The 72,089-nt window shown below is 37.3% G+C and overlaps 1 pseudogene; it reads left to right on the top strand.

The window, feature by feature from the left end:
- The first annotated feature begins 38,229 nt into the window (after positions 1 to 38,229).
- On the top strand, positions 38,230 to 69,312 carry LOC112652176 (bifunctional methylenetetrahydrofolate dehydrogenase/cyclohydrolase, mitochondrial-like; annotated as a pseudogene).
- The last annotated feature ends 2,777 nt before the right edge of the window (positions 69,313 to 72,089 follow it).

The raw sequence follows: 72,089 nt of genomic DNA, 5'->3' as shown, positions 1-72,089 counted from the left end.
CTTCCATCAGTTTTAGGAAGAATGGTTAAGAGGTTTTTAGATGTAGCAACTCAACCTACATATGTAGTATTTTTTCCTAGGATATAAAAATACTGTTTTTCATCCTATTGCTTAAGAGTCAACTTTGACTTCAGAAAATGAGATTCTAAAGAAGATTATAAGGAGTCGTAGCACTCACAAAGAACCCTCCCAAGGAGGTTGTTGCAACTGACCTTTCTATTTTACCTTTTTGACAGTCCCAAATACTTTTTTTCCATTAATTTGAAGACAAAGAAAATGCCCCTATCTTCAAGAACCTCAGTTTAGCTGGAGATTCCTACACGACTAATCATAATACATTTATGAATGCAGAGGAATATAAAAACATAAGAGAGAAAATATGAGACTTTTTTAGGATGAAAAGACAAATATGAGTAATCTGGTAAAGCTAGAATATAGATTTTATATCAGGAGTAAAAATGTGAGATGAAGCTGAAAAAGCAGATCAGAACTAGATAGAGGATCTTGAATGCCAGTGTAAGAGATTGCCACTTAATTCCACAGTCATCTAGGAACAATTCAATATTTTTAACTACTGGAGTGATGTCATGGTATGCTTTAAAAAGATAATTTAAGTGGAGAAGTATAGGGTAAACTGAGGAATTAAGAGTTCAGTATATGGAAGCACAACAAGGAGGCTCTTGTAATGAGGAACTAAACTAAATCGATGACAGTAAGGACAAAAAAAAAAATAGAGAACTTGAGAGACATTCCTAAAGGAGTGAGGGTGTCTGGTGGTGTTCAAAGGGTTTGATCCCTCCTTCAGAATCAGACTTAGGGGTAATTCAGGTGGATCAGAAGTCTCTGTAGCTGAGCATCCCTAGTTCCCCATAGAGCAAGACAAATACTATACTCAAAGCAGGAATGATGTGAATCTACTCTACGGAAGTGGCCAGTACTTCGTGGTTTTGAGAAAGCACAGGAAAAATTATTATAGTAACAACTACTCTCCTGAATGCTTAGGATGTCCTGGATACTATGTTAACTGCCTCATGGACATAGCTCATATAATCCTTATAATGATAGCAAAGAAGGAATGATTTCCCCCATTCTACTGATAAGAAAACCTATGCACAGATGAATAAATGACCCACAAAAACCCCATAGCTAACATATACCTGGGCTGGACTTAAGAATCTAGATCTGTCCGACTGCAACGCAGGGGTTGTCCATGGACAAAATGGCTTACCACCTATTTTTTAAGTAAAGTTTTATAGGAGCACAGCCATGCCCATTCATTTACACGTTGTCTATGTCTGCTTTCACACTACCTCAGCAGAGGTGACTAGTTGCGACGATAATCATATGGCCCACAAAGCGTAAAATATTTACCATCTGACCCTTGACAAAAAAACTTTGGCCACCTCTGTTCTAACACCCTTACTCATAACCATTAAACAAATATATATTGAGCACCTAATATGTTCCTGGTCCTGGGCCAGGCACTATTTCTTATAGCCATTCAGGCAAATTACAGAAGTGACAACAATGGGAATGCTCCTGAGTCCAAACACTTGGCAGTTAGTAAATTGTTAGTAAATTGCCCTTCTTGACACTCTTCATCTTGAGTGGCACTGCTTGGCAGACCAGGCCATAGAGAAAAGAGAGAGCAGTGGTTTCACTATTGTTTCTGTACTTGCCCCAACACCTACAGTAAGCCCTTGAGATTTGCAAGAAATGCCACCTACGTCCTTCATAGGTCCTCAATTGTCAAATATAACCACAGGAAAAATTAAATTGCATCAAGTATAATTGAACAAGCATAAATGACTCCTGCTGATCAATAATGGTCCTATAAATACAAGGTTTCCAATGAATTCTGTAAGTAAAATAAAATTACCAAATTAAATTGTTTAATAGGATCTTACCATGGGACTCTTGAAGAAATGCCGGTACTTAGCAAATTGAGTGTGAGTAGATTCTGCTAAGTTGAATTTATGAGGAAATGTTCAGAGCCTCTTTCCTGACTTGCACCCTTCACTCATGAACCGATCACCCATTCCAAGATATGGTGCAAGAGAGGGAAGTGGGGGAGAGAGGCTTTTGTGAGGGAGAATTCTTCAGATATGACTGTGTTGTCCCACCCTCTTCTCATATCACACGAATTGCCACTACCAAGGACTTAAAAGGAGTCTCTAAAAATGACTTGAGGGAGAGAGTCAAATCTAAACCCTGACCATACTGAGAGACTACAAAAATAATATATTAGGTACCTGGTTCAAGTTCAGTACAAGAAAATTCTTGCCCTCTATTCTATGTGTAATAAGTCACTCTAAACTTAGTGACATAATGGAACAGCAACTTTATTATGCTCATGGGTTTTGCAAGTCATGAGGTCAGACAGGACACAAGGGGGATAGCTTATTTCTGCTCCATGTTATCTGGACCCTCAGCTGGGAAGACTTGAATGACTGGGGTATTTCAAACACCACTTCTGCTACACTTGAACAAGACAGTCACAAACCTTCCAAGGTCTGAAGGTACTGCATCTATACCATACCTCTGAACAGGAAGAGCAGAAAAGAATTTATGACCATGTTCTGAAACTACCACACCCCTCCCTTCCCTCCTCTCTCTCCAGACACCCATCCCAGAGGGGCCTGAAACTATTTACTCAGCTGGGATGGGAACAGGGGAAGAGAAAGAGAAAAGGACTGTGTCCTCCTCTCCTATTGTAGAGGACCTGTCCCAGTGGGTCTGACTGGGGACGTATTAAAGGTTTGACTTTTTAAAAGTTCAGGGTTTTGATTACTACCAAGAGCAGGATGTTCTAACTTCTGAAGTGAGCACAGCTTAAAGAGATAGTAAAACTATCAATTATTTTAGAAAAATCATCCTAGAAAAATGAAAAAGGCCAGGGAATATCACCAAGTTTTCATCCAGAAATAAAATTTCTAGCAGAAGGGACGCCTGGGTGGCTCAGCAGTTGAGCGTTTTCCAGTGCGTGATCCTGAGGTCCAGGATCAAGTCCCACGTAGGGCTCCCCGCAGGGAGCCTACTTCTCCCTCTGCCTATGTCTCTCTGCCTCTCTCTGTGTGTCTTTCATGAATAAATAAATAAAATCTTTTTTAAAAGTCTAGCAGAAGTGAGATATAAAAATAAAGTCATGCCTTGGTCAGATTGCAGTAAGACTTTTCCATCAATTTGTTTACATGCATCATTACTAAGGTGAGTGAGAAGTGATAATAATGAAAATGTGGTGAAGTAGTCACAATATGGATTTTGTTGAAGGGAAAGCTAAAGGACATTGATTGATTGGTCAGATGAACGGTGTGATATTTACGACACTCTTTAAGAAACAATTTCATGTGGAATGAGCAACAGGTATTAACTCTTCAAAGGGTGAAATGAGTCTAAGGTTGGGCACAAGTGAAAATCCTAAGGCAACCCAATTAAATTAATAATAATAATATTCATAGCAATTAATATTTTCATAGTGATTTTACAGGTTAGAGCACCATTGCATAAATCCTTTCACTTGGTCTCTGAAATAATTCTGACTATATTCATTAAATTCACACCAAATAAATAAATTTTAGCCTTTGACAGAAGACATAGAGCTAGAAAAAAAAGTAGAAAGTTTTGCTTTCTCTCTGCTCTCTCTCAACATTATATTATTTTCTCTGAGTTTCAATCTACCCCCCCTTTTTTTTTCAGCTTATTCCAAACATCCTTTTCAGGACTTTTGTAGTTATTAGCATTTCTCACAAAGTCTTTCTGGACTTCAGCCTTCCTGACCCCGTTCCTTAGATATGTGCCACTCTTTTGTGTTTGTCCTTGGCATGTGCCTCTTTTGTACATGATCATTTTATGTCTAAGCTCAAAGAGCTCTCTGTACAGACACATTGATCTCTTTCAATGTTTCCTCAACTTCCTTCCTGAGATCAACTATGACTGTACAGTCAAAAAAATCTTGTTTTAGAACCCTTCATTTCTATTTATTATATCTGCCCATAGACACCTCCAATATTTTCTCCAAGGTTTCAGAAACTGCTTTCTTAAAGTTGTGGGGTATTTTTTGGTCTTGTTAATTCATCATTGGATTAGGTAACATACCGTTAACTTTTTTTCTAAATCATATTTCTGTAAGAAGATAAGAGCACAGCTCTTATGCATACAAATACTTCTTTTACTTGCTATTTCATTTTGTCATGGCTTCTAACAGAGGATTACACTTGCTATAAAAGCCCATAATTGGATTTTAGTGATAACTGGCCAAAAACTGTCAGATTCCAAGTTTGCTACTTATATTGACACAATAATAATACACACACGGTTAAAAGCAAAGACTTCAGAGAAATCAAACTGATTTTCCAAAACTAGCCACATTACTAACCAGGATAGCATTTAAATAGCTATAATATTTCTTCTCCCGGGTTTTCTTTCTACATAACAAAGTTTTTGTTTTGTTTTTTAATATAAGCCATTTTGAAGTGATGTTTTACCCCTAGAGGGTTGTTAACAAGGGTGTCTGTACTCACATTTCAATCTCACTTCCACTAAAGTCAACCTTCACCAAACTAATTCAACATTAAATTTTTAAAGTTTTCTTGTTATCAGCTTTCATACCCCAAAATTCCAAGAAATTCTGTGACCCATGTTCATGATGACATGCTCCAAAATTACATTAGAGTGTAATAAATTCACATCTAAATTTCCTTTATCTTTTATTCAAATAAACCACCTAAAACATTTTAATATCTAGTTATTTTGTTGCCAAGTTACCTCTCATATTTGTTTTCTTCTCTCATTCTTTTTAAATTTTAATTCTTTCCTATACTCTGGGAGATTCATATGTGTTCATATTCATCCTTTATCTGACACATAAAATATTTTCTAACTGATCCTTTGAGTTCAAGAGCTTGAGATGTCAAGCCAATAAAGCAACTGAGATATGTTAATTTTGAATCCTCTTTTTTTATTTTCTCAAAAGTACCAGAAAAGGTAGTTATAAGTTTTTTACTTTCCTCAAGCAGATCTCCAAAAGAAAACAATGTCATCTAAAAGATGCCTTATCACAGATAAAATCCATCTTATCAAAGATGTCACAGTTTGATATTCTATATGTACACACATATGTATATGTGTTTGTGCGTGTGTGTGTATATATATATATATATATATATATATATATATATATAATATTATAGCTTTGAGTTTCCAATATCTAGTAGTAACATATTTTTGGCAGATTTTCCTTCCATTTATTTTAAAATACAGTAAAAATAATTTGACAGAGAAAATACATGATTTTTTAAAAAATACCTTCTACTTTCACAGTTCCCTTGAAAATGGGCAAGTTATAGATAGGCATAACTTAATCACTAATAACTCAGGATTTGTGCTCTCTTTCTGAAGCACAACTGTCATAAAAATATACTCTCCACTTACAGATACTGCGAGTAATCGATTATAAATGACAAAGAGGAAAATGGATATACTCCCTAGCCAAGCATTTTCATCATTAACAATAATAGAAATGTTTCCAACAAGCCCTTGGGAATTGTTAGTACTCAGAACCTGAAAGTAATTGCTCATAGATGGGGCTTACCTGGCAAGGAAAGCTCTAGGACTTTTTTTCCTTCTCAAATGGTGATTATATAAAAATGGCTCAAATATTCCTCAATGAAACATTTGTGAAAAGACAAGGCATATTTCCTTCTCAAAAAAACTACCTCCTGAGAACAGCTCTTTTTCCAGGAAAATAAATAAATAAAGTAATCTGCTATAGACCTTCATGGTATAAACCCTTTTAGGTTAGGTAACTGTCCTAACAAGGTAGTATCTTTAGGCTTTTTTATGGCAGCCTTCTATAGAAGGCTATGGGTCAGTTACTTGATAATCTGACTTCCGTGCAGTGTTTTGAAACTAAAATCATTCATCATCTCTGTGGCAAGGGAGAGTTTGGGGGCAGAGGAAGAAATTACATGCTCAAAAGTTGCAAGGTTAGTTTCCAGCAAGTTCTCTACCTGTTGTCCTCCTCTTCTAACTCTTCCACCTTACCTTGGTGACGTGCACTATCTCTTTAAGACTCAAATAGGGAAAATAAGGGCCATGTTATTTCTCCTCTAAAGGACAGCACAAGTAAGATGAAGGTTTAGAGTGAAAATGTTGCTCTTACTTGACTATAGTTCTTCCATTACATCTTTTTGCTCTGGACCTTATTATACTCCAAACTATTGAGAACCCAAAGAACTTTTGGTTATGTGGGTTATACCTTTGGATATTTACTGTGTTCATAATTAAAACAGATTATTTTTAAATATTTGTTAATGTATTAAAACAATAAATTAATTGAATATCAATATAAATTACATATTTTTATGAAAAATAACTATTTTCCTCAAAAAATTTAGTAGCATTAGTTTACATTTCTGCAAATAACTTCAACACCTAGCTTACTAAAAGCAGGATCCTTATATCTGCATTCCATCGGTTGTAATATCAAACTCTACCAGATATTCATGAGAAGTTGAGTGTGCAAAAAGGCAAACAAGAGCTTAGTATTATTATGCAGATAGTCAAAACTAAACCCCCATAGATATCTTTGGGACTCTTAAGAGTCACTGGACCACATTATAAGAAGCACCACTACAGAGAGTCTAATACTGTGGAAATAAGATTGAAAAATCAAATTGCAATGTGGTAGAACCAGGAAGTCAGAGACAAATTATCTCTTTCAGTTTAAGGAAAATGGGAGAAATTTTAAAATTACCTGCAGGAATACAAGTTGACAAATGACAACTTTTTAAGGTGTGGTAGGTAATGATCTACAGCTCATAAAGAACCCAAAGTTGAACTTCCCTTAACAGTAGAGACTTGCTTCTAATTAACAAATACAAGGTTCTACAAATTTAACAGGGAGGCCAGTGACTCAGATGTAGAACATAAGAACATTCAAGCTACAAGGGCCCATAGAGGTTATCTTTTATCGTCTTTAAGTTTTTCATTTTAATTATAATAATATTGGGACATAATCAGACTAGAGACTTTAACAAGGTAAGAGAACTCAAATTTCCTATTTCCCAATTAAGCATTTCTTTATTCTGCACCATGCTATAATACTGAAAATAACACTTCAAATATGTCCAGCACTGGCTAATTTAATTGTCCCTAACACTTGGAGGAGGGGTGATTAGTGACTTCTAACATTCAATAAAATCTAAGAATCTGTTGCCCAGAAAAATATACTCAAGCACTTACCACATAGGTCCCTGAAGCCCAATAAAGTGCAGTAACCGGGGCCCAGTGTAGCCCTAGTTAAGAAGCTCCAGGCTACTACCTACTGCCCCCACTGCACATTCCTGAGTTCCTGTCCCTGAGTCCACGGCCTCAGCCCCCAGGGCCTGAACCACCCCCTGCCTCATAGCTCTTGAGGTCCTGGAGCCCTTGGGTGAGAGGACAAGAAGAAAGGAAAGCCAGAGAAATTGAAACGCTGCATTCACATAGCAGCTGGAAGAGGCTGGGAGGACTCCAGCCTGCTAGAGTGAGATGCAGATGACTCCCAAATCTTCTGTGGGACTTGGGCAATGAAGTGAATGATACATCTTGGCATGAGCCTTCCGCTGCTTCCCATCCTTCCTTAAGGCTAAGGTGATCCGAGAAAAGTGCACGGGCAAGACCATGGGCTATGTATGGCTTTGTCAGCTTTAAGGACCAAAGTGACTACATGCACACCATGCATGAGATGAATGGGAAGTATGTGGACTTACACCCCATTAAGCTGCACAAGAGTATGTGGAAGGACTGGAACCTGGATGGAGTAGCAAGAAGCAGAAGAAGAAACTGGGTCTGAGATAGGGTCTGTGGCCCAGCACCCGCTCCTTCCTAGACAAGTGCTGTCTCTTCAACCAGTTCTCTTTGGAAGATCCCCGGTGATCCACCCACCCACCCACCCCAAAACTAGTTTCAGTAAATGTATGTTTTTTCTGTTAAAAAAATTAAATTAAAAAAATTAGACTTATTAAACACAAACAATTCAGGGATCCATACATTTGGGAAGTGAAAAATTAGAGAGCAAAATATAATGGAAGCTATAGGAGCTAATTTAATTTATTTAATGGACCAAATTTTCTTAATTTTATATGGATTAACACTGTATCAAAATAACAAATGATAATGATAAACCTCTTCCAAGGTAGGATTTATTCATTCATTCACAAATATTTTAAGTGTCTACTGAACTCCAGGCCTTTATTCCTAGGTCCTGAAGATAAATACTGAGTATAATGGACACATTCTGTACCATGATGAAGTTTCCAGTCTAGTGAGAGAGAGAGAGACATTAAATAAGAATGCAACGTATCTAAGGAATAAAATTATTAAACCTTTCCCACCTAAACTCTCAGTTTCTATGGCTTCTCCAAGGTTGCATACTAAGAAGTTCAGACCACACCAGCACAACCTCAAACACCATCCACTTACAAGACCAGAAACTGATTAAGACAGTATTTTTGTCATTGCACCATCAGTGATACAAACTAAGAAAGTAAAAAAAAAAAAAAAAAAAAAAATTCTTTCAAGTATAATGACTCTATTGGTCATTGAGCATTCCATGCAGTGTTAAAGTTTGTATCACCTAAATTGTTTTCATTAATAATTTTTTTAACACTTGTAATATTACCCTCTTGAAATCACCAAATACAGGAACATCATGGTTTATTGTTGCTGAATTCCAAATTTGACTGTTTGAGATTTATTATTTTTCTGCCATTTCCAAGGTGTGCTTATCTTGGGGGATTTGATTTGATCACAATCTATAATTTCATCACTAGAAGAGTTTCTGAGAAAGCTGACTAAAGTGCATATTATTGACATGTATTAAATCATAGGAGAGAATAAACTATGAACTGCTGATTCAATGTCAGGAAGTGAATTTTCAAAGGGGCATAGTCCATCCTTTTATCTATAGGAAATGAGGCCAGTTTTTCATCTCAATTGCCTTGGAGAGAGGAAACATTATCATTTTTTTAAACTACTTTTAGGGAAAAGCCATGGCCTCCTTTGGATACCAGTAGTAATCATATCTGAGATATACTTGTTGATGATACACAATTTTCACAGGGAAGTAGGTTTTGCGGTATGGAGTGTAATGGTATAGTAGATATTTGGTGTTATTTGTTTTCTTGCTTTACTATTTTCAATTTTAGTGACTTTTGTTATTTTTTATTTTCTTCCTTTTCTTTGCTTGAGTTTAATTTACTTTTATTTTTCTGTCTTCTTAAAGTAGAAGCTTAACTTATTGATTTAAAAACCTCATTTTCTAATATAAACATTTAATGCTATAAATTTCCCTTTAAGCCCCCTTTAGCTCTACAATTTGGATAAGCTGTGTTTTTATTTTTATTCACTTTAAGATACTTTCTGAGTATTCTGTGATTCATGAGTTATTTAGCAGTATATTAATTTATAGATATTTGGATATTTTCCAAATATTTTTCTGTTACTGATTTCTAGTTTAATTCTGCTATGGCCAAAAATATGCTTTGTATTATTTCAATTTTTAAAATTGGTTGTGAATTATGTTATGGCCTGGAATATGATCTGTGTATTTGGTGATTTCAAGAGGGAAATATTACAAGTGTTAAAAAAATTATTAATGAAAACAATTTAGGTGATACAAACTTTAACACTTCATGGAATGCAGAGTCTCCTTTCAGAGAACTGGAAAATGTGGCAGAAGGTAAGAAGTTTTTGTAGGATAAGGAATAAAGAACAAGGAAGAGAAAAATAGAAAATATTTGATGGCTGGGCTCACTTTGTTGGGTGAGAAGGAACAACATTGAGTGAGAATGAACAAGGAAGTAAGTATAGAGCCCAGCGTCTGCTTGGCATTTGGGTTTGGCTGACTAAATTTCTGGTCAAGAAGAGCATTAACAAGGACACAAAAGTTACATACGTTTTGGTTTGCTGATGTGGCTGAGGAGCAGTTCCATTTTAGGCCTAGTAAGTTATTTCAATAGCCCCTCCCCTCTGCCTTTTAATCACTCCCCTTCCCATTCAAGAAGTTTAATCACATAGATCAATCTTTGTGTGACTCTCAGCCACTATTGTCCCTCCAGGTCTCAGCGTAGTATTCACAAGAGAAATGTTAGGCTTTTGTTCTTAGACCTGGTAATATTCTTCTGTTCTTTTTTGTTGTTCCAATTGGAGAGAGAATATCTATCAGCCAGCCAATGGCTGCCCACATGCATCTAAAACTTTTAAGAGAACATAGTATATTAGGGAAACAATAATAATTATTAGCAGCAAAACAATGCCCCTGGAGATCTCTTTAGAGCCAGGAGCCCCATGACCCAAACCAGTTAGAATCAAGTAAGTCAAAAAATGATCCTGAAGACACGAATATTTCTTTAAGCCAGTTGGACTATTTATTATTTCATGTAACTGTGTCTCCACTCCCCCAGAAGTGTTTCTCCAGAGAGCTTGTTTCAGAAAAACTGAGGCACTGGAAATCAGGGAGAAGTTTGTAACAGGCAGAAAGAACTACAGGATCACCAAAATCACAGCCCATCCAAAAGTTGGTTGGAATGGGACACCTGGGTGGCTCTGTGGTTGAGCATCTGCCTTTGGCTCAGGTTGTTTATCCTGGGGTCCTGGGATCAAGTTCTGATCGGGCTCCCCACAGGGAGTCTGCTTCTCCTTTTGTCTATGTCTCTGCCTCACTCTCTCTGTCTTTCATGAATAAATAAATAAAATCTTTTAAAAGAAAGTTGGTTGGAAGCTGGATTACCCTCCTTTGCAATTGCCTGAAATATGTGAACAATGGTATTATCTTTTCAGGACAGGACCAGGAAAAAGGATAAAACAAAGAATCATGAAGACCTTCACCAGGTAAGAATTAGGAAAAGCATGGTTATACAGGGAAGGTTAAAATAAAGAGGGCAGCCCAGATGGCTCAGTGGTTTAGCACCGCCTTCAGCCCAGAGCATGATCCTGGAGACCTGGGATGGAGTCCCATGTCCGGCTCCCTACATGGAGCCTGCTTCTCCTCTGCCTGTGTCTCTGCCTCTCTCTCTCTCTCTGTGTGTGTGTGTGTGTGTGTGTCTCATAAATAAATAAATAAAATCTAAATAAATAAATAAATAAATAAACAAATAGATAAATAAATCCATTAAAAATAAGATAAAATAAAAATAAAATAATAAAATAAATAAAATAAAATAAATAAATAAATAAAATAAAATAAAATAAAATAAAGTAAAGTAAAATAAAATAAATAAAATAGAAAGAAGCATTCTTGGTCCAACGTCTTAGGATGAAGTTTTCCCTGACGTTGGCTACTCCTCTTCCTGGTCAATTTGATTTTGAGATTTCCAGCATTAACACTTAACCCCAGACCAGATGTTTGGTAGAGCCCTCTTCAGTTGTGAAATATGCACCCAAGGTTTGACACTGTCATCTGACAGTGGTTAGTGGTCAAGAGTACTTAAACTCACTTTTGCAAAAGCATCAGAAGAAAACACTGACTCTAAATGACAAAAGATTTTTTGCAAAAGCATCAGAGAAAAACACTGTTTATAAATGACAAAAGACTTAAAAATGCTCATGGTTAAAGATCTGATAAAAGTTCAGTATAATAGAATGGAGAAGGAAATTTCTGTGGTTTTCAATATTTTAATAACTGGAAATATCACTGATAGCATTATACCGGGATGTATCAGATTTCCAAGAATTTCATAAAATGCCTAGAACAATGAGATTAATTACATGCATCCACACAAATATAACCTAAGAAGATTTAGCATTGCTTCTTATTTGATAATGCTTCCCATGTAATTTAACATGCTAAATAAACATAATCAGTTTAATTCCTTACTAAGTGAAAGAGAAATCCTTTGAGATTTTCCAGGGACCCTCTGGGAAATCTTAAAAATAGTTTGAGAAAGGAAGGAAGGAAGGAAGGAAGGAAGGAAGGAAGGAAGGAAGGAAGGAAGGGAGGGAGGGAGGGAGGGAGGGAGGGAATGAGGGAAGGAAGGAAAGAAGGAAGACCAAATTCCCTTCAGAATTTGATTTGGGGAAAACATCAACAGGTTTGAACATACACTTAAATAGGATCATAGATCATTATGAAATAATACTTAGTTATCTATTTAACTAAAGTGACAAAAGAAGATTTTAAAGGCAATACAAATGGTTACATAGTTGTGAACAAAACTTAGCTCTTTTAACATTGACAAAACTGGCTTTTCTTTAGTAATCAAAGATCTGATAATGACAACCCAAAACTGGCTTTTCTTTAGTAATCAAAGATCTGATAATGACAACCCAAAACATAGTAAATTTTGGTAAGACACAGAATCATTGCTTTCCAGGTAGATTACCCAAAAGGTAAAAAAGCTTTTCATAATTTCTGATCAAGAGCAAACCAGTAGTCCAAATAACTTTGTCCTTTTAACATGGAGAGAACCAAATTCTAATTTTGCACCAATGTACTTTTGACATTAAAACTAAGAACAAAACAAAACAAAGTTAAATAAATCCATTTCAATCTTAGCCAGCTGGAACACATATAACATTATTTTTTCAAGATTCCTTTTCCACAAACTTCTACAACTACTTTATATAAATTCAAGTTTTGTCCTGTTTTTTTTTTGTTTGTTTGTTTGTTTTCCTCTTTCTCGTTCTGGAACAATCAGTTGTTTTATTTTAAGACAAAATTACTCTCTTTTCTCTTCACAAGAACACATATCCACACCTCATACCTTTTTTTACCAAAAACACATCCTAGTCTCCTTTCATAGAGATGTTTCCCTTTTTATTTCTAGTAGTTTTAGTTATATTAATTAGATTCTTAACCCTTAGAATCTTTAATTCCTAGTAAAAACTAAGACGTAAGCAATTGTCAACTGTCACATGAGTATTCTGTAGATTGGCAAATTTATAAATGCATTTCATAATTTCTAAAAGTATATTCTTCACAGTAGATTTTTCAATGTGGCACTAAACATGTTTACTAGTAGGCCTCAATATCATTAGTTCCTCTATAAAAAGAAATCAAAATGGTAATCTGCATATGTCCAGTAATTAATGTTTCAGTATTTTTTCTTATTCAGAAATGACCTAGATATTTGATAAATATCTATCATTTAATTTACCTCAGTATAACTGTAAGGTTTCAAGTTACCTAAAAGATTTTGGAAATTGTTTTTAAGTAGAAATATCATAAAGTATAACTATTGTTGAAAAGTTCATTATAAACTTCTATCTTTAGTTATATCTATTAAATTTACTTGTTCTTAAAAATTATGTTTAGATTACTTATGAAAATTTCATGGGACATTAACAACTAACCATCATTTTTATTTTTCTTGCTCTCAAATTCTGAAACAGAGATAACATAACCTTATTTGACTTTTACTAAACCTAATTATAATTAAAGTTTTATATTTAATCATGATAACTATAAAAACATGCCTGCTTTAATTAAACCAACAAGGTAACTTTCATCTACCAAAGGATAACCTAGATAATGTGAATTTGAAAAACATCTGAGTTAGTTTCTTTATTTCTGAGAATATACTTGATTTATATAAATGTTCAATTTTCTTTAAGCCAATTAAAAGAGCTCTTTACAATTAATTTTGTCAGTACCATCCAAAGATAGAAAAAAAAATCCCACAACTATAAAATATATATAGACATACATAAATATACAGACCCAAATAGAGATCTTACAGCTTTTGCTTTAAAGTTTTAGCTATGAGACAGGTACGATAATGCAAAAGTCATTCATTTGAAAAAACTTGAGTCCTAATTATGTTTCTGGCAGATATAAGAAGTTAAGGTTGTTAGAGCAAGCAGGTTAGGTTTTAACAGGATTCTTGGAGACCAGCAAAGGGGGAGTCAAGGCCCATTATCAGGAAAGTTAGCAGCCTGTTCTGGCAGCATTTCACAAACAAGGCTACAGGAGCCAGATCAAAGGACACACTCCCAAGACAAAGGACACCAGAGACTCTGACCAATTAAGGGAGAAGAGGCATGAAACCCTGTTCCCAAAAAAATCCCCTCCCTAAATAATAAATATTCCACCCCCTTATTAACAACTACCAATAAAAAGAGAACAACCCAAAGCCCAGGGTGCAGCTCCCCTTTGAGGACTTGATCTCGTAACTCTGGGATCATGTCCTGAGCCAAAGGCAGCCACTCAACCGCTGAGCCACCCAGGCATCCCGAGTGTACTTTTTCTAATAAATTCTTCACTTGTACCAGTCAACCACTCTCTGGTCTGTCCTTTAATATTTTACTTGCAAGGAGACTAAACACCTCTGGTGACATCCCAAGAGGGGCGAGGCAGAAGCCTCAGGGCCCAAGGTCTCTCCAGTCTACCAGGCAACAAGGTTACCTGCTCACATGGCTTAAAATTTACCAATATTTACCAAAAAAGACTTTTAAGAATTTTCACTTGCCTGGTTTACAAATAACCTTTCCCTTTCTTTTCCTTCTTTTAAAAAATATTTATTTATTTGAGAGAGAGAGAGACAGAACATGTGTGTGCATGAGCAGAGGAAGGGGCAGGGGGAGAGAGAGAATCTCAAGCAGACTCCCCATTGAGGGTTGGAGACTGATCCAGGGCTTGATCCTATTACCCTGAGATCATGACCTGAGTTGAAATCAAGAGTCAGACGCTCAACTGACTGAGCCATCCAGGCACCCCTCTTTTTTTTCTTTTGATAAGAATTACCTCCTTAAAGTTTGTGTTTCAAAGAGATGGCCCTCAGTTCCCAGAGAAGATAGAGCAGAGAATATTTACATCCCAAAGGTAGAGAAAAAACATGCAACCTGACCATTGAGTTGCCTATACACACAAAAACCAACAATCTGTGTGCCCCAGGTAAACAGAAAGCCAAGCCAAGTTCTCAGGGCAAATTCAAGACACAATAGAAGACAATAGCTATTCCGGGGAGAGAAAGGACTGATAACCATGGGCACTCTAAAAGCATATTCACAAGAGCCTGGATTTGGAAAAGAAGCGACAACATGAATTTTGCCTTTCTTTCTCAACCAGGCACTGCAGAGATCTGGGAAAGCTGACTCTGGTTGGAATTCTCAAGCTTCACCAGCTTCTGCAGATGCAGGCAGCTGGCCTGTGCATCTGCTTGTCCCATGGTCCATTAGCAGTCAGCTTGGGATCCCATTCTTCTTCACCAAAAACTATTAAAAATTGATTAAAAGAAAACAATTTAGGTGATATTTTTTTATTTTTTAATTTTTATTTATTTATGATAGTCACACAGAGAGAGAGAGAGGCAGAGACACAGGCAGAGGGAGAAGCAGGCTCCATGCACTGGGAGCCCAACGTGGGATTCGATCCTGGGTCTCCAGGATCGTGCCCTGGGCCAAAGGCAGGCGCTAAACCGCTGCGCCACCCAGCGATCCCCAATTTAGGTGATAAAACAAACTTTAATACTTCATAAAAAAGACTCTCAGAGAACTACAAAATGGAGTGAAGGCAAGACACTTCTGTAAGACGAATAGTAAAGAATAAGGAAGAGAAAAATAGAAAATAACAGACTGAAGCCACATAGTCAACTTTGTTTGGGGTGAGAAGAAACGAAAGTATAAAGCCAAGTTGGCTTGGCGTTTGGGGACTAGCAGACTAGATATACTACATTTCTGGTCAAGCAGAGCACTTATAGGGACACAAAAGTTATCTAAGTTTTAGTATGCTGATGTGGCACCCCAGGCAGGAATGACTCCATCTTGGTTCTAGAATATTACACAGGTAATTTACACAGGTAAACTCCACTAATGTACAACAGCTAAGTAAGATAATGAAAGAATAACTGTTTAGACAGATGATGGCTTCAGCTACAGCAGTATTAGCCACTGGATGCATTCCCTCTATTTCAAAGTAATGCAATTCAGTAGATGTTTATGAGTCTACATTGTGTGCAAAGCACACATACTAGTGAAAGAATTCACTTTAAATCACAATATTTAAGATGAGATGTCATCTGATCTAACCTTTTTTTTTACAGATAAATTAAAAAAAAAAAAACAGGAACAAGTGAGTTTGGCCATGTTTTACAGGATGTCCACTGAATCCACTAAATCTTCATGGCAACGCCAAAAAGAGAACTAGGTCAAGTGTTCTCACCATAGGTGCAAGCCTGCCAATATTTTTCACCTTTTCTGGGAAACCTTCCCTGACTGTTCAAGGAAATCTGATCGTTTATCCTCTGTGCTACAATTGGGCCAAGTACATATATCTATCATTGTAATTAATCATAGTATTACAATTATTTATATCCATCTCCATTTATCTGGTATAGAAATTAAGAGTATGGGCACTAGAGCTCTAATCTCAACCACTGACAAGTTGCATATTACCTAGAGGAAATTTCTTTACCTCTCCATGCTGCAGTTTCCTTACCTACAATAGGGGGATAATATTGGTATCCAACTCAGAGGTCAATTAATGAAACTTAAAGGAGAAAATCTATATAAAGTGTTTAGTACAGTGTCTAGCACATAGTAAGTGCTGAAAAATATTAACCATTGTTATTCATAGAATGCCAACAATATTTCTAGTGCCAGATATACCTTGATCATTCAATAAAAAAAATTTATTAAGTACCTAATATATCTCAAGTGGTCTTGTCAAGCACTGAACTTTCAAACATTGGTAAAATACAATAATCAGTGTGAGATAATGATCATAACTGAAATGGATTGAAGTCATAACTGTAAACAAAAGAGTTGTTAATAAGGCTAAGGACATAGTAGAGAGTGAAGACAAGCTTTATAGGAAAGAAGAAACTTTCTATAATGCCTCCCCTTTCCTCTCCATTTCTTTTATCATTTCAGAGAAAAGAGAAGTTTTCCCTATGCCTCTATAAAGCCTAGAGAGAAATCTGAAGCAAAGAAAAGTTATTTGGGCATTATAGCACATGTCAGCTACTACATATGAGTGAGGGAATGTAATATAGAGCAAGAAGGGGCAAATTCACTATTAACATAAGGCCAGGAATATTGTTTCATTAAAAAAAAAAAAGTCTAGGTCAGATAAATTACCCATGCAGATGAGAGAGCATGGTCTTTGAGATAATGGATATCCCCACTAATAATGTGTGTCCTATTTCAGGAGGAAACTAAATAAAACCTACTATCAAAGCCCACCATTTTCCTTCCTTCCACATAAACCTACTTCCATCTATAGATCAGAAAACTCCTTCTCTGGTGGCCCAGATACTCCAACTCCCAGGGCCATTAGATCATGGGACTGTAAGTAATACATTCCCTCAGCCACCCGGGTTATATTACTTTTAAAATATAACTTCGATGATCTACTAAAATTTGGTATACTCTTATTCCCTTAACATGCCCAATGTACAATTACAGCACAAAGAATACTAGTGGAAACTATTCCAAATAACTGTGTGGCAATATGAGCATCACACTCATCACTGATGATCACATTGAAACATAAGTCGCATAAAATTTTTAACTGAGATACTTGAGCTTTGAACACTGGAAAAAACACAGTGGTGGATTTTTTTTTTTTTTTATGTGTATCTGCTCAGTCGAAGATGAGAAAATGCAATTAATTCCTTTTTTATAGGTCAGTGTATTATTCCCATGATCATTACTTAGCTAAGCTACTTATGGATAACTGTCCTTTAAGAAAGGACTTTGATTCTCATTAACTAGATTTCTGACCCATAGAGGAGTTTTAGCATTTATTCTCAGGTCCTTTAAATTTTTTTTTCAATTAAGCACTGCATTGAAATTTTAAGTAGTAGTGTGATTTAATAGTGTTTTGTCAAATGTTCTTACTTAATAAATCTGATCAGACCATTGACTGAAGTCCAAAATATAAAGGTGAAGCTCCTTGACGTAACTATTCTCTGAAAATTTACAGATATAAAGAATGTAAGCAGAGATACTCCCTAAGTAGGTTTGCTTTCAGAGAATGTAACTGAGATATTCCCTAAGTAGGTACTTTGAAATTTAGAAAACCAAAATAAGCAATAATCATCCTAGTCTCTGAGATAAGAAAAAAAATTAGTTGAAGTCATATATGCAATTCAGATGGTTAATAATCTGATGTGAAGGAGAACTACGTACAGTATTTATCAATTGTCCTAGATAATAGAACCAAGGGCACTATATATGACATAATCAAAGAGTGGGTTAATAAGAAGTAACTGGCCTTTACATACTTTGCTCTGGCAGAAAGAATGTAGTGATTGCTGTTTTGCCGAAACCCTTAAGAGAGTGGTATTATGATATATTAATACAATATTTTTAAAAAAAAAAGGAGTATAGATCTGAAGCAGGTCTTATATTTTTCCTATCTTAAAAAAATTGATGAACTAAATGCTTTATTTTTGTAGCTTTTCCATATTTACTTTCAAATTTATTATAAGTTATAAACTTTAAAAGACTATTCAGGGATCCCTGGGTGGCGCAGCAGTTTGGCGCCTGCCTTTGGACCAGGGCGCGATCCTGGAGACCCGGGATGAATCCCACGTCGGGCTCCCGGTGCATGGAGCCTACTTCTCCCTCTGCCTGTGTCTCTGCCTCTCTCTCTCTCTCTCTCTGTGACTATCATAAATAAATAAAAATTTAAAAAAAAAATAAAAGACTATTCAGATAACTGAATTCCCACACTCACACCAAAAAGAAAAGAATATAGGGTGGGGAGAGCATGAGGAGGAAAATGATCTCTCACAGGTGTTCTTTGCAAATGAAAATGCTACAGTAAGTTACTGCATTTGGCCTTTCTCCCAGGTTTCCAGGTCTTAAGTAAGGAAGTCACTATCAAGTCCCTATCAAAGCAGGATGAAAAAGATTGAAGGCACATTAGCAAAGGCCCAGAAGTGACAGAGGCAGAGCACAGCCACATTCACCAACTGCTGTACTGTTCAGGATGTGGAAGTGTTGGTTGACAACAGGGCTGCGACAACACAACAGGAGACTGAGAAGCCATGTGTGTAAAGAGCCTCCTATGCTGCCTCTGGAGCTTGGACTTTATACTAAAGCAACTGGGAGCTATTTAAGTTTTCATTAGGGGAATAATACTATCAGCTCTGTGCTCTAGAAAGATCCCCCAGGCTGCTGTGTAGACAACAAGGTAGATGGAGCAATATTGGAGGAAAGAAAACCAACTGGGAGGCAACTGCAGTAATCTAAAGGAAGATGAAGTTGTTATGAACAAAGTTTATGACAGTGAGGATGGAGAGAAGCAGCTGGCTGTGAGAGATATTAAGGAGGTCGAAGCTGCCAGACTTGGTGATTGATTGGGCAACAATGAGGTTGAGGCATTAAAATGACATGCAAGTTTCTCCCTCAGGCAACAGGATAAATAATGGTGCCTGAGTTTCCTTTGGAACATCTAGGGGTGATATCCACTACACAGATTGATATACAGATCGAGGGCTCAGCAGAATGACCTGGGTTAGAGAGAAAGACCCCTATAGAAGATGCATTTCTTCCGCATTTCTATAGCAAGCTGGATCTATTTCTATGGTATTAATCACATCATTGCAATTATATGTTTACTCTCCTTTCCTCTACCAGGCTGTATATTCACTGACAGCAGGGATCATTTGTATTCATCTTTCCATCTCTAGCGCTCAGCAAATGATTAAAAGAATATTTATCAGGCCCTGTATTTACATGCATCAATTGACTTAATTCTCCAAACAACTGATGAGGTAGTAGTATTATTATCCCCACATCACAGATGAGGAAACTGAAGCTGAGAATCAGTAAATAAATTTACAGAGCCCTGGCTACTAAAACGGACCCTAAATATAGATTGTCACTTTAGGGGCATGGTAGGTACTTAGTATCTGTTTATTTAAATAAACTGACCTGAGAACTATATGGAAAATGTTTTACCTAAAGAAATGGAGGACAGGGAATACAGGGGCATTCAGGTACCAGTTAAAATACCACCTACTGGTAAAATCTTCTCTAGCCCACTTGACTAAGTCAAATTCCTTTAATAAGCCCCCAGATATTTTCCTTTATAGTATTCTGTAATTGTATGTTTCTTTACAGAGTTTTCTATTTCTTTTCCCCACTGTTTTTCCCATCGTAATATTCTAATCTTCATATACCTAGTGCCTGGCAGTGAATCTGGAGCATGGGAAAAAAAAAAATTCTGTCTGACTTCTGCTCAGTCTTCTTTCCTGGTTAGACTTTTGAGATTTCACAGGGCCAGGCCATACCCATTATATCTTATGACAAGGTTTCTCAACCTTGGGACTACTGACATTTTGAACTGGATAATTCTTTCTGTGGGGGGCTGTCTTTGTGCACTGCAGGATGTTTAGAAGCATCCCTGGCCTCTATACACTAAATTCCAGTAGCACTGATGCCCCAAGTCATGAGAATCAAAAATGTCTCCAGTCATTGCCAGACATTTCCTGTGGATGGAGGTGGAAATCCAAATTACCTCAGGGGAACAACTGTCTCAGGGGCTGAAGTGAAAGAGGACAAAAGAAAGCTAAGAAGATTCACCTTAGGAGGGATAGAGAATCCTCCTTCAGCAACTCCTGCTGCCCAGGCCATGCACAAATTGGTGACTGGTTATTTCCCTTAACTTCAAATTCTCTTGAATCTTTTATTCTAGGTACATTCGTGTTTCTATTCGTCATGTGCCAACCATTTGGCTTTCCTCAGTGTTTACCCTTCAACTTCAGAACAATTGTGTTCTTTTACACTGAGGCACTGAGTTATGTATTGATCCAATGTCAAGCTCTCTCCCTTCTCCCTTCTCTCTTCTCTCTCTCTCTCTCTCTCTCTATCCCTCCCTTTCTCTCAATTTCTCTCTCCTTTACCCCTTGGTTGCTAGTTACTAACATTGGCTAAGGTCTTTTTGTTGAGTCTGCAATTCTCTGTACTCATTAAATAATGCCACCTAATCACTGCGTCATAAACCACGCAAAAACTCAGGGGCTGAAAACAGCAATCATTTTTTTTTTTCATAGAACTGAGGGTCAACAGAAGGTTGGCTGCTCTAAGCTGTATTATCAGGAGTCATTTGGCTCTGCTCCATATCTCATCATCCCAGGAGAACAAGATTAACCAAAATGTGTTCTTATCACGGTGAAGGTAGAGTGGAGCAAACCCAATTGAACAAAGGCTTTTCAAGTCTTCAGTCATGTCACGCCTGCTAAGATGCCATTGACCAAAGCAAATTGTGTGGGCCAAGTCACATAAGGAAGAGAAGAAACTGTAAATTCACATAGCTAAGGGTGTGGTTACAAAGAGGGAGGTAAAACTGGGGCCGCAATAACCTATGCCATGCTCCATTTTAATTGTCATTATTTCCAATCTTTTTATCAATCCCCTGAGTCTCATAACTGTACTTTTAAGAGTGGGCCTGCTTGTGCCAGCAAATGTGGTAATAAAATAATGACCCAGTGCTCAGACACTAGGCCTCGCTTATTAATATTCGATGCAAGTGCTAAAGATCTACCAATCAACTCTTAATTTATAAATAGGACAGATTTGTTCCCTGATACTGCTGTGTAATTTCACTCAATTTTCAGAATAGATAGTGCTTTACTCCTACACAAGAGATATAATTATCACCATTTTTTTTAAGACTTTGATTGCACATTTTGCCTTCTCAAATTAGTCACTTCCTACGAATGGGAAGATTAGGAATAGTCAGAATATATAATACTAATCAAACACATAAGGACCAGAATAGAGTGTTTCATGTAAAATGTCCCTTTATTAAATAGAGGAGGTTGACAATACACACAGCACTGAAAGGGGGAAGAAAATGAAATCCCTTTGGAAAGATTGGTAAGACACATAGTTATGCCATATGATCATGGTTGTGACACAATGTGCCTGAATATTAATTATATTAAGACACTTAAAACAGAATGGCTTATTTCTTTCCAGATTTAGGCCCTTTTGCTTATGGGACTCTGGATTATCTAAGTTGAAATCCTCATCTGTTGTCCTGAATTTTGAAGTTGGAAAAAACTAGCCAGTTGGGCCCATTCCCAATCTAGTGGTCCCTGTGTGCAATCAGGCATGTGCCTGGTAACTCGGCTGCCCACCTGCCCCAGCAAGAGCAATGGAAGGACTGCAATTAGCAACTACGGGGCTCTGGCCCTCCTGCATTTTTTCTTAAGCTTTATCAAATTCCCAATATACCACTAGCTCTATGGCAAATCCTGCTTCTTTAACATCTCCATTTCCCTGCATCCCAGACACATAAAATTGATTGTGTTCAAACAAAACTCATGAACTTCCCAGTCAACTTGATCTTCCTTCTGTGTTACCTGTTTCAATAACTAGGTCTACCTACCTTCCTATTGCTCAAGGGTAACATTTGTCAATGAGTCCTTTTCCCTTAACCTCTACCTATATCTGATCTACTCCAAATAGATTTGATTATATTTTCTAAGTATTTCATGATCACCCCTCCCTCTCCATTCCATTGCCATCATTTTAGTACAAATCACTATAAACTTCACAGGGGAACTATAGTACCTTGCACTAAATCTTTTCCACTCACCATTTTGCAGGCTGAGTTGTCAAAAGCAAACACTCTACAAAGCCTTTCCACTACTCATAGGATACCATTCAAAATCTTCCATCTAAACTTTTGGCTTTTTTTTTTTTATGATGTAACTGTGGTGATAGTGAAAGAAAGCAATTTACTAAAGAAATTTATGGTGACATAAATAGCTCCATTGGTCCCTATCAATCAAAAGCTCACTGTCCCAAGATGCCCGCCTCTCCTCAGAGGAAAAGGCTACTTTTTATGCTATCTTCTCAATACGTACTGATTGGCAGAAAAGGCATTTGGAGTTCCTCCGGAAATTTTAAGAGACAGATACTCAAGTCCACCTGCCATTACAGTGTCTACACATAATTGGTACCTAATGAATACGAATTTTTTAATTAATTAAAAGCACTATAAAAAAGAATTACCAACTTTACGTTATGGAAAAGGAAATTAAGGTCAGTTAAGAGACTTGCCAAAGACTAGAGAGTTTGCACATAGCTCAACCGGGTTTGCATCCTACTTTGTCTGTTTGTAGATCTTAGGCAGCATCTGCAAGGTTCACTGAGTCCATACAAATATCCTCCAGCTCTGTTCTCCTTGATACTGCCCCAGAGTTAGTTGGTAGGTGGAATTAACAAGTGGATTGTATCTGGACATCATGGAGCCAACAGTATTGGAAATTAAGAAAATTTAAAAAGTAAAAAAAAAAAAAGAAAGAAAATTTAAAAAGTAACTTCAAAAAAACAAATTTGAAGATAATTCAACAAGCATCTGCTAGAAGCTGGGAATACCAAGTTGAAGAAGACAGTGGTCTGGACCCTCCAGAGTTCACATTGTTGTAGAGAAAACAGGCATGCAAACAAATGACTATGATAAAATACCATAGGGGAGTTAAGTAATATAATGAACAAATAAAGTTCCATCCTCTGGGAAGTAGGGGAACTTTAAAAATCTGACCTGAAAATATCAGAAATCCTATAGCTCTCTTAGGTAAGAGATTGTCTAAATCAGACTAATCTTGGGTAAGTTGTGAGGTTTTAAAGAGAAGTGAAGAATTAACTCATGACTTCCATTACAACCAAACAAGATAACTTGGTAATTCAGCAAACAAGCTCTGTTCTACTACTTAGTAGATACATAACTTTGAATAAGGAGCACTTTTTAACCTCAGCTTTCTCATCTCTTAGTAATTGTTTTTTTTTTTTAATTGGAGTTCAATTTGCCAACATATAGCATAACACCCAGTGCTCATCCCGCCAAGTGCCCCCCTCAGTGCCCATCACCCAGTCACCCCAACCCCCTGCCCACCTCCCCTTCCATTACTTTTGTTCATTTCCCAGAGTTAGGTGTCTCTCATGTTTTGTCACCTTCACTGATATTTTCACTCATTTTCTCTCCTTTCCCTTTATTCCCTTTCACTAATTTTTATATTCCCCAAATGAATGAGACCATATAATGTTTGTCCTTTTCCAACTGACTTATTTCACTCAGCATAATACCCTCCAGGTCCCTCCACGTCGAAGCAAATGGTGGGTATTTGTCGTTTCTAATGGCTGAGTAATATTCCATTGTATACATAGACCACAGCTTCTCTATCCATTCATCTTTCGATGGACACCGAGGCTCCTTCCACAGTTTGGCTATTGTGGACATTGCTGCTAGAAACATCGGGGTGCAGTGTACTGGCATTTCACTGCATCTGTATCTTTGAAGTAAATCCCCAGGAGTGCAATTCCTGGGTCAAATGGTATCTCTATCTTTAACTCTTTGAGGAACCTCCACACAGTTTTCCAGAGTGGCTGTACCAGTTCACATTCCCACCAACAGTAATTGGAAAAAAATAAAGATAAATAACTCATAGAATATTTTTGAGACTTAAAGTATAATAATAATCAACTTTCAAAGAGTTTTTGCTGTGCGCCAGAGAGCTTTTGGTACATTAGCTCATTTAATTTTTGTAAAGATCCTATGTGAGAAATACTATTATCGCCATTTTACAGATGAGAAAACTGAGGAACAGTGAATTAAGTGATTTGCCCAAAGTCATATAGCTAGTAGGTGGCATGCCCAAGTAGTCTAGCTCCAGAGCCTGCATTCTTCAATTACTTGTCCATTTTTAATTTACTTCTTGAATTAGATGATGCCTCTCAAGCTTTGGGCATTGGCCATGTCACATGAATTGAATCAGCTTAGCTTTATTTTTTTTTAATTTTTTTAAAATTTTTACTTATTTATGATAGTCACAGAGAGAGAGAGAGAGAGAGAGAGAGGCAGAGACACAGGCAGAGGGAGAAGCAGGCTCCATGCACCGGGAGCCCGACATGGGATTCGATCCCGGGTCTCCAGGATCACGCCCTGGGCCAAAGGCAGGTGCCAAACCACTGCGCCACCCAGGGATCCCCAGCTTAGCTTTATAATATATATTTAAAATATTGAGCCCATGTGTCTTTTACTCTTCTCCTGCAACCATTTGTCCATTAGACAATGGGGAAGGGGAAAGGGAAGAATAGCACCCTGAAAGGAAATAGGTGAATTCTATCCAGGACAGAAGAGTAAACAAATAGAAGTGGGACAGGAGAGACAAAGGTGGGAGAAAAATCACTTACCCATTCCAAAGCAAAACCCAAGTTGGGAGGAGCAAGGAAAGAATCAGAGAATTTGATATGAAGGCTGAAAACAGGGACTTGATCTCCTCCCTGTCTAAAACTCTGAAGTGACACTGTCATTGACAGAATAGAAATGGCTAAGAGTTCTGGTTAGGCAGAAGAACAGCCCAAGTTCATGGCCTGAGCCTGCCTTGCCTTCTACATGATGTGGAAGGAATCCTAAATTCTACATGCTCCATGGGCAAGTGAAATTCAAATTTAACTAAGGCATCCCATATCTTATCTGGCAACCCTAATCTCCATGTAAATTTTTGGGGGGAGAAGCTATGCCTCATAGAAAGCAGGTCACGGCTCTGTAATGGAACCTCTGAAGCAAAATAATCCCCCATTGAGTCTTTTGTCCTTTCACACATGGAGACAAAATTGGGCAAGAAATAGACAGTAACTTCAGACTAGGGAGGGAAATGGTTAGATCAGCCATGCTACACTATTTTCAAAGAACTACAAGCAGATATTATAAATATTTGAAAAACCTTGAGAAAAGTTTTATTTTTTTTCTGAGAAAACTCTTAGATCAAAATCACAGTCTCCTTAGTAATATAAAAGATAAAACGATGAAATATGGCATCATATAAAAGACTACAAAAACTTTTTAGCAAAAAGTCAAAAATCTTCAGATAAGCTATTTGAATGTTGCTTCTATTACTGCCATTTTCCACCTAAGTCAGATACTCAGTAATAGGGTTTCTTTGAATTTATTATCCTAAAGCACAAGTTACTATTAATATAACCAATATTAAGGGCAATATATGAGCACCTGGGTGGCTCACGGGGTTGAGCATCTGCCTTTGGCTCAGGGTGTGATCCCAGGGTCCTGGGATCAAGTTCCACATCAGGCTCCCTGCAGTGAACCTGCTTCACCATCTGCCTGTGTCTCTGCCTCTTTCTGTGTCTCTTATGAATAAATAAATAAAATCTTTTTTTTTTTAAAGGCAATATAGTATAATGGTTAAGAGCACAGATTTGGGAGTCAGATTTGTTTTTTATCTTGCTTCTTCCATATTGCCATAACTGAAAAGCTACTGAACTTTTATCAAACTTGGTTTGAAACATGGATTAAATAATTTCTAACTTGGGCACCTGGGTGGCTCACTCAGTTAAGCATCTGCCTTCAGCTCAGGTCATGATCCCAGGGTTCTGGGATAGAATTCCGCGTGGTCGGGCTTCCTGCTCTATAGAGAGCCTGTTTTCTCTCTCTCTCTCTCTCTCTCTCTCTGCCCCCCCCCCCCCCCGCTCATGCTCTCTCTCTCTCTTTTGCGTGTACACATGCTCTCTCTCAAATAAATAAATAAAATCTTTTATTTATAAGTAAATAAATAAATCCTAATTCATGTGGTTATTATGAGGAATAAATGAGCTACTATAGGTATATTGTAGATATACTGGCATGTATAGTAAGTGCTCAATAAGTGATGACTCTCTACCTATCTAAATCTAGACCTAGATATATACATAATATAGATATAGAGATGTACATATGTGTATGTATAACATTTATATATACTTGATCTTTTTGTAAGGGTTAATTATTGGTTGTTTTTCCCACTTCACTGGCCAATTGAAAAAGAAAATCAATCCAGGAAGGAGTATTAAATGAGATAGAGGGGGGAGGTAATGAGCAGTCCTCACACATATTATTCTTAGAAGATGCCTGAAGCTCCAGGTTATGGGTGAATAAATTAGTCCATATAAAACCTTCTTCACCCAGAGAAAAGTTGGTTCTGATCTAAATGCCAAGGATTCACAGGGCTCATCTTATTTCAGGCTTTACATTTCATCTTAATGCTTCAATCTCCAGGACCCTGTCACACAGAATACTGGAGTGGGAAGATTCAGAAAGGAACCTGCTATAAGCCCTTCACCTCTAGAGACAGGAATGGGGTCCCTTCCTCTAAGTTCCACCAGGAAGTTACTAGTTGAGCAAGAACAAGATCTCAGAGTTTTGAACCCAAACCATGGCCCTTTCGCCTAATCCTGGTACCTCCCCAAGGGCATAGGGTTAGTGTGTGGAGAAGGGACCTGCATGACCCATCTCCTCTTGAGGGATCAGGGCCATTCACTATTGTAGCCCGCAGGGCTTCATGCTTACTTTGGGCCTCTTTGTTCCCACTCTATGCATTCTCAATGAGAGAGTTTATTAATCCCCACTTCTACAGTAACAGCAACCAAACCAGTACTCCAGCTCAGGTAGTCTACTAAGCTACACATTGATGTATCGACCTGCATGTCCCATAGGCAAGAAAACTACGTTCAGTGTGAAAATTAGAACTGTCCCTCCCACTCCTGCTTCTCTTCCTGTGTTTACTACCTTGTGTAAGGCAGCAGCAGTGACCTTGTGAAGCATTCTTGATGTGACCCATATTTAAATGAGATTGACTCTTTCTAAAATTCAAATTGATCACAAACTCATGAGAAAAATAAATCCTTCAATAATCCCCACTAACTTCAATATATATTCCAGACTTTTTAGAATCCTTTGGCTCTCCTTCCACTACCCCTCATCATGCTCTGGTGAGTTGCCTCAATTGTTCCCACTGTCTCCATTGTACAGCTCTATCCAGGTAGTAAATCACAAGGTTCTGTGGCATCTACTTACCTGGCAATTTCTTCAGAGCCAGGAATACTGCCTGACATATGTTTAGTGACAATCATTATTTATTAGTTGAATGAATAAATGAATGAATGAAAGTCAAAGTCTTATTGCTTGTAAAATCTTGAACAAGGTAATCATTTAACCACTCTTTGTCTTAAGGCCTTCATCTCTAAAGTGACATTATACCCCTTGTACCAAGTCATTATGAATATTAAAGGAAGCCATATATGTAAATGCACTTTGTAACAAAGTACAATATAGTATCAGTTACATCAACTTTGGTACTTTGTAAGTTTATTGTACGGTTTAAGACTGCCAAAAAAAAGATGCCAGAAAATTTTCTCAGAATCTATTTAACTCCAAATAATAAGCCCTTGAAAATATGTTATTGAACAAAATTTGAAGACAAAGTCATAAGTGCCCAGTGTCATCAGTATCCTTAATTATGGAGTTATAAGAAGTGGATGAACTGTCAAGGTTATAAGAGCCAATCTCTTCCCACTTCTCCACTCTATTTACATAGTAGAGCTCTCATGTACTTGTAGTTTGGTAGGGGGAGAGAAGTGGTAAATGTACAAAGTATTATAACAAAGTCCACTCTTATATAATTATAACTTAAGTTAATTACACTGACATTTCTCAGCAAGGATTAAGTAAGTCAGAAGGAGAAAAAAAGGCGTATGAGAAAATAAAAAGCAAGGGTTGGACTACAAGAGCATCTCTTTTGTCTTTCATTCAGGAGTGTAATTAAATTAAGTAGGATTGATTGAGTGTCAAACATCTGTGGGAGTCATTTCCTAACTTCATTAATGCTATTGTGCCTGAAGAAGCCTCAGTGGTAATTTCTCTCACAAGTATCTAATGAGAGTCTAGTGATGTGATATGAAAGCATTACACCGAGCTGCTGTGCCCTACGCCACCGCCTTATCTGTATGTGAGGAATTTATTAGAAATGCCGGCCTGGCAACAGCAAAGCTACATTATCCACCTCAGCAGTGGGAGCAGGACAGCAGGCAGCAGTGAGCTGGGGTAATGGAGTCATAAAGTTGAGAGTTTAGACAGCAAGCATAACAGAATAAAAACAGGACTGCTAAGAAGAACTAAATGGTCATAAAAAAGATCATATATAATGAGGTACAGCAGATAATGAGGTACATTTATATGAAAAACACTAAATAAAAATTATGACTGCTTCCTCTTTAACCCCATAACCATCAGAGCTTCTCCCAGCAGCTAGATTTGCAAAGTAAACTAAGGAGTATAAATTAATTGAAAGGAAAAAAATACATATGTTGGCCAGCTTAGTTCATTATTATAAGCATTGCTGAATGCACAGGGCACCCCAATAGAATATGAGCCACTGGGCAAAACATTATGAAAGATCTATAACTCCTATCCTTTCTGTAGAATTATGATTTTAAAAGGTTATAATACTATTATAATTATAAAGTAATTAAATGGGAGATAAAGATAAGGCTAGTTGTTTCATTCGTTTTACCATTGTGGTTAGAAGTTACCTGCTCCCAAGCTTTGTTCATTTATTCATTTATCAGTTAATGAAACTTTCCTGTGTGTTGGAAGTTCTAGCCAGCTCGAAGGCTGCCAAGTTGCACAATAACAGTCCCTGCCTTTGAGGAGCTTTTAGTCTGGTACAGAAAACTTCCAAGAAATCAAATCAGCAAAATAAAAATTTAAGTGGAAAAACAGAGATGAGCACTGAATCCCATGGAAATGCAAAGGGGACAACACTTGGCAGGGCTGAGAGTATTAAAAAATGAATAGAAATTGGGTGGATTCAGGGTGCAAAGAGAGATGAAAGAGAAGAAAAAGGGAGGATTACAGAGTTTCAATCTGAGCAAACAACATTTACAAAAACACTTAAGCTATGAGATGACAAATTTAAAGAAGGACTCGGAAAAGAAGGCTGATATGATCTGAGGGCAGAGAGGCTGGGTTGAGGCCATGATGTGGGGCTAAGATGTTATCCTGCACACGAGCAATGGGGACAATTGAGGACTGTTTGCACATAAGTGTCCTCATTTACCGCTGCCACAAGAACATTTAAATATAACTTTCCACTACTGAATTCTTTCCCTACTATGATTCTTATTGAGAAAACTAAGTCTGAAAGACACAATATATAATTTTTTGAAATGACTAACTTAAATTCACACAGTTAATTTTCCATTGTAAGGGGTGCCTATCTTTCAACATATCATATGCTTCAATGGCAAGGTAGTCTATACTTGACCGAACTAACTGGAAATTTACCAATTTCACTGAATTCTAAGTAATCTCTCGGCACCAAATCTTGTTCTTTTTAATGTATCAATAGATGGTGCTGAAAGGAACAAAGCTGCTCTGAAGTTTTATGAAGTTATGTTCATTTAATATTTCACCCTACTTATAAATGGGAGTTTTGACCCAATCAAAGGGGATATTGTAATGCGAAATTAACTTATCCTCAAATTATCATCTGAAAGGGATTTAATAATCATATTAATATCTTTAAAAGCACCTTAAAAATTTAGTAGCATTACACTACTTGTATTGTGATACAGTGTTTATATTTCTGGCCATTGTTTGTGTGTCAAGCTTCCACTGTAAGTAGCTGTTAAGATCTGGAGAATTGACATGAGCTATGATTGACCCAACCCTGCTCATTAATAATCCATCTTGCAAGATGGTTCTACTGCAATGATTTGTCCTGGAGTAATAGCTCAGCAAAATTTGCTGCCTTAGAAAGCTAACATATATGTGGTCAACTTAAGAAGACTGTGAGCATCTTGAGGATAGAAATGATCACATTCATCACTCTTTGGCTTGACAGAGGCTCAGCAAATATGTTAGAGTATTCAACATGATGACATGTCATCCCCATCTATATTATCCTCTACTGGGGGTCGGGGAGGCACTGTGGAGAGACTACATTTCCCAGAGTTCCTTTCCTCATATTATTCTAGGCTAGTATCTGTCAGGGAGAGGTATCTGCGTGTCCTGGCAAACTAAAAAGAAGCCGTTATTCTGGCAGCTGTGGAAGAAGAACCTGCTTGAGAATCTTCTAGTTTGGTGTAGACACCATGAATAGTGGCTTCCCTGATTTTTGTGCCCCCAGCCTATCTAACAACTATGAGAGCCTCTGTTTTCCTGCATTAAAACCCTCTCCACTTGGAATATTTAAAGTGGCTTCTGTTTTCCTCACCTAAGCCTGCCTGTAATGAGCTCAGGAGTGGAGAAAAGGAAAAAAAAAAAAAAAAAGACAGCAAAAAAGGAAAAGGAGAAAGGAGGGGGAAAGAAAGGAACAGATGCATGAAATCGCTTCTTTGGCTTTATAGGGCAAAGGGTGAGCTTCGCTCTTACTTCTATGTGCACACTCTATCTCCTCAGGAGAGGAGTGTGATTCTCCTATATTTTGGAAATGTTAAAATGTCAGGAGCTGAGTCCAAGCCAGTCTTCCTCAGCATCCATGGATGCCAATAATGTAAACTGCTGAAGGAGAGCATCATAAGAAATCACTATTAATTCTCTAAATTGGAAGATGTGAATATGTTGTGGTATGAATAATCAGAGCTGACACAATCAGAAGAGCCAATCAGAAGAAAGACTGGTACAACAGTGAGAGCGTGTCCATGATTACACAAGGAACTTTTGGGGAAAGATCCACATCAGTGAAAAAGACAAAGAAACTGTTCTTTTGAAGATTTTCTACTCTGGGAAAGAATAGGTACTACAAGTGAGCAAACTAAAGCAATGAAGGCTTCTGTGAATCAAATCCCTAACTTCTTTCACTATTCATAAGCCAAATGTTAGGGAAATAAAAAGCAGAATATGTCTGAGGCATATGTTAAACAAAGGAAGGTGTTAAACATACAGATTTTGACATATTTAAATCTGAACTAAAACAATTACTGCTTGTAACACATCCAATTTCTGAAACTACTAAATTCAGTATGACAATCTCTTCATGTATGTGTATGTATTCATCTGCCATGAAGACATGGAAAATTTTCTTAAAAAATTTTTTAGCTATTCAAACATATTCACTGATCCACAAAATGTAACCAATCCTTCCCATACTCATTGTTGTCAATGAAGTGACAACAACTGTTAGTAATTTAAGCCAAATAGCAACAGTTTGTAAAATCATCTTTAGACAGTGTTTACTAAGAAAGCAATGACTTTTCAGCTGAATCTCTTGGAACTTGAGTGGTGGCCTTGTGCTAATTTACTTGGCTATGTACATGTTTCCCAACCCAAACTTCTTTCCCCAAAACTCCTCCTTTCAGTCACCTGGAGTTGCAGTTCTGGGTGCCTGAGTGGTTCAGTCAGTTAAGCATCTGACGTTAGTTCAGACCATGATCTCAGGGTTCTGGGACTGAGCCCACATTTCAGCCTTCCACTTATTAGAGAGTCTGCTTCTCCCTCTGCCTCTCCCCCCACTCATGCTCTCTCAAATAAATAAAATCTTACTTAAAAAAAAAGAAAACCTAGAGTTTTTGTTTGATTATTTTGCACATTCAATCTAAACAAAAGAGCATAGAATTTCTAGCACCTTTCCCTTCTTTTCTCATTCCTGCAATACTCTGCAAACTGATTTTCCCCTTCAGTTAAAATTATTTAACAAACCTGTAGAAAGTTTCTGACATATAATAGATCTTCAGTAATGTTAGCTTTCTTATCCACCTTTCCTTTCATCTCTCTGGTCTAAACTCTCAATCATCTAAGGCACAATTCTGATCAGATTATCCCTCCCCCCCCCCACTTAAAAATCTCCAGAGCACCAGTTTCCTGAAGCATGGCCCACTCAGGCAGCATTTAAAGGTGTCTGGTTCACATTCACCTTTTCAATTTTCTCTCACTGCTATCTTATATACAACCCTTATGCTTAGCCAACTAAACCATTACCCAATGACATACACAAATATATCTGAGCTCCAGCCCTCACCAGGCGAGCCTCCACTGGAAATAATTAAGCAACCAGTTAGTTAATTGAAAAATACCAGAGATTGAAGCTAATTATCTTAATGTCAAATGGACAGCCTTGAGTATTTAACTTAACTCTAAGACGAAAAACATCAACAATGAATATATTACTTTCTCATTCCCCAACAAGGCAGAGTATTTACTATCTATGCCATGGACCAGCAAATTATGGTCCACAGACCAAATCTGTCCCATGTTGTTTTTGTATAGCATTCTAGCTAAGAATGGGTTTTATATTTTTAAATTGTTGAAAAAAATCAAATGAAGTATCATAGTATGTCATGCTGCATGAACATCATTTGAACCTCAAATTCCAGTGTCCATAAATAAGGTTTTATTGAAACATAGTCATGATCATTCATCTACATAGCTGCTTTTATGCTACAATGGAGTTGAATAGTTGACACAGAGACCATATGACCCCAAAAATCTAAGATATTTACTATCTGGTCCTTTAAAAAAAAATATTTGTTGACCCTTAATCTATACGATGAATTAGGAATTTACTACTTAGTATTAATATTATGCTTTATTTGTGTTTCCTATTCCCAACTTCTCTTAAAGCCTCCCAAGAATAGAAATATTTCTGCAACTTTCCAATACTCTGGCCTACCATAGATGTTGTTTTGGGTTGTTTTTGTTTTTGTTTTTGTTTTTTTACATAGCTGATACTCAATAGATACTTGTTAGTGACTCTGATGCTAGTTCTACAAATAGGTATAGATAAATAGATTTTCCTGGACCAACTAGAGAAACAGACAGCAGTATATATTAACTACAGTCTTAGTTATAAAAGATGATATTTATTCTTTCATTAAAAAAATAGTTGCCATAAGGTAATACTTATGAGTTTTTCCCCAGAAGTACACTCCCATCTCCCTTGTACCTTAAAGTACACTTAGAGGTACCACAATGCCATTTTGTATCTTGGATTATAGTGCCATTTCTTTCACTCAATTCTTTCACTCAAATTCTATTTTGGCCCAACTATGCCTTAAAAAAAAAAAAACTGTCGATCTGGGACACAGCTCTTCAAATGGTGAAATTATCAAACCTAAATTGTTTCATGGACAGGGGCATTATATCCTAGATGACACCAAAATAACTTGCAAATTAGGTTGGTTCCATTCAATAGCACAGTGATTCTATGGGATAAAAAAATAAAACTAATCATTTGACTAAATTAACTTCATTCTATCCAGATACTCTACCTAATGATACTGTGTAGAAAGTATATATATCCTGATTATTCAAATGTCCTAATGCCCTCTATCAAATACAATGTGTGTGTGTGTGTGTGTGTGTGTGTGTGTGTGTCTGTGCTCTACTTAAGATGACCAAATAGCAAAATTTAATATAAAACATCATTATGAAATACATTGCACATTTTTGGACCCTTGTAGATTTTGCCAATTTTCTTCCCTCTGAATCTCTAAGACCTGTCTGAGCTGTCAACAGTGTTATGTCAATTGTTTACAAAACAAATCTCACTCACAGGGGAGATAGAAGCCTGATTCAGTATTCAGAGAAGCCAAGAAAGAAAAAAAAAATAGATGAAACACTGACAGTTGCAGATTTTCATTTGAAGTAGTGAAATCTAACGAATAAATAGGATGTCAGCACAATCTAAGACTTCTTTTTCTGGCCACAGGTTTATATTAAGAAATACTGGGACAATATTCTTTAGACATGAGAAACATTTTAAATAAAAGGATTCTTGGAATAAGACAAAACTGTTACATGATGGATTGTATAATTTCAGCATCTATTGTAATTTCCCTTTGTTCGTTTCATTGTGTTCTCTTGTCCTTTCTGCATTTCTCAAAAATTTGATAGCAATTTTAATGTGTTCAGACCATGTGTTGTCACTCCAGGTATCTGAAAAGTTTCTAATGATCTCTGTTGATCTTTTCATGTTAGTTGTAAAGAGAGTTATAAACACACAGATCTGACACTTGTTCCCAGAATATCATACACATGATGTTTGGTGGTTGCATTGTCATCAGTGAATCTAATATACAGTTGAGCTGTACAATGTAGTATATTAAAAAAAAAAATTTAAGTTTCTAGTGAGGAGGCAGTTGGTAGAAACTGTTCTTCATTATGTAACTTCATTATACAGCTACCTTGGTCTTGTAAAATATTAAATCTCTTCCTAAACATACTTTCAGAAGAAAGTACTACAGGGTCAGAATAGACGACTATGATTTTTAAATCTCCAGATTCCATTCATCCTACTCTGCTAGTGGCACTCCAGTCTTCATACAGGGACTCATCATTCCTTCATTCATAGACCACATGGATGCTGCAAAGCCAGGTTGTCTTCCATTTTCTGGGGTGACATGGCCCCAGCCTGGTTAGGCACATCATCTCCTTCCCCTGGTGACAGGCATCCATTTATCTATGAGCACACTGCTCCTGCTGAGTCAGTCAGGTCCAAGCAGAGATAGCCTCAGAACCTTAGCCTGAATGGCTGACAGCATACTGGAATTTGCACTTGAATCTGAGAAGATATGAGGCTGATGCTGCACCAGAGAGGCACAGTCTAGCAGTGAATGGAGCCAATGCTAAAAGGCTATATGAAGAAATGAAGAGAGCAAATGCTGTCCTGGTAAAAAGCATCTGAGCCCTGTCTTTCCCAAAGCAACTTTATGCCCAGACTTTTTATTTTTATGTGCCAACAAATACTCTCAAAATCAGTTTGAGTTGGGCATTCTGTCACTTGCTGTTAAAAAAAAAATCCTGATATGAAAATTGGTGACTCTTGTTTTCCCCTTTATCCCTCATAAGCATAGGGGGTAAAAAACTCTAGCACTTTCTTACACCTCCATTCAGAAATATCAATAGTGTGGAAAGTTTCCAAGAACGCAGGTTAAACAGAGATCTCCATTTCTAAGACATCTCTGATAAGGAATATTGCTAGTTCCCTCCAAGGACTTATACTCAAATTCTCTAACAGCAGCCACTGTGTGGGAAGAGTATAAATTTGTGTGAAGAGACTAAAAAGAAAGGGAATCTCCAGGAATGATGGTTGGAAATTAATGTTCAGTCATCCTTCACATGTGGGTAGCCAGCCTTGGTGTCAGTCTGGGAGGAGCTATCCCTTTGGTGCCTGAATAAAATATTTAAAAAAAAAGAAAAAAAAAAAAAGAAAGAAAGAAAGAAAGAAAGAAAGAAAGAAAGAAAGAGAGAAAGAAGAAAGAAAGAAAGAAAGAAAGAAAGAAAGAAAGAAAGAAAGAAGAAAGAAAGAAAGAAAGAAAGAAAGAAAGAAAGAAAGAAAGAAAGAAAGAAAGAAAGAAAGAAAAAATTTCCATACAAAAGGATACAAAAGGTAATCAATGGTGGAACTGGTCCACCTACTTCAGTAAACGGAACTATTAACAAAGAAAATACTGGACTGGTCTGGGCTTGGCGAGCAGACTTTGAAAAATGTTAAAAATGTAGGAAACTAGTCTTAAATAACTCCGAAGTTGGACTTCCTTTGAGGAACAAGGCATGATGTTTTCACGTCTGCTTTAAAATAAAGAATATCTAAGATCAGATTTGGAGATCACCATTCAGAAGGGAGGCCCATGGGTCAACAGTGTCAAATCCCAACTCCACATTTTCTTAATCTCCTTGGGTTTATTCTGTATTCAACTTCCCCACCAGTCACCCTTCCTCCAACTTTGAAAGACTCACCTCTAATGGAAGGTCATCTTCCTTCCTGTGTTTCTCAGCTCCTAAATGTGAGATTTTCAAGCCCAGAATCTTAGTTTTGGATATTCTCCATATTTGGGAAACAAACAAACAAACAAACAAACCTTTTCTGGAAAGCTCACCAGAAAGATTTTTAGAATAGGGGTTTGGAAATGTGTGTGCTGAACTTGACCTTCCTGAGCTGAGCAGAGAGGGCTGGTGGTTATCTGTCTCCATTCGGGGAGTGTCAGTGAAGCTCCCAGAGGACAGCAGAGCAGCTGGTGCTGGAGAAGGCTTTGCAACTAGCGGGACTGGAGGGACAGCCAGTACCAGGGTACTCAGCATAGTCTCCACCGAAACTCTGAGGCCATTTACATAAGAAGCTGTCCCCACTGTCCTTTTAACACAAACATGAAAATCCTTATAAAGTGATTTGAAGAAGGGAAGTCTGTTTCCAATTCACATGTAAGAAGTTCTCACCCTGCTTTACAGAGAAACCTGTCTGTCAAAATCACACTTAATTTCAAAGAGCTACTACATTGAAAGATGCTTCCGAAAACTGTGGAATGCACGTGAAAAACACTTTCTGGTCCATGTGGCCAATGTATGAACAGAGCAGATGGAATGTGCTTTCTGGTGACTTAGTACGTTTGAAGACAAAGACTTCACTTGCCCACACCTTAGGTATGTGTTCCAGTCCCAGCCTAATCCTACAGACAGCTGGTCAGACACAGGAAACACTTTATTTTTTAAAATACTTTGATTCACTCACTTTTAAACCAGTTTTTTCCTCATCTACATTTATTAATATTGTTGGGTTAAATCTTTAGAAAGGGCATTCTTTACAAATTCAGATTCAAAATATATTAACTTCCTTGTTTTGCTCTTTATGCCTCATTATATACCATTTTTTATTAAAGCTATCAATATGAAGTATAAATTTATTTCTAAAGAGAGTAAAATATTTTCACTGGCAATAGAAATCTCAAGCATGTAATTAAATACCAACATAACACGTGCACTTAATTTAAATCTTTGGACCATCTGAAAGTATTTTTAATGGAGTAAAATAATCACAATTTACCGTGTTTTGAGTAAAAAAGAAGTTAACATAATTAGAAAATATTAAAGTTCACTAAATTGGGAGATTGAACTTGAAAAAGATGCAAACATTATACTGCTACATATATATGTATCTCTGTAATACAAAAAAGGTGCATAAGATGCACATTATTAATAAATTCTATAAACAAAACATATATATGCTGTAGGAAATTAATCCAACAAGATTCTTTAAGATGGGGACTTGTGTTCTTTTATGCACTATATGCCTCACTTTCAGAAGTTTTGTCAGCACTATTAAAAACAGAACACTTATGAGCCAAAACCAAAAAATCAGCTGGATGTCAACTGTTGAAACTTCTCCCTCTTCGTCAGGAAACCAAACATGTTTTTCCTGCTAATTTACACTTTACTTCACAGTTAAGGGTACCTTAAAAGTGTTAAAGATAACAGTCATTCTGTGATCTGGTTAAACTTGAAAGGGCACCGCCTTTCCTCTCCTTGTGCACAGAGCAAGTTGAGAAAGGCATTCCAAACTAACATATTCATGGAAGCCTTTTATAAGCAAGATTTTACTTCTAACGCTGACCACACTATTTACATAGACTGCAAAGAGAGCCACGTTTCAGTGACGACAGTGAAATATCAGTGTCCGCAAAGGACCAAATAGAGCTAGCTGTGCTAAGGGCTCATCACCTGTCAATCATTAGAGACCCTGGGCCATGGCACCTTGTGATCCAGTGGCATCCAAGACAACTCCTGGACCAATTCCAGCTCTCAGAAACACCTTGCTTCATCTTGTACTCGCCAGCTGCAGAGAGGCTGTTAGAACCTCTGAGGTGTCTCACGAAGTACCAAAGTCTCGTGGCAAACTTGCTCCTCTTGTTCCCAGGCCTGACACACCGAGGCTCGAGGTGAACCCTACAGAGGGAAGACAGAGAGAAACAGGGAGCCAGGGAACTCAAAGCCAACTCATGATCTCTCCTGTGCACATTGTTTTACATCTATAGGCAAAATGGAACGGAAACATTATACAGCCTGGGACTGCCCCAGATTACAATTTCTGGAGAGTGTTCCACATAGTCTTTCTTCCTATTATTTTTCCTTCTTTGAAATAGTAATGTGTTGTCCAGTCCTGGTTTTTCACTATTGTAATCCAAATGTAAGTTTTATTCAGCTATGCATTGGTCTTATTTACCCTATTAAAACATTCCCCTTCTCTTCTCCCATTGCCCCCAGGCTACCCTCCTCTCAAAATACTGTATCGCCATAACCCCCAAATTCCCTTGTAGTTTTCAAGTTTTGAGTTATTTTTTATTGCTCTCTTCACTCTTCTTCACACAACCTCCCACAAACACTGAAATCATGCCGTTTTAATCTACCATTTCCTCTCCACTCGCATAGGCAGCCAGCCCAGGGTCCTCATCAGCCCACATCCGAGTTGCAGTGATGGCTTCTGAGCCAGTTTCTCTGCCTCCAGTCTCTTTTCATCAGATCCCACCTACTCACAGATGCTCTAATGATTTTCCTCTAACTTCATTTTCTTCAGGTCCTTTGCCTGCTCAGCAGTCTGTGGTGCTCCAGTGTCACTTATTATGCACACCCCAAGCCCTCCCTGGCCTTCAGCCCTTTCCACTAATATTACACCCCCAGGATCCCATCCCACCTTCATTTCTCATTACCTCTCACCACAGCCTCTCTGCTCTCCCCAGCAATAGCTGCCTGCTATCTCATATAAGTGATATGCTCATTTTCATCTCCGTATCTTTCCTCATGCCACCCCCACACACACACACACACACACACGCCCAGTGGCCTACAAATTCATTTCTACTCTCTCCATCGGTATCTTGCTTCTCTGCAAAAATCTGCTCCTCAATTATCTCTTCAGAAATAATTCCTTACTTAATTGCAACTGAATATGGGATTCCTTTTGTCCTTTATCTCCTCAAAACAGAGCAATCCTCTAGAGTTGTTGAGGATGGGGACTTGGGACATAAAGAGATTCAGGGCGATGCATGCTGTTTTGTACAAATAGGTTGCCAAATATACAAATAGTTTGTTCTAAATTCATAGCAAAGAAAATATCTTGCAAATGAAAATGATCAAAGGTCCAAACAAACAAAGGACTCTTACCTATGACAGCTTGTATAAAGGAAATATCCATGTATAATAACAATATCTGCCATTTATTAAGGGCTTTATTTCTGCTAAAGACTTTATATACACTAACTCATTTAACTTTTATTATAAACAAGATAAGCATTGTCATAGTCATGTTACAGAGAAGAAAACTGATAAACAAAATGAAAAAAAAATTTTTTTTAAAAAAGAGAGAGAAACAAAATGACTTGCCTGAGGTCACACTGTCAAGAATAAAGGCAGAATTTGAATCCAGGTTTAGCCTCACTCTAACATCTATTGTCTAAAACTGCATCAGCTACTCCCACAAATTCTTAACAGCTTTCATAGCATTCTGTTCTGACAGTTTCTGGGGGAAAAAATCACATTTGAGCTGACTGATTTCACTTTATCAATTGCCACTCAAAACTGCCTACATCCTATTTCTCTCTTCCTATACAATTCCTCCTCCTTCCTCCACACTAAACCTGCCCCTTACTACAACTAGAAAATTGGAGCCATTACATACAAAGCCCTCCTATTCCCACAACTCACCTTAAAAACTGACTGAACTTGAATGATCCGTCTCTTCTCTCCCATTTCAGTATCCCTCCCCATAAAAGGTCAATCCATTGGACCGATCCACTGGTGGCCTTGGTAACAATTCTCCCTTTTCTTCCTAAAACCTGTCTCCATCATTCAACCTCCAATCTCCTGCATCATTCATATTTTTCTTTCTACCATACCATTTCCACTATTTCCAAATATGCTATGGTTGCTGCCATGATTTTCACAATAACATAATAAATAATTTACTTTTTTGATTCTCATAACCCCATATACTAGTTTAGACATGGCCTCATTTCCTTGTTCCCCTCTATGGTCAAACTCCCTAAGTGGGTTGTTTTCACAACATTCCCTAATTCCTTACTTCCTATTCATCATGAACTCCTCTCAATACTGGTTTCTTCCTCTTTCCACAGGAACTATTCCAGTCAAGTCTCAAAGGACATCTGCAGAAGTCAAATCCACGCTGCCAAGGTTTGTGGGAATGTTCTTTCCTTATCTTGCTGAATTTCTCAGCACCTTTCAACAGGTTTTACCACTTTTTCTTTTTTTTTAGGGAAACATTGTTCTTAACTTCAGTGACATCACTGTTTGTCTACTCATCTCTACTGCTTCCTCTCAGTTTCCTTAGCAGGCTTATGCTTTCTTCTCTCTACATTTTGAGATCCTTAGAAGTGTGCCTTGTGCTCATTTTCTTCTCTGTATTCTCCCTAAATGATCTCATTAAATACCATGGGTTTAAATAAAATTATTATGTCTATGATTCTCAAATTTATGCCACCTTCCCAGACCTCTCCTCTGACTCCTATATTTGGTTTCCTCTTTGTATCTCAAATTCATATATGCAAAAGAACTCTTTTTTTTCCTTCTAAAACTTGTTTTCACACACACACACACACACACACACACACACACACAAACCCATTCTTTCCTATCTTGGTAAAAGGCCTAATCAATTCTCAACTACTCAAACCAAGTCTTAGGAGTCACCCTTGGCTCTACTCTTTCCCTCAATTCTTCATATACAATTCAAAAGTAAGTCTTATGGGGGTGCCTGGGTGGCTCAGTCAATTAAGCATCTGCCTTCGGCTCCGGCTCCACTCAGGTCACGATCCCAGGGTCCTGAGATAGAGCCCCACATCAGGCTCCCTGCTCAGTGGGGAGTCTGCTTCTCCCTCTTCCTCTGCATGACCCCCCACCCTGCCCCAGCTTGTGCTCGCTTTCTCTCACTCGATCTCAAGTAAATAAAATCTTTTTTTTTTATTAAAATTTAGGGACACCTGGGTGGCTCAGTGGTTGAGCCTCTGCCTTTGGCTCAGGGCATGATCCCAGAGTCCCAGGATCAAGTCCCACATTGGGCTTCCTGAATGGAGCCTGCTTCTCCCTCTGCCTATGTCTCTGCCTCTCTCTCTCTCTCTGTGTCTCATGAATAAATAAATAAATAAATAAATAAATAAATAAATAAATAAATCTTTTAAAAAATTAAAGATTAAAAAAATTAAAATCCCCATGTGCTTCTGTAACATTTGTACCATTCTCTCTCTTCAGTCATGTTGTCTTGGCCACACTTGTCTTCAAGTCCAAGAAAATGTCTATGCATATACTATTTTCTTACTGCCAGAATTCCCTTCTGATCCTTATCCTTCAGTTAACTATTAGTTCCATCTCACATGCCACTTCTCAAAGAGGATTTTCCTGATCATCCTGTATAAACTAAGTACACCACCTGACTATCATTATTTTCTATTCTCAAGGCTTTACTCATTTCTTCCATAAAAATTATCCACTAAAAATCAAATTTTCCCTTACTTATTTTTGCCTGTTTTTTCCTATTATAATGTAGATTTTATAGAGATAAGCAACCATGTATATTTACTTGATCATCATTTTATCGTCCTTGTCTAGGCCTGTGTCTGTCTAATACATAGGAGCTGCTATTCAATAAATATTTCCTGAAAGGAAAAATGAAAAGAATCAAACAGATATGTCATCCAGTCACACAATTTAAGAATTGATTAAAACACTGGTCCACAATTTTTTTATTACTATATACAGTTTAAGGTGAAAGAAACAAATGAGTATACCCCCCCGCCAGTATATGCACATGCTTCCTTATAAATAATACACATACTATAGTATAAATTATTATGGTATAAAACATCCACAACAATATTATGAAAGTAACATTAGCAGAAAGAAAGAAAGAAAGAAAGAAAGAAAGAAAGAAAGAAAGAAAGAAAGAAGAAAGAAAGAAAGAAAGAAAGAAGAAAGAAAGAAAGAAAGAAAGAAAGAAAGAAAGAAAGAAAGAAAGAAAGAGAAAGAAAGAAAGAAAGAAAAGGAAAGAAAAGTTTATTTCTTCCTCATATATATCAAAAACTATATTCCTTATCTATGGCAACTCTCTTACAAATGGCTCCACAATCTTTAACAAATGGTTTTTTGAAGCCACTATGCTTATGTCATCCATCAAACCAGCAGAAGGAAAAGAGTATTTATGAGAACAATGTGAGTTTTTATGGGTCAAGCCTAGAAGTTGAATACGTCACTCACCTCATGTACTATTAAATGGAATCCAATCATGTGGATGCACCTAACTGCAAGGGAGTTTGTGAAATGTAATCTTGTTGTGTGCCAGGAAAAAAATTAATGATTTTGACAACCAGCTAACCTATGGCTGCCACATCCATGTAAATGGAACTTCTATTTTATTCTTCTATCTCTTCATCTTGTGTAATCACTGGGGGAACCACAGTCCACTTTGGAAATCACTGAATTAGATTATATGACCATTGTAACATCTCTAAATGGTCTTTTGACTGAGAGGCAATATTCACTAGTAAGGAAGAATTGAAGTTATTCTTAACCAAATGACAATTCCTTAAGATTGCCAATCAGCCAATAGAAGAAATTGGAGCAATAGTACTAGTTTGCTTTGTCCTCAGGATATTGTCCTCAGCCTGAACCCACATCATTCAATATTATTGAGTGATTGAATGAATTTCACATGTTCAAACATGTTTGAACTCCTTTCTAGAAATAATTACCAAAAGGGGTGCCATTTTGCTTAGTGGTCCTGAAAAAAGTAATGACAATAATATTTGAATCAAAGAAGTGACACATTCTTATTGGAAATGGTCTCTTTAAAGTCATTTTTTTTTTCCTAGAGAGAGACCACCAGAAACATTGCATTGTCAAATTTAGTTCTTCCATACATTACAATGGAATCAACTTTTTTCCATTTCTTCAAATCTTTATATGCTAATTAAAATACATTCAAGTTTTTATTTTATCCTTACTATTTGGACGTCTCTAGAACACTGATCATGAGAAAATTATCCCCAGTTATGCTTATTAATAGAGCAGTAAGTTTCAAAAATTCAAAAATTTTGAGCAGCATGAACATGGACAGGTATTGACGCTTCTGTAATAAAATGTAGTTGTTAAGAAGTTAAAAATAAATTTCTAAAAAGGTTTTATTCACTTATTTGACAGAGAATGAGAGAGAGAGAGAATGTACAAGCAGAGGGAACAGCAGAGGGAGAGGGAGAATCAGGCTCCCAACTGAGCAGGGAGCCTGATGCTGGGCTCGATTCCAGGACCCTGAGATCATGACCTAAGCCAAAGGCAGATGTTCAACTGACTGAGCCACCTAATATCCCCTAAGAATAAATTCTTAAGGATGTTTTTAAATGACTACCTAGTCTGAGAAATCACAGATGAGAGTCTGAGAAATCATGTTTTTTTTAAAGATTCATTTATTTATTTGAGAGAGAGAGAGAGCCTGTGAGCATGTGGGGTGGAGGGAGGGGGGTGGAGGGAGAGAGAGAATCTTATGCAGACTCATCACTCATCACTGAGTGTGGAGCCTGACAGGAGACTAGATCTCCTGACCCTGAGATCACAACGTGAGCTGAAACCAAGAACTGGATGCTTAACCGACTGCGCCACCCAGGCATGCCCACATTTTTTTTTTACACTAGAGGTAAATTTAGTATTTTTGAAATAATATGATGGCAGAGAAATAGTTTGTGGCAGAAAGAGATTCAAAGTTAGGAAGTGATTCTAAAGTTCACAAGAATTTAGCTTTTTAAATAAAACAGCTCCAATATTCTTAGAAGAGACTATTCCAGAAGAAAGTGTCTTTCAAGTGTCTGGCGGAATATTATAGCCCACTATTAAGAAAGGTTACACTGCTTATTTACACTCTGGTGATTATATCTTTAAATATAAAGCACTAATCAATTAGTATTAAAGATTTATGAAGGGACAAGTTAATAATTTTCCACTCAATTCCTTCTTACTAATTAAAGATTTTTCACTATTAATCTTTGTCCTTTAGTATTTAATCTGAAGTAATGTTTGTCCTTTAGCTTTAGAATTAATTTTAAATAACATCTTTAATTTTGATAGAGAGCTATTTCACAATTGCCTTTCAGATTAAATTAAGAAATCTCTAAAACTCTCCCATTTAATTTTATATATAAAATGTCATTTGCATTAATCTGATGATTTTAAATTATACATTTGGCTCACAATATCTAATTAATTTGGCAAGAGAATTATGGAAATAATAAAATTACATCCAAATTTCAAGGAACACTTCATTTTTAAATGCCTAATTAAATGTATCTTTGTAATAAAAGACATCATTCTGAAGAAATGTAATAGTACTTTAATTTCTGAGTAATAGGTATGCTGAATATTAATTTGCCCTATATTTGGCATCCATGGGAGACAAAAGCATAGTGTTCTCAATGCCAAAAGCAAGCAGTACACTCACGCTATCTGAGAAAGAAAATAAAATCAAAGTTGTTTGGCAAAGGGTGCAAGGGATGACTTGAAAAACTGAGTGCTTCGTTTTTTGTTTTTTTTAAAAAAACTAATTGGCAGATGGTTATTTTTAGTTTTTCCTGCTTTTCAGTCAAGAGACTAGTGAAGGGCAGTGATATTTAAGATTAGCATTGTAGTTACTTGTGTCTTCATTTATTTATTTTGCGATGCTGCTTCTTTCTGATGGGTGCTACTTCTGACTCACCTCAATAACCCAAAATGTTGTTTTATGTTAGCAATGAAGTTGGATACAGAGGAAAAGTCGCTCTTTTTCTTTTCAAGAGTGTTTCCAACTCTCCTGCCTGCTTTTTCCCACTCTTACTTCAAATATTAAAATTAATTTACACACTAAATTCTCCAGTGAATGGCCCATAGTTATCCATTTTCTTCTTTATCTAATTATGTGATTCTATACTTCCCATTTCTTTGTTAAAGCCTATTGAAAATCATCTTACTTCCTTTCTTTCAATTTTTCAAGTTCAATGACATTTAAAAACTTATGCCAACTATATACCCCATGCCACAAGTATAGGACAAAATTTGACAAGTGTGATCCTTCTAAGCACTAAATATATCTTTAAAAAATAGAAGTGTAATTTCAATACCAATGGGGTCAGAGTTGGATAATTTCTAGATTAAGGCATATTAGCAAACATTACAATAATTCTAAGGGATATTATAATACTTCTAAGGCATATGACAATTACTTTAGTCATAAAGTAAGAAAAATCAATATAAGCATATTCCATAAATGCACACATTAACCTGCTAGGTATTTGGAAACAATTTATTAAAAATCATTATTCTTTTCCGTATTTCATATTCAAGTATAAACAGCTTGTGGCTCACATTTAAAATTTCATCCATCTTCAGAACAGAAAGGTAACAAACAAAAACCTGAAGCAGAGTCAAACTATGTCATTTAGAAACATCTTCATCTCTGTGGATTATCAGGGGATTACACTCCTCATGCCTTGCCATGCCAGAGAAGCTCTGAGTATCATTGGTTAATATTAGGCTTCAGGCTCCTGCAGTTTTCCAAGTAAATGAAAGGTCAATAATGCTTGTCACTCACAGGCTCCAGGCAGACAGTTTTGCCTACCAATTCAGCATTACCCGCAGTACCACTGCTAGAGTTACAGTGACTATCCCAAAGGTACTTACAGCTCGTTTTCTATTCATTCTAGCATAATCCTCTCACTTGCTGACCATTAGTGGTGTAATTAATGGGCATTTTCTGATCGATGTACCCTTGCAGATAAGTGTTATAATAAAGGGTGATTACAGTGAAGAATAATACAGTTGAAAATCAGTACCTAGTCGTCACCACTCATTGGCAGTGCCATAACAGAATCAGACAGTGAGACCAGACTGCATAGAAATTATATCAAATAAAGTAATTCTTTCAATTTATTGCACTTTTAATTATGCCATCTTTAATTTAAAGAACTACCTTGCCCCATACAATGTACTCTCCAAGCTAAAGGGAATTAATCTAAGGCTAACTAATATTCACTCCCCAGCACATTTGAAATCAATTTTACCTTAAGCAAAATGTTTTATGAGTCTTTAGTTTACCCTGGGCATTATGCATCTTCATAATTTTCTAATGAGCTTAAGATATCCATGAGCAGAAGCCATGAATCTTGTTTTTGGTAGCCCTTAAAAACAATTTTTTTCCAATCTGCTGTAAATTAAGAGATGTGAGAAAATGAGAATAAAATCTCATTACCACTGACAACCTCACAGCCCAATAAACCTGTGTTAAATCTTATTAAAGGGTCAGTTATTTGTCATTTTTAGTAACCTTCATCATCAGAGCCAATATCATGCCATCCAATCTTTCTTTAAGATACCAGGGCACAGAGGTCACACAAAGAGCTTGGGCCATGATAATCATCCCTGAGCGTGATATAAGAAATTAGAGCTCTTTCCAGAGGTCTCAACTTAAATATTGACACACACTGAGCTGCAGTATTACACAGAAGCGTCGAGGACGAAAATCCAGTGAACAAAACCTGAGAAGACCCTGTGATTTCCTGATGACCAGAATCAGAAGGGACATGATGACCATCTCACAGACAAGGCAAAAGGAACATATAACCAAGATGAGGCTTAATCATTGCTTATTGGATAAATAAAGATAAAAAAAAAAAACAGATCTCACACAGCCATAGGCTTTACATACAACCAGTTTTCTACAGACAGATTAAACTTCCTGTAGATTTTTCTAAGCTGAATTTTAATAACAACAGACCAACTTCTATTATTGACCAGTATTTTCTGAAGCTGATTTCTCTCCCCTGCCCTGAGTCTATTCATGGGAAAACAGAATCTTTATATAATGTAAATATAAAGAGATATATATATATACTACCAAAAATGACAACAGCAAACAACTATTCTAGTAATTTAGGCAAAATATAAGGTGATTTTTCAAAATTCTGTGCTAGTCTGTCCAAGACCATTCTCTTCCATTTTGCAAGTAATATAGGTGATCACAAATAGAGGAGAGCCTCATGCTTTACAGTTATAGCACATTTTTCTTGATTTCAGCTTATGACAAGATAGTTTGTAGGCCACTGGCAAGAATTAAACAGAGAAATTTAAATGAAGAAATTTCTATGTTCTAGGGGAATTTCAAAGAAGTGTACATGTGTTTGTACCAGGTAGGGAGAACTCCCCACAAAATAGTTATACAAGCCCCACTTAGTCCCACTGCTCTTCAGTTTCACCCCCTTGTCAGCACACCTGATACAATTCACCTTATCCTGCATCTGAAATTCCTGGGACACCTGGGTGGCACAGTGGTTGAGCGTCTGCCTTTGGCTCAGGGTGTGATCCCAGTTTAGGGATTGAGTCCCATATCTGGCTTCCTGCAGGGAGCCGGCTTTCTCCTTCTGCCTGTGTCTCTGCCTCTCTTGAATGAATGAATGAATGAATGAATGAATGAATGAATGAATGAATAAATAAAATTAAAAAATAATAAAATTCCCAGGTTCTAAATAAGAGGAAGGAAGTATACAGCAAAATCAAAGGCACTGATTTTATTTACAGTCCCTTAGATGTAATTATCACCAGTCCCAACTTTACATATTGGTCTACTCAGGCAGCCATAACTAAATACACACACTGGATGGCTTAAAAAAAAAAAACAAAACAGAAATTTATTTTCTTACAGTTCTGGAAGCCAATGAAGAGAGCAGGGTACCAGCATAATCAGTTTCTGGTGAGGTCTCTCTTCCTGGTTTGCAGAAGGCCACCTCTTGCTGTGTTCTCACATTGCAGAGAGAGAGAGAAAGAGCTCTGGTGTCTCTTCCTCCTCTTATAGAAACCTTTCAGATTAGGACCCTACCCTATGATCTCATTTAACTTTTACCACCTTTTCATAGGCCCTATCTCCAAACACTGGAAGGTACATGAGTCCAGTCAACATACGGATTTTGGAGGGATACAATTCAGTCCTTAGCACTTTATATTACAGAATGTCAAATCTCTTTTATTACCGCCACTTAGACTGTCTCTATAGGACACCAAAACAAGCAGCTGATGTAGGAAGAGTTACACTGAATGTTTTGAATGCTATATGCAATGGACACACTATTCAAACTATAATCTTATTTTCTACTATTACTATGTTTCCATTTCTGTCTGGTGGCAGAAAGAAAATTACATTCACCTCTGGGATTTTTCCCTCCACTCCATTTCCATGGAGCAGCTTGGACATTCTGTCAAATTTAAGTAGGATCAAGACATTGAGGAGTCTGGGAGGCAACATCTGATTTTTGGTCAGCCTTTTTCCACAAAAGCTTCCCGTCGTCTTAGGATCTCAGCACTGATGCAAACTTTTCCTGGACCCAGCCTTGAAAAGGAAATGGAGGCCAAAGGGAACAATATGGAGAAAACACAATTTATGATCCTAAATATTATCATATTAAGCAGAAGTTATAAGTTTGACCCTTTTATCTATCGAATGTCAGAGTTGGAAAGGCTCGTAGTGATTTTCTACTGCATTACCATAATTTTGCAGATGAAGACACTGAGGCCCAGAGAGGTGACATAACTCATGCCAGGTCCCATGACAACTCAATGGTGAGTCACAGACTAGAAACTCGGTCTTCTCATGACACCTTGCTGTATAATTCATAATATAATTCAATTCAACCAACACCACATGAGTATATGAAACTATGGCAGGCCCAGCAAGTACCAAGAGAAGAGTAAAAAAAAATGACACCTACAGTTTTAAACAGCACTGGGGCTGAACGGAAGGAAGTCTCTTGATGTCGCTATTGCTTCTTGTTGACTTGTTTTCAGAAATGTACACTGAGGAGCAAGATATAAAGAGGACTTTGGTAGACTAAGAATACCCTAAAAGATTACTTGCTTGAAATATTTTTTTTAAAGATTTTATTTATTCATGAGACACACACACACACACACACACACACACACACACACACACACACACAGAAACACAGGCCGAGAGAGAAACAGGCTCCATGCAGGGAGCCCAATGTGGGACTCGATCCTGGGTCTCCAGGATCACGCCCTGGGTCAAAGGCAGTGCTAAACTGCTGAGCCACCTGGGCTGCCTGAAACATTTTAATTAATAGAAAAATTTACATTTTTTTCTCCTCCATTTCAAGTCCCCTGCAGTAGAAAAGCACTGCTGGACATTGTGATGAAATCTTGTGAAACACTCTTGCATCAGCTTGGCTAAGATTAGGCAGGCCTCAGAATCAAGGATCCTATGAAGTGAAAGGAGGGGGATCTCTTCACTTCTATGGAAGAGGGTTTCTCTTGATTTCTTTTAATTAAATAAAAGAATTCAAATACATAAAGGTAGATTATTAAGTTTTTATAACAAATCCTTATTAGTCCTTCCACATAATTCCCTTTTATAAAAACAGGGTTATTATGGCTCTACTATAGTAAGAAATGCCATATTTTCTCTCTCAGCTCTAGAAGTAGATAGCAAGCAACTTGCAAATTATACAATCCCATTAAAAAGTCAAATTATGGGCACCTAAGTGAGTCAGTGGTTCAGAGTCTGCCTTTGGCTCAGGTCATGGTCCTGAGGACCTAGGATCAAGACCTAGGATGCAGGCAGCCTGGGTGGCTCAGCGGTTTAGCGCTGCCTTCTGCCCAGGGTGTGATCCTGGAGATCCAGGATCTAGTCCCGCATTGGGCTCCCTGCATGGAGCCTGCTTCTCTCTCTGCCTGTGTCTCTGCCTCTCTCTCTCTGATGAATAAATAAATAAAATCTTTAATAAAAAAAAAAAAAGACCTAGGATGCTAGGGGGTCTCTAGCATCCCCGCAGGGAGCGTGCTTCTCCCTCTTCCTATGTCTCTGCCTCTCTTGTGTTTCTCATGAAATCTTTAAAAAAGAAAATAAAAAATAAAAAATAAAATTACTCTGCAAAAGAAAAATGTTTTCATTATCATTTTATCATTATTTTCATATGATTTTTTTCAAATGTAGAGATATAAAATGAATATAAAAATGAATCTCCCCCCAAAAAATGAATCCCATCATCCTGTTTCAATAATTATCAATACCTAATTTGTTTTTCTTTATCCCCTCACCTACAATGCCTCTCCACACAATTATTTTGAAGCAAATTACAATATATTTATCATATACATTTCATTATGTATCTCTATAGGAATTTTTAAAAAGTATGTATCAAACAAATACCATTGTCACATTTTAAACATAAACAAGTATTCTACAGCTTTATCCAATGTTTCCAACTCTTGGGATGCCTGAGTGACTCAGTCAATTAAGCATCTGACTCTTGACTTCAGCTCAGGTCTTGTTCTCAGGGCCATAAATTCTAGCTCCATACTGGTCTCCATGAGTTGGACATGGAGCCTACTTAAAAAAAAAAAAAAAAAAAAAAAGCAAATAAATAAATGTTTTAAATGCCTGTAGTTTTGCTTTTATAGTTTTTGCTCTTTCTTACTGCTTTTCAATTAACAATCCAAATAAGGTCCTTGTATTACAGTTGGTTTCTATGTCTCTGAAGCTTCCAATTCATAGGTTCTTCTGCTGTCTTTTATTTTTATAATTTATTTATTGAAAAGCATAGATCATTTGTCCTATAGTTGTACACACTTTGGATATTGGTTACTTCATGCTTGTAGTTACCTTTAACATGTTCCTCAGCCTCTGGATTTTCTGGAAATGAGAAATTAAATCTAGAGGCTTCATCTGGTGTACAGATTTTTAGCATAATACGTCAAAAATGATGTATGCTTCCATGAGGAAGCATATAATCTTTGATTTTTTTCTTGATATTAGTAGTTATCCATATATCATTAGGGTTTATAAACTGATGATATTTTAAGTTCTATGCTGTCCATTTCATATATTAGATGGATATAGTTCTATGTTTCTACAAAAAGAAGCTTCCCTTCACCAACTATTTGGTTGTCCTTGGGTACAATAAAAGGATATCTTTTAGTCTCCTGCTGTTCATTTCTTGTGGCTTGTTTCTTGCAAGACGTTCTATCTGAGCCTACTTTCACAATGTACTTGCCTCCCAATACTTTATGCTTCTTGTTCCAAGTCCCCTATACCCCCAGGATGTTTGTAGTTAGTACCTATTAAGGTGGCCAAGTTCATGAAAGTACCATTTAAGCAGTGCAATGTAGCAAAGTGGTACAGTTCTGAAATCTGGAATTACAAATAACTTTTCAACCTGGAGGCTCCCAACTTCCTGAAATAGAGTTTTTTCATCTGTAACAGGAGTAATAAAAATACTTGCCTGTGCCAGTTATCACATTATTACTCTAAATCTACCCTTCTTTGCCATGCCCTGTGACACTGGAATTAGACCACACAACATTTCTCCTTTGCTAAGCTGACATAGTGTAAGGCTTCTCAATGGAGGATACTGGAGGGACCACAAGAGAAAGGAGCTTTCATTCCTGATTCCAGTCTAGGCTTCTTCTCCCACCTATGTTACAGGTACCAAGACTGTTTGGGAGGCCCCAGTGTGCTCACTCTCCAGAAAGTTTTACCTGTAGCCCAGGAGTTACTTCCTAAAAACCTTGACCTATTGAAACTCCAGAAAACTTCTATAGGCCTTTCCTACAGATAACTTCCAACATACTCACACCTTTTAGAAGGTCTCTTGGCCACTCAGCAGGTTTCTCTTACAGGCCAACTCTGGCTCACACCTTCTGTCAAGGTTGTTTGCCTCCAGCAGCCTGGTTGTGGCAGCCATGACCCAAGTGACAGCCATCTTCATGATCATGCAACCTGTGTAGTGGCTTTGATGTTGCCATCTTGAAATTTTCAATAATTTAAGAAATTTCATTGTCATTTTGCACTGGACCCAACACATTGTGTAATTGGTCCTTCTCTGTGTTCTGAATCTCAACCTGGAGGTGGGGTGGGGCTCCTCCACACTCTTAGTTCCTTCCTGCTCGCTCGCTCTCAGAAGTAGTGGCTGCTTCTGAATTTGTTTTCCCTCTAATTTTTTAAGTTTTTATTTTAATTCCAGTTAGTTCACATGCAGCGTTATGTTGATTTCAGATGTACAGTATAGTGATTTAACAATTCCATACATCATCTAGTGCTCATCACAACAAGTGCACTCTATAATCCTCATCACCTGTTTAACACATCCATCTGCCTCTGGCCCTCTGAGAACCACCAGTTTGTTCTCTATAATGAAGAGTCTCTTGCATTGCCTCTCTCCCTCTTTTCTTTTCCCTTTGCTTGTCTATTTTGTTTCTAAAAGTCCACATATAAGTGAAATCAAATAGTGTTTGTCTTTCTCTGATGGACTTATTTCACTTAGCGTTATACTCTCCAGCTTGATCCATGTCCTTGCTAACAGAAGATTCCCTTCTTTCTTATGGGTGAATAATATTCCATTGTGTGTATGTGGTATACGTGTGTGTGTGTGTGTGTGTGTGTGTGTGTGTATGTACACCACAACTTCTTTATCCATTCATCTATTGACAGACACTTGGGTTGCTTCTATAATTTGGTTATTGTAAATAATGTTGCCATAAACATAGGAGTGCATTATCCCTTTGAATGAGTATTTTTATATTTTAGGGGTAAATACCCAGTAGTGCAACTACTGGATCATAGTGTAGTTCTGTTTTCAATGTTTTGAGGAACCCCCATACTGTCTTCCACAGTGGCTGCACCAGTTTGCATTCCCAACAACAGTGCATAAGGGTTCCTTTTTCTCCACATCTTCCCCAACACCTACTGTTTCCTGTATTGTTGATTTCAGCCATTCTGACAGGTGTGAGGTGTTATTGTGGTTTTGATTTGCATTTCCCTGATGATAAGAAATGATGAGCATATTCTTACGTGTCTGCTGACTGCCTCTATGTCTTCTTTAGAAAAATATCTGTTCATGTCTTCTGCCCATTTTTTAATTGGATTATTTCTTTTTGGTGTTCATTTTATAAGTTCTTTGTATATTAAGGAAACTAACCCGTCATCAAATATATCATTTGCAAATATCTTCTCCCATTCCATAGGATGAATTTTAGTTTTGTTGTTGTTTCCTTTACTGTGCAGAAGCTTTTTCTTTAGTTGTAATTTATTTTTGTTTTTGTTTCCCTTGACTCAGGAGATGTATCTAGAAAAAAGTTGCCATAGTACATGTCAAAAAGGTTACTGCCTTTGGTTTTTTCCTAGGATTTTTATGGTTTCCTGTCTCACATTCAGGTGATTCAAAATCCATTTTGAATTTATTTTTGTATGTGGTATAAGAAAGTGGTTCAGTTTCATTCCTTTGCACGTTGCTGTCCAGTTTTCCCAACACCATTTGTTGAAAAGACTGTTCTTTCCCTATTGGATATTCTTTCCTGCTTTGTTAAATATTAACTGACCACATAGCTGTGGGTTTATTTCTGGGTTTTCTGTTCTGTTCCCCTGATCTATGTGTTTACTTTTGTGCCATTTCCATACTGTTTTGATCACTACAGTTTTGTAATATAACTTGAAATCCAGAATCATGGTGCCTCCAGCTTTGTTTTGCTTTTTCAAAATTGCTTTGGCTATTCAGGGTCTTTTGTGGTTCCATATAAATTTTAGGATTGTTTGTTCTAGTTTTGTTAAAAATGCTGTTGGGGGGATCCCTGGGTGGCGCAGTGGTTTAGCGCCTGCCTTTGGCCCAGGGCGCGATCCTGGAGACCCGGGATTGAATCCCACGTCAGGCTCCCGGTGCATGGAGCCTGCTTCTCCCTCTGCCTGTGTCTCTGCCTTTCTCTCTCTCTCTCTGTGACTATCATAAATAAATAAAAATTAAAAAAAAAAATGCTGTTGGCATTTTGATAGGGATTACATTAAATGTGTAGATTGTTTTGGATAGTATTGACAGTTTAACTATATTTGTTCTTCCAACCCATGAGCTTGGACTGTCTTTCCATTTCCTGTGTCATTTTCAATTTCTTTCATCAGTGTTTTATAGTTTCCAGAGTACAAATCTTATACCTCTTTGGTTACGTTTATTCCCAGCTATCTTTTTTGATGCAATTATAAATGAGATTGTTTTCTTAATTTCTCTTTCTGCTGTTACATTATTGATATATAGAGATGAACCCGACTTCTGTACACTTATTTTGTGTTCTGTGACTATACTGATTTATCAGTTCTAGCAGTCTTTGGTGGAGTCTTCAGGGTTTTCTGTACACAGTATGTATCATGTCATTTGCAAATAGAAAAACTTCTACTTTTCTAGATTTTTTTTCTTTTGGTTTATTTCTAGTTTCATAGCACTGTGCTCAGAAAAGATGCATGTTAGTGGCACCAGGGTGGCTCAGTCAGTTGAGCATCTTACTCTTGATTTCAGCGGTCACAATCTCAGGCTCCTGGGATCGAGCCCCACATCAGGATCTACACTCAGCAGGGAGTCTCTCACTCCCTCTGCTCTTCCCACCAGCTCACATTCTCTCATTCTCAAATTAATAAATCTTTAAAAAATATGCATATGACTTCAATTTTTTTAATTTGTAGAGGCTTGTTTTGTGACCTAACGTGATCTATTCTGAAGAATGTTTCATGTGTACTTGAAAAGAATGTGTATTCTTCTATTTTAGGATGCAATGTTCTAAATAGGTCTGTTAAATCCATCTGGTCCAGTGTGTCATTCAAAGCCACTGGTTTCTCATTGATTTTCTGTTTAGATGATCTGTACATTGATGTAAGTGGTATGTTAATGTCCCCTACTATTGTTGCATTATTATCAATTAGCTCCTTTATGTTTGTTATTAACTGCTCTATGTGTGTGGGTGCTCCTATGTTGGGTACATAAATATTTACATTATTATACCTTCTTGTTGGATTGTCTCCTTTATTATTATATAGTGTCCTTCTTTGACTCTTGTAACAGTCTTTGTTTTAAAGTCTATTTTGTCCAATATAAGTATTGCTACTCTAGTTTTCATTTGACATTCATTTGCATAATACATGTTTCTCCATCCTGTCACTTTTTATCTGCAGGTGTCTTTAGGTCTAAAATGAGTCTCTTATAGGCAGCATATTCATGGGTCTTATTTTTTTTTTAATTTTTTTAATTTTATTTACGATAGTCATACAGAGAGAGAGAGAGAGAGAGGCAGAGACATAGGCAGAGGGAGAAGCAGGCTCCATGTACTGGGAGCCTGATGTGGGATTTGATCCTGGGTCTCCAGGATCGCGCCCTGGGCCAAAGGCAGGCGCCAAACCGCTGTGCCACCCAGGGATCCCTTTATTTTTGTACCCATTCTTCACCTTGTCTTTTCATTACAGCATTTAGTCCATTTACATTCAAAATAATTATTAATAGATATGTACTTATTGCCTTTTTATTGGCATTTACTGTTTAGATATTGTTTCTGAAGTTTTTCTCTGATGCTTTCTTATATTTCTCTCTTTCATATATTGCTGATTTTATTTAGTGATATATTTGAATTTCTTTTTCTTTATACTTTGTATATTCATTAGTGGTTTTTGATTAGTGGTTACCATTAGGCTTGCACATAACCTCTTCTGCATATAGCAGTCTATATTAAGTTGATGGTCATTTAAATTTGAACACATTCTTTTCTCCTCTACTCTCCACATTTTAGGTAAATGTTATTATATATTATATCCTTTTACTTTTTGAGTTGACTGATTTTTTACAAAAATAATCATTTTTACTACTTTTTTGTTTCCTACCTTTATGCTGTCACTTTAGTGCTCCTTTCCCCTCAAAGAGTTCCCTTTAAAATGTCTTGCAGGGCTAGCTTGGTGATCATGAACTCCTTTAGTTTTCATGTGTTTGGGAAACCCTATCTTTCCTTCTATTCTGAATGAAAGCTTTGCTGGGTAGAGTATTCTTGGCCACAGATTTTTCCCATTCTGCCCTTTGAATATATCATGTCACTGCCTTTTAGCTTGCAAAGTCTCTGCTGAAAAATCTTCTGCTAGCCTTAGAGGTCTTCCCTTGTACACTACTGCCTCTTTTTGTCTTATGGCTTTTTAAATTGTTCCTTTATCACTATATTTTGCCAATTTAATTATAATATGTCTTAGTGTGGGTCTGCTTTTGTTGAATTTGTTGGGAGTTCTCTGTTCCTCCTGGATCTGAATATCTGTTTCCTTCCCTAGACTGGGGAAGCTTTCCACTATTTTCTCTTCAAATAAATTTTCTGCCCCCTTTTCTCTCTTCTTTTTCTTCTGGGATTCCTAAAATACAACTGTTATTACACTTGATGAAGTCACTGAATTGCCTAAGTCTATTTTCATTTTGCATAATTTTTTTCTCTCTTTTGTTCAGCTTGATTACTTTCCATTAATCTTCCAAGTCACTAATGCATTCCTCTGTTTCTTCTATCCTGCTCTTTATTCCATCAAGCATGCTTCTCATTTCATTTTTTGAATCCTTTTATCTCTGCTTTGTTATTCCTCATCTCTGTGTTAAGGGTCACACTTATGTCTTTCACTCTTATTTCAAGTCCAGTGAATATCCTTATGATCATTACTTCAAATTTATTATATGGCATGTTGCTTGCATCTGTTCTGTTTAGATCTCTGGCCATGGCCTTGTCCTGTTCTTTCATTTGGATAAATTTCTGTTTTCTCACTTTGTCTGCCTCTCTGTGTATGTTTCTATATGTTAAGAAAGTCAGCTATATCTTCTGCTCCTGAAAGTAGTTACTTTATAAAGAAGAGGTCCTGGAGTGCCCAGGAGTTCAGTGTCCCCTATTCACCAAAAGCTGGCACTTCAAGAGAGTATCCTATGTGTGTTTTTATGCTATGCTGTTGTATCTGAATCACTTTTCCTTTCAGTACCCTCTGACTGCCTAGTGTGGGCTGTGCTTGTTCTCTGTGCTGTTAGTGGGACCTAAACAGACCAGTTCTGGCATACCCACTGGGAACTTGGGAGTGGGGCGGCAGTGTTAACAAAATTTGCACTGTGCCACTAATCCTATGCTAGATCCCAAAAGGCACTGCAGAGGCTGGAGGCTATGCACCAGAGTACCCAGGAGGCAAGGCTGAATGTGGCATGCAGTGATAGCTGGGCATGGCCAGGCCCATTGCATTAAGAATGGGTGTGGCATGGTGGCTGGACACTGCATGCAGTGCAGGGCAGCAACACTGCACCGAGTGGTTGGGTGGGGTGTGGGGAGGGCACACATGCAGCTTTAACAAAATTTGCCTTAACCCCAGGGCCTGAGGTAGCAGGCTTAAAGTCGGTGAATCCTTAGGACAACTTAGCATAGCACACGACTAGCAGATTAGGTAGCAAGTATCTGTGCAGCTCCACCTCCTGGAGATGGCCCTGTGTTTATGCTGGGGGTATGGGGAAAGAAAATGGCACCTGTCCCTCATTTTCAGAGAAGTCCCCTAACACACTCAGAAATCAGTATAAACAGATATGTCTCCTGTTTGGCCCCTGTGTTGTGTGAACTGCTCTTTTTATGTTGCCTCTCCACTCTTCTATGCCAGTCTTTTCTGTTGTCTTTTTAAGAACAGCAAGTCGGCTATCACTTGCCCTCTAGGCTATCCCAGTGCTAAGTCAGTTGACTTTTAAAGCTCCAGGCTCCAAGTCCCACTGGTTTTACAAACTCACAAAATTCAACCCCTCTGGTTTTTAAAGCCAAATGTTATGGGGATTAATTTTCCCTGTGTAAGCTCCCTGGTGTGAGAGCCCATTGCTCAGCCTTCTCTGTGTACACACAACTCCCTCCCTCCTGTGGGCAGGCACCCTGCCCTCTACCTTTCTGACTTTCCTAAACTTTCAGACACAGCTTCTTTTCTATATTTACATTCTGTCAGTCTGAATTGCATTCCAGTTCATTGGCTTGGAGGTGGATGATATTTAGTTGTAAACATGGGATGAGGTGAGTTCAGGGTCCTCCTACTCTGCCATCTTGCCAAGCCCCCCATCTTACCTATGTTTTTTAAGGCCTCTTTTACCCTTTTTAGTTGTTAACCACCTTTTGGTAGTTTAATAATTCTTTATTTTTAAAAAAAGATTTTATTTATTCATTCATGACAGACACAGAGAGAAAGAGACAGAGACACAGGCAGAGGGAGAAGCAGGCTCCATGCAGGGAACCCGACGCGGGACTCGATCCTGGCTCTCCAGGATCACGCCCCAGGCCAAAAGTGGCCCTAAACCGCTGAGCCACTGGGGCTGCCCTAATAATTATTTAGATTAAATTACTGGTGTGATTTCTATTTCCTGATTGGACCATGATCAATTCACTGACACAGAGAGTTTCTGAAAAACTAAATTGACGTACTCCATGTAATAATGCAAATAATATCAATGCCTGACACTAAGTATTAATCCAGTTGTTATTCACTATGATGATATCTCTACAAAACCATGGGTGAAAACCCTTAAATAAGGGTTTACCTATAAAGGTACATCACAGTAAGAAAATATAGGAAATATAGGAAAATATATGGCTTGCTTTCAATTCTACCACTTTCCCTAAAAATGAACTCAGAAGAATGTCTGACCTTTGAACAGGAACGTCGGCAGAATGCTATAGTGAAAGTAGAATTGTATATGGAGTCACACGATCCAGATCTGAAATTAGAAAACCTGAAATCCAGCATTTTGATGTCCCTGGCTCTGGTTTTCTTTTTCAATATTCCTCTGGCTATTCTGGGTCTTTTCTGATTCCACACAAATCTTAAGATTATTTGTTCCAACTCTGTGAAGGAAGTCCATGGTATTTTGATAGGGATTGCACTTAACATGTAAATTGCCTTGGGTAGCATAGACATTTTCACAATATTAATTCTTCCAATCCATGAGCATGGAATATTTTTCCATCTCTTTGCGTCTTCCTCAATTTCTTTCAGAAGTGTTTTGTAGTTTTTAGGGTATAGATCCTTTACCTCTTTGGTTACGTTTATTCTTAGGTATCTTATGCTTTTGGGTGCAACTGTAAATGGGACTGACTCCTTAATTTCTCTTTCTTTAGTCTCATTGTTAGTGTATAGAAATGCCACTGATTTCTGGGCATTGATTTTGTATCCTGCCACATTGCCGAATTGTTGTATGAGTTCTAGCAATCTTGGGGTGGAGTCTTTTGGGTTTCCTATGTACAAGATCATGTCATCTATGAAGAGGGAGAGTTTGACTTCTTTCAAGACAGTGTGGTACTGGCACAAAAACAGATACATAGATCAATAGAACAGAATAGAGAACCCAGAAACTAATATTCGACAAAGCAGGAAAGACTATCCACTGGTAAAAAGACAGTCTCTTCAATAAATGGTGCTGGGAAAATTGGACAGCCATGTGCAGAAGAATTAAACTAGACCATTCTCTTACACCATACACAAAGATAAACTCAAAATAGATGAAAGATTTAAATGTGAGACAAGAATCCATCAAAATCCTAGAGGAGAACATAGGCAACACCCTTTTTGAACTTGGCCACAGCAACTTCTTGCAAGACACATCTATGAAGGCAAGGGAAACAAAAGCAAAAATGAACTATTGGAACTTAATCAAGATAAAAAGCTTCTGCACAGCAAAAGAAACAGTCAACAAAACTACTAAAAGACAAACCTACAGAATAAGAGAAGATATTTGCAAATGACATATCAGATAAAGAGTTAGTATCCAAGCTCTATAAATAACTTATTAAACTCAACAGCAAAGAAACAATCTAATCATGAAGTGGGCAAAAGACGAACAGAAATTTCACCAAAGAAGACATAGACATGGCCAACAAGCACATGAGAAAATGCTCCGCACCACTTGCCATCAGGGAAATACAAATCAAAACCACAATGAGATACCACCTCACACCAGTGAGAATGGGGAAAATTAACAAGACAGGAAACCACAAATGTTGGAGAGGATGTGGAGAAAGGGAAACCCTCTTGCACTGTTGGTGGGAATGTGAACTGGAATAGTCCCTCTGCAAAACTGTGTGGAGGTTCCTCAAAGAGTTAAAAAATAGAACTACCCTGTGACCCAGCAATTGCACTGCTGGGGATTTACCCCAAAGATACAGATGCAATGAAATGGCAGGACACCTGCACCCCAATGTTTATAGCAGCAATGTCCACAATAGCCAAACTGTGGAAGGAGCCTTGGTGTCCATCGAAAGATGAATGGACAAAGAAGATGTGGTCTTTGTATACAATGGAATATTACTCAGCCATTAAAAGGACGAATACCCACCATTTGCTTCAACATGGATGGAACTGGAGGGTATTATGCTGAGTGAAATAAATCAATCAGAGAAGGACAAACATTATATGGTCTCATTCATTCGGGGAATATAAAAAATAGTGAAAGGGAATAAAGGGGAAAGGAGAGAAAATGAGTGGGAAATATCAAAGAGGGAGACAGAACATGAGAGACTCCTAACTCTGGGAAACAAACAAGAGGTAGTGGAAAGGGAGGTGGACGGGGGGAAGGGGTGACTGAGTGATGGGCACTGAGGTGGGCACTTGATGGGATAAGCACTAGGTTTATGCTATATGTTGGCAAATCAAACTCCAATAAAAAAAATATGGGAAAAAAAGAAATTAGATAACCATGTCTATTGAACTATGACCAAAACCAATTTACCCATCACATCCCTGCTTTTTTCCCTGTATGATGTGGTGATAAACATACCTATCTCAGGGTTTTCTAAGGCTTCAATGACAAAAATATATGAAAAGACATTATATTTTACTAGTGCTATTATTAAAGGTATCTGTTGCTGCCTTTATGCCTATAGTGTTGCCAAAGTCCTTGACAATGGTATTAAATATTTATTATTATTCTATAACTACTAGTCAATAGCTTATTGTGTGCCAGGTCCTTATGAATTATTTCATTAACTATCACAGCCCTACTGTACAAAAGCATCTTTGTTGTCATCCTTCATGCCTATTAACCTCACACCTCACATTCAATCCAACAGTGAATCTAAAATCTACCATCATAATACAGTCAGACTCTGTCCACTTCTTAGGACCTCCACTCCACCATCCTGGTCTAAGAGACTGCCTTCACTCCCTGGATTCCACAATTGCTTCCTAATTGGCTTTTCAGCTTCTGCCATTCCTCCACCTGCCACTAGCATGCACTCCACCCATTTTATACTCAAAACAATATCCATAAGATCCTTTAAAAATTTAAATGATGTCATGTCACTTTTCTACTCATAACTCTTCAATGGCCTGCCATCCTGTAAACTTAGAATAAAGTAAAACCCCTATAATGGCTTACTGACCTTTCACAATATACTACCATATGTTACTTTTCTGACTTTATCACTTATTCTCCATTTGTTCCCCATAGTCCATTCATGCTGGCCTCCTTCCTGTTCATAGAACATGCCAGGCAGAGCCCTGCCTCAGACCTTTGCACCTATCTGCTCTTACATTGGCCAAGAACACTCTTCTCCCAGATGACCTTCCATCTTACTCACTTGCCTCTTTCAGGTCTCTATTTAAAGGCTGCTTTCTCAGCAGCCCGTCCTGACTTCAGTTGTAGTTATTCAGCACCCCCAGTGCAATACTTTCTCTCTCCTTTTCTCTATTTTACTCCATATTAATTGTCACTATCTGACAGCTATGTCAGATACAATATACTTATAGTACATTTACGAGTTAGGATTCCTTATTTTGCAAATAATAGAAGCACAATTCAAGTTGGATTAAACAAAAGGGAATCTGTTTATCAAGTAACTAGAAATTCTAGAGGTAGGACAAGCTTTGGAAGTATATGATCAAGCTCAGTCTTTATTTCCTATCATTCGCTTTCTACTTCTGTGTACATGCTTTATCTTCCAGTAAAAAAGTTGCTACAGAATTTTAGACTTTTCACCTGTATACAATACTAACCTGGATGTATCTTATGCAAATGAGCTGCACATCACTCTGATAGGACCAACCTTAACCAATCACAGAGGCCAGTACAATGTCATGCACTGATTGACTTTGGCTCATGTCATTGCTCATCCCTGAACCATCTTTGTGGCAAGGGATACTATGTCAAATACAGGCTAAACACAGAGCTGGGGATGATGTTAAGCCTACTCCCAGGGAGCAGGATAAGTGCTGGAAAAGCAAGTATAATATCCGTAACAGCACTATACTGTGTACAGTACCTAATTAGAGAAAACTGCATCTCAAAGATCAAGTGACACAGCCAGTAAGTGGTAGAGCCTGTACTCAAAGCCAACACTGCCAGTTAAACTACATCTCAGTGATCACACATCAACATTAACATTAACTCCTCATAATCCCTGATATTTTCTCTCTATTAAAGAGGACATGTGCTTAAACGAGTTGATCAAAAGCAAATGTTCAGGCAATTGGATAAACATTAAGGGTATTCATAAGGAATAGAAAGATTTCTTCCCTCCTCACACTTTTTACCACTTTCTCTCATTCTCAATGGAAAACAGTGTAGTGTGTCTTCTGGCATAGTAACACTTCAAGGTCGTGCTATGAAATAGAGTACAATTTAGTAAGAGCAAAGTTGATTTTCCTCATACATTCACCATTCTGATTAACTTCAAAAAGCTTTAAATCTGCTAGGTGAGATTTATTCTTGTCCTCCCAGAATTATCTTGAGACCTTCTCAGACTCCTCTGAGGGAGTCAAGACCTAGAAATGAAAAGAGAAAGGCAGAAAACAGTGGAGGCAACCAATGTGAGGTGAATATCTCTTGCATCGAAGTCTGCTTTTGTATGAACTGATGGGAACCTCAATGCAGCATCCTCAGAATTCTATTGTGTTCCTGACCCACTGGTATTAATTGTTTTCCTTCTGGTACCTGCACTCCCTTTCAGCATCATAGAGATATGAGCCAATGCTTGTCACTCAGGCCACCTAAAATTCTTTCTTAAACAGCATCATAAATGAGGTATATTTGTTTACCTGGAATTTTTTTTCCTTAGGTTTTTCTTGAAGGCAAACAACCAGAACCACAAGCAGTTTTACAAAAGAAAAGCAGTTTTCCTTCCAGTTTTATTTTTATAGCCTGCTTGTTTTTAGGGCCAGCGAATTCAGCAGGTTGAGATACTCAGGGTGGATGGCAGTCACAATCATTATCCAAAGGCAAAACTGGTATCTCAGAACCTATCAGGCTGTAGCTATAGTTTATTTTTTCAAATGATAGTACCCTATTCAGACATATATATACAAGGATTATCTGCTACTTCTATGCTGATTAATACAGCTTTAAAAGGACTTTTTTTAGTTTTCTCTGACAATCTTAGCATTTGTCCACCTAACGAACCTAATGTCAGGTGCAAAACGCAGAAGTTGAACCCTGAACTCCCTTCCCTGGAATCATATGATTTTCACATCTGCATTAAAAGTGGATCTGTTTTTAAGCAGAGTAAGCATTGAAAGGGAAATGCATTTTGTGTTTGATGTTTGAAAGTATAGTCAAGAGAAGGGCACACTTACTTCAAATGAGTTTAGGTTTACAGCATCTTTCTAGATCAATTATTGAAGGAATCATTCATAAAGTGAAATTTTAAGAGCTGCTTAAAGAAAATGAAGGCAAGTATTAAGAAGTAGGTGAACTAAAATTTATGCCAGTATCATATTACTTACTTAGATGTGTTAACTTACTTAATTTAACAAAAATATTATGAAGTAAATATATCCCCCAAAAGAGAAATCTTTGGGTTATGAAGGACAAATGTGCTACCCAAATAATAGAGATAAATTCTAACCGAGTTTCAACGGGACTTAAAAGCCAGTGAGTACTGATAAGTATTTCCCAAAGTATGTTTCAAAGAACAATAGTGCCACAGAAAGTTGAAAACCAATACTTTCAAATCTGAACAAATGTGTAAAACAAAGTTAGTTATTCTTTTAATTGCAAGATGAGACATTCATATACTAATTGTGGTGTGTATCTTTAAGACAAGATACAGTTGTACAGCATTTCCAGAATTCATTTGACCATTGAAACCCTTTGCACAAGCATCTTGGGATACTAGTATGTGTTCCATGGAATATTTTTTGAGACACAGTCTGACTCTCTGCACTAGCACTCACAAATAGAATCAATATTAACATTAGAAGCTCAGATGAGCTTTTATGCTTAGAAGTTTTCATTAAGCTTTGCATATATAGATCAATGAGGATCAAGTGCATCAATAGAAAATACGCTAGCCCACGTTCTTGCTGTCTATCACACAGTATAGTGGACCATTTTAAGCCAAATAGACAAAATGGTTCACTTGCCAAAATAAATAAGAACATGCACCAAAGGCCCATAGTATAGCAAAGTGAAATAAAATTCTTGCCAACTCAACCTTTGCAACGAAGAAAAAGAGAAGGAAATATGATGGTGGTAAATAGCTCTATCAAAGAGCTTTTAGGAAAGGGATTTTATAAATTTTCTATTGTAAATAATGTACAATAAAGTAAGCTATTTGATCTTTTCCAATGATTTTAACTGAAGGACTGTAATCCTAGGGGACAGTGTTGACAGATAATTGTCCATCAAGATCTTGGTAGTCATTATATTCACCAGTGTGTGCTTGAGGTCTGTATAGAACATGACTTACACAAAGCAAATCCCACAGCATCCTTTACTGAATCAAAAGCTAGCTAGGTTTTAAAACTGAATTGCCAGAAGGTACAATGATAATCATTTCAATTTTGAGATATGGGGATAGTTTACAATTCAAGCAAGTGGTTTTATATACATACACATACGTGCATGTCTGTTTACATATAGGTTTATATACATATAAATGTTGTGTGCATGCACATATATTCTGATTTCTTTCTCTCCCTTCTTCCTTTTACCCTGAAATTCCTATAAGACCTCAAGCTGGCCCTTATTAATGGAAGCTGATGTTTTCAATTGTCCATAAATTTCTCATCTTGAATGAGGTTATTCTGAATTATTTCTCATAGGCTGTGCACTACAGTTGAGCTTTACAGACTTGGATTTGATTCCAAGTCACAACACACAATAGTTATGAGAACCTCATTCAAGTTATTTAACTTTTTAAGATTCAGTTTCCTCTTCTGTAAAATAGACTTGCTCTGAATATGAAATTATATGTTATTGTAAAGTATGCAGCAGAATTTGAGCATATAAGAAATGGTAGCTATTATTAAGTTCTGGTGTTGCGAACATGAAACCCATCTAACATTGACAAAGGAAATCTACAGTACTGTACTATTCTTCTCAAACGTTTCCACAGAGGTATCTTTAACAGCAAAGAACAGTAACTTATGTCCCACCATTTACATTCCCAAGGCATTTGAGTTCTTAGGCCCAACACAGAAAAATGAAGACATTTCTTTAGTGTGTTTTCATCTTCTAAAACTATGTAAATTTTCTTTTATATTCAATAATATCTCCTTGTTTAATTTAATATAAAAATACTTTCAAATCACTTACCACTAAGGAAAATTAATGGTTGTAGAAGACACCAAGCAGCCAATAACAAAGTTTGAGAAGTTTAAAGAGCCTGTATTAGGTCATACAATCAGTTTGTAGTAAATTCCCCTTCACTGTAAGCCTAGAATATTATGGCTTGGCTGTGTTCTACGATTTCGTAACTAAATATTTATTGAAGGCTGCCATGACTGTGCTCAGAGAATCTGGGTAAGCCTAGCAAAAGCCTTTCTCATTAAGGGTTTTAATGAGAAGGGTGGTGGGTTGAAACAGCATCATAATAAGTAGAATAAAAATCATAGTCAAGAGGAAAAAGAACAGTTATGCAAGAACCTTGAGTCAAGTAGAAAATAATGAGGTCAAAAGAGAAGTTAAGCATCAAGAAATGGATCACGGCAAGCAAACTGGGAAGGAGGTTACAAATGATAGGTTTTCATATTGACTATGTAGTATGGGAACAAGTAAACTAGGGCAATGCTTATCATGAACATATGATTATGCAAGGTGCCAGAATCTATGCAAGCCAGAAAGGCAAGGTCTTTATCCCTTAAAAATCTAACGATTTTAAATGAGACAACAAAGACAAACATAAATATTTTATCTTTTCTCTGTTTTAGAATACAATATTAAAATAGCTACCACCTACTGAACTAGTACCAGGCATCAGGCCCTTTCTAAACATTTCATAAGCATTAACTCAGTTAATCTTTACCAAAAGTGGATATAATTAATTATCTCATTTTACTGATCTAGAAATAAGCTTAAAGAGGTTAAATAACTTGCCCAAGATAGTATATCTAATAAGTAGAAGAGTCAAGCTCAGGTAATCTAGTTCAGTATCCTTATATTTCACCACCAAAACATCATGCAATTAGAAAGTGGAATACAGACTAATAAAAAAAAAAAAAATGAGGTCTCAGGGATTGGAGGCTGAAATATCCTAGACAAGAATGGTATATTTGTCAGAGACTTTCAGTGCAAGGGGAGGAACACAACTAAAAATAGTTTAAGCACAAAAGGATGAATTAATCCATGAAACTAATTAATTCAGAGGTTGCTAGGTTCAGACAAAATTGGATCAAGTAATGCAAATTATATTATTAGTTCACTCTCTCTTACTTGCCCCATCTCTCAGGTTTGATTTTCTCTGTGTATTATTCTAATTCTATCATGTTACAAATTTACCCATGGATTTCTTCAATGCATCCAAGGAAGTTGGCCCATCAAAAAGCCCATCAGGAGCAGCCCGGGTGGCTCAGCGGTTTAGTACCACCTTCAGCCCAGGGCCTGATCCTGGAGACTTAGGATCGAGTCCCACATCAGGCTCCCTGCATGGAGCCTGCTTCCCCCTCTGCCTGTGTCTCTGCTTCTCTCTCTCTCTCTCTCTCTCTCTCTCATGAATAAATAAATAAAATATTTAAAAAAAAAGCCCATCAAAGTCTATAATGCCCCATCCCAAAAACCCATAGAAAAAAGAATGTCTGTCTCCAACACCCATATGTACATCCCAGGGAAGGATTATGATTGACTCTGCTTAGATCCCCCAAACAAATTATTCTGGCCAAAAAAAAAAAAAAAAAATGGAGAATTAAGCTGGGTCAGGCCTAAGTGACAATGGATGTCCAGACATGAGCGTTTTTTTTATAATAGGGGAAAGGAGCAGAGGGATAAGAGAAAAAGTGTTCTGTTAGCTAGAAACAATAGCTAGTAATAAAGTCCATTACAAATGGCATATAGAATTTGCTTGTCTTGAGTCATGGGACAAAATGGCAGACCTAGTAGTTTGGCTGGGCTGAGACAGGCAATTGACTTTCAAACTAACCCAAATAACAATCATAGTGATTTCAAGAGTAAGCAATTGTATACCACTTTACCGTTGAAAAGCATTTTCCACACATTACTTCCTTTGAAAAAAATGATCCACTTTCCTTTCACTTTTGCCAGAGATGGGTTCTCATTTGCTGTCATCTCTTCAGAGATTTACTCTAAGAAATATTGATTAAAATGTCTAATGTTTTACTTCTCCAAAACTAGCTTTATAGGATATGGATGATATAAACACTCCAGAAGCTACACTGTTTAGCTTTGATCTCAGCAACTGTCCTTTTAACACGCTACTATGTACCTCGCACATCTGAAGCTACTCTCACCAAGCCATTAGTCAACATTTAAGAATCTACTGGGTAATGCCCTCTTGATAAAGCTAAAGTAAAATTTTTTAATGTTCCAAATAGGACCCATTAGTCTCGGCATATAAACTCACGCATGCTATAAATGTAATGTTGAGACTATAAAAAGAGTGCTGACGTCAAAACTATTTTAAATTTATAATGTTTACATAAAGTATCTCAACATGGAAAATTAAAGTAAACTACAGGCATAGATACCAGGAAAATGTTCAGCATGCTTTGGGTAGTTAACACAGATCAACAACACAAGTAAAATGATATATTTACTCAGTGTGGATGATGACTGCTTCTTTCCTCAAGTCCACATTAGCTACTTGACTGCTCTGGCTCATGCAGAGCTGGCACCTCCTCTGCACCACCCCTTTCACCTCTTGGTAGTTGGAAATTAAGCTGTTATCATTTCTGGAAGGAAACTTGCCAGCAGATCAAGCAGGAAGTGCAGTAGGAGGTGGAAGAATGGGTGACATTGGGCAACAAAGTGGCCACACCTGAGCATGGTTCTGGTTGGTGAGAATCCTGCAAGTCACTCCTAGGACCTCAACAAAACCAAGGTACCTACAGAGGTGGGAATAAAAAATGAGACAATTGTGAAACCAGTGTCAATTTCAGAGGAAGAACTGTTGAATTTAATCAATAATCTAAATAATGATAATGTAGATGGCCTCCTTGTTCAGCTGCCTCTTCCAGAGCACACTGAGGAGAGAAAGATCTGCAATGCTGTTTCTCCAGACAAGGTTATTGATGGCTTTCATATAATTAATATAGGAGGAATGTGTTTGGATCAGTATTCCATGTTATTGGCTACCCCATGCAATGTCTGGGAAATAATTAAATGAACTAGCATCCCAACTCTAGGGAAGAACATGATTGTGGCTGGAGGTCAAATGTTGGAATGCCCATTGCAATTCTATCACACACAGATGGAGTGCATGGATATCCTGGAGGCAATGCCATTGTTCTATATCTCATCAATACACTCCCAAAGAACTGAAGAAACATACAATTCTTACAGACATTATGGTCTCTGTTGCAGACAGTCCAAATATGATCACAGAAGATATGATCAAGGAGGGAGCAGTAGTCACCCATGTGGGAATAAATAGAGTTCAAGATCCCCTAATGGCTAAATCCAATCAGTTGGAAATGTGGATTTTGAGTCAGAAGGAAAACCAGTTACATCACTCCAATCCCTGGGGGTGTTGTTCCCATGGCAGTGGTGATGCTAATGAAGAATAATTATTGCTGAAAAAAAGGCACCGAGGCTTGAAGAGTGGGAAATACTGAAGCCTAAGGAGTAGCAACTAATTAACTGTTGTGTCTTCCGTCATGAACAACATGCCAAGAGAGTTTAAGAGGCAAAACAGGCCAATAGAAATGCAATGTTTTTTCATTTATTTTACTGAAATGATTTAAAATGATGTTTTATATTTACCAGAAGCTTAAACAGGTGGGTGTTTGTGCACATAGCTCTGCAGTACTTCACCATGGAGCACACTGGTATCATGATGGGTGATGTGACCCAGTCAAGAGAAGCTACTAACCTACTGATAAACATGGAGGACATTGTCACATTGAAAATGGATGCCGACCTTCATCAAGTCACTTCAGTTAAAATCTGCCTTTTCTTGGATTGTAGTTCCCAAATGCTATTCCAATAAGACATTGATACTCACTTTAGGTTCCAAACCTTTCATGTTCAACTGGTCTACCCAAAGGAAAAAGTTGCTAGAGAAAATTAGGGAAAAGGTGAAAAAGGAAGAAATGAAAATTGAGTAGAAAAAAAATTACTCTAATTTTTATATATTGTATGTAAAGACTACCTGTTAATGATATCCTGAGCTGTTACTTCATGGCTTAATCACTGGGAAAATGTTCAGGGTTGTTCCACATAGTGTTAGCCTAATTTTGTGTGTGTTACATTCATGAGGTTTTCCCATTTTATTCTAGGATTTAAAGGCTTTTGTTATAGATTGTGTATATTATCATAATTGGCTTTTTCTATACCCTTAAACTTCATTGTTATATCTTTGTACTGATGGAGGTGTCCATATGATTGCCTTGGCATATCCTGAAACCTATTTTTGATAAACAAAACTTGGCCTTGATAATCATTAGAGCATCTTGTATAAGTATGCAACTTACTTTTCCACCAGAGACTTGTCAGTAGCTGCCTGCTTTTCTCTGATGTACCTGTTGGCTTTCTCCAATGGGTTTTTGAGAACTTGAGTTAATACTGAAGTTAATCAGACTTTCTAATTAAAAGAGGGTCTTTTTGGTATTTGCTTCACAGTTGTTATTTTAAAGCTACTCACTTTAAAGTAAGTATTATTTTAAATAAAACACGTCTGGTTGGTGTGGGGATTAAAGATATATTTAGTTAGTTTAGGAACAAATTTTTTTTGAGAGCTTGCTATGGACCAGGCACTGTGCTTAAAACCCTGATGTTTATAGCAGCAATGTCCAATAGCCAAACTATGGAAGGAGCCTCGGTGTCATCGAAAGATGAATTGATAAAGAAGATGTGGTCTATGTATACAATGGAATATTACTCAGCCATTAGAAATGACAAATACCCACCATTTGCTTCGATGTGGATGGAACTGGAGGGTATTATGCTGAGTGAAGTAAGTCAATCAGAGAAGGACAGACATTATATAGTCTCATTCATTTGGGGAATATAAAAAATAGTGAAAGGGAATAAAGGGGAAAGGAGAGAAAATGAGTGGGAAATATCAGGAAGGGAGACAGAACATGAGAGACTCCTAATGCTGGGAAACAAACTAGGGGTGGTGGAAGGGGAGGTGGGCGGGGGGTGGGGGTGACTGGGTGATGGGCCCTGAGGTGGGCATTTGATGGGATGAGCACTGGGTGTTATTCTATATGTTGGCAAAATGAACACCAATAAAAAATAAATTTATAAAAAAATAATTAATTAAATTAAAAATGTAACTTTTCCCATTCAAAAAAAACTGGGCATAAAAACATAAATAATATCTCTGTACTTGAGGCACTTAATATTTAGAGGGGAACAACAGGTACACATAGTGGCAATTTAACAGGGTATCTTCTGAGCAAGAGGAATACTCAGGGAATTAAGGAAGACTCAGGGTACTGAGAGAGTACAAAGAAAAGGGAAACTGACCTAGTTTGGATATTAGGTATAGGCTTCCTAGAAATTATAATGCCTGAGTTGAGTTCTAAAAGAGAGGTAAGAATATTCATGTGAAGGAAAGTAAGAGGAACATTCAAGACAAAAGGAAAAAAGTGAACAAATGTGGAAAGGTAGAATAGCATGAGGTATGCTAAGACAAACACACAGTTCCAATCTAAGTGTGAATTATAAGGCATGAAGTTGGGGGAGATGAACTGAAGAAGTAGTGTTATGGACTAAATGTTTGTGTCCCCCAAAACATCTGAAGCTCTAACCTCAAATGTGATAATATTAGGAGGTGAGGCCTTTCAGTGGTAATTAGGTTTAGATGAGGTCATGAGGATGGACCCCTGCTGCTAGGATTAGTGCCTCCATAAGAAGAGGAAAAAACACCAGAGCTTCCTCTATCCACCATGTGAGGACACAGCAAGAAGATGGCCATCTGCAAAGTAGGAAGAGGGCCCTCACTGGAAACCAAATCTGCCAGCACCTTGATCTTGGAACTCCTAGCCTCCAGAACTGTGAGAAATAAATGTCTGTTGTTTAAGCCACCCAATTCATGGTATTTTGCTAAAGTAGACCAAGCCAAGTGAGACAAGTAGGTAGGAATAAGTTCATGAAAGACCCCAAATACCTCATTCCACTTTACTTTGTAAGCAATGGGAAGTCACTGAAGGGTTGTAAGGAGAAGTCAAGGTCAGAGTTGTATTCAGATAAGTAACTGACAACTTTGCTGAAGATGAGCATAAATCATACAGCAGAGTCACCCATGAAAAGACTATTATAGTTAGTCAAGGAGAGAGGGGTTTACAGCTTGTAGTGGTATAAACAAATTTGTAGGAAGAGATAAAAATAATCAGATTGTGGTAATT

Source organism: Canis lupus, chromosome 13 (genome assembly GCF_003254725.2).
Source record: "Canis lupus dingo isolate Sandy chromosome 13, ASM325472v2, whole genome shotgun sequence".
Lineage (NCBI taxonomy): Eukaryota > Metazoa > Chordata > Mammalia > Carnivora > Canidae > Canis > Canis lupus.
Note: the sequence above shows the minus strand (reverse complement) of the source record. Positions and strands in the feature narration are given on the sequence as shown.